Genomic DNA, 72,089 nt, shown 5'->3' with positions numbered 1-72,089 from the left:
GTCCGTTTGCTCAGAGCTGCTTCTGAATTACAGTGAACTCTGCAAGTTGAAGCTCACTCTCGCTCAAACCAGGCAGAGCAATCTGTGCGCTCCAGGACGTGGACCAATCCTTCCCTGAGCAAGTTGAAAAGGGGGTCCCTTATCACCTCCCTGTCCCATTCCACACTTTCCCCTGAGTGGGCAGATGCTGTTTCAGTAAATGTATCCAACTAAGCTTGGCTGGAGACTTCTCTCTGGGATCCCATGGCTCTTTACACATCACATTCCTGATTGCAGAGCTGACCCCAATCTCTGCCACCCAACCCCGCCTGCCTGTTTGTCTCTAAAAGCATAAAATTAATGCCAAGAGTATGAGAGACAATGAGGCCCTTTGTGGTCATCTAGCCAAAACCCTGCATTTTTTTTTTTTTTTTTTTTTTTTTGCGGTACGCGGGCCTCTCACTGTTGTGGCCTCTCCTGTTGCGGAGCACAGGCTCCGGACGCGCAGGCTCAGCGGCCATGGCTCACGGGCCCAGCCACTCCGCGGCATGTGGGATCTTCCCGAACCGGGGCATGAACCCGTGTCCCCTGCATCGGCAGGCGGACTCTCAACCACTGCGCCACCAGGGAAGCCCAACCCTGCATTTTATAGGGGGCAAACTGAGGCCTAGGAGAGGAGGGGCATTCCAAGGCAGGCAGAGCGATCCGGGTAGAAGGGCTCCTGACTCCCAGTCTGATGCTTTCCCACCACCCCACTGACCTTGCTGGTTGCATGAGCCCTGAGCTGCCATCCTCATGGCCCCTGGCTGGGAAAATCAACCGCCCTGAAGTCAATACTTACACACTGACAACCTCTCCCTCTTGAACAGTGTCATCTTTGCAGTCTGTAACCACTCTTTTATTTAAACATGGAACTGAGGGTCAGAGAGTAGTTGGGGATTGTCCAAGGTTAGTTAATCACCAGTCAGAGATCAGGAGCAGCTCCTAGGCTCCCTGTGTCTCAGGACAGAAGCCTTCAAAGAGTTTGAGTCATGTTACCCTCCTTTGATCCCTGCAAGGCTGGCGTCCCCAGGACTCTTGCCCTTGTTATAGATGAGGGAACGAGGTTCGGAGAGGTCCAGCCCTCTGGGCTCCCTCATCCTGCTGGTCAGTAGTTAAGAGGGGATGGGCCAGGTCACGTGGAGTCCAGTCTGGTATAACCTGTCACCCCACACGCTGCCACTCCTACAGTTGGGAATGGACTTCCTGAGAGTAACAGGAACCTGGCCAATGGGGTTATTTTTCTCACCCAACAAGGCATCTGGGGGGATAGTGAGGTGAAGGCCCATTAGCTCCAAGATGCCATCGGCCCAGCCTCCTCCTCTATCTCCCCTCGGAGTCCTTGGCTCATGCCATCTGCCCACCCAGGCCTCAGTGGGAGGGGGTGGGAGCTCCTGTCCTTCCCGGATTTCTAAGAGTGCCCCAAGCAATCTCTGTTCCTGTCTGGTGGGAACTGTGTCACATGACTGCCTGCAGCGGGCAGGGACTGGATGTTTTCCCACCTCATTGGTGGGAAGTGTGTCACACGGCAACCTGCACAAGGGCTGAAAATATAAGGCTTTGAAGTAGGGGAATTTATTGTCCCCGACCAAACAGGGGTTGTGTTAGTAAGAAAGAAGACAAAGGTGACTATCAGTGCGCGGCCTTCAGTCTCTGCCCCCGTGTTTACAATCTCATTTTCATACTTGTTACCTGTTTGGATCCGCATACACACGTTTGTTGTAAGAGAGGCCGAGCCACTTCCCCAGGACCCCACTCCCGGGGTCGGAGTGGTTTGCCGACCCCGACTAGAGCCCGGCTCCCTGTCCTGGACACCGAACAGCTCCCCAGATCTGCACTCCTGCCCCACTTTGCCTGCTTTCTCTCTTTCTGTCCCAATTCTCTTCCTCTCCAGCTCCCCAGACCAGCTGGGGTCAGCGCATTTCCTGCAGCGTGGAGAGGGGAGGGCAGTGGTTTATCACTTATGGTTCGACAAGCATATAATATTTTCAGGCTGAATTACTTTAAGCAAGTGTGTTATGGGAAGTCCAAACTCAAACCAAACCCCCTGGTGTTACACTCCCTCTCACATCCTGCTGGTGGGATGTGCATTGGGGTAAGCTTACCTGAGTACATCTGAGCAGCGTCTATCAAAATTCAAAATGTGCATACCCTTTGTCTTAGCAATTTAACTTGTAGAAGTCAATCATTCTGAAATAGTCAAGACTGTGTATTTATGTATGCAAGGATGTCCACGTCATTTGTAAAAACATAATAGCAAAAATTTGAGATAATCGAATATTCATTAATGGATTGGTTACATAAATGATGGCATATTTCCACCATTGAATATTAAACAGCCATTAAAAAATGAGTGTGGTCCCTATGCACCGGCTCACGAGGCTATCCATCATATATTTTTGAATTAAAAACCCTTTGATGAAAAATATGAACAGCATGTTGCCACTTTGCATAAAAATTTCATGTGCACAAGTAAATATCTTGAAGGATGAATATTTATACTAGGAGACATGTGGAAATCCTTTATGGGTCTGATGACATGAGCTATCTAAGGCCATTGGGCACAAGATTGCTTTCTCTCTCGTCTGTTCAAGGACATCACTCAGCATCCCTCTCCTCTCTCCCCTGCATCATGAATTTTGCTTCTCCGCAGCATCATTCCCATCAATGTCCAACACTGAGTGATTTCTCCAATCTCAAAACAACATGAAAAACAAAATGAACCCTCTTCTGCTACCTTTGCTTCCCTTTATAGTGAAACACCTCAAGAGTCCCCATACTTGCTATCATCAATTTCTCGCCTCTTTTTTTCTTCTCTTTCTACTCATCCCAGATCTCAATCCCTCACCCTCCACCACAACTGGTCTTGTCAAGGTTACCAATGACCTCAGTACTGGGTTAATGGTCAGATTGCAATGACACGTGATCTAGGGGCATTTAGCAGCGTCACTCACTCCTCTCTGAACCCTCTCCTGGTTCCCACCTACCGCCCTGTCTGCTCCTCCTCAGTCTCCTTTGGTTCCCCCACCTGTAAACCTTGCACCACCCCTGGGCTCTGTTCTTCATTCTCTCTGCTTTATCCTCATTCATTCCCTTGGGAACCTTCTCAGACTCCCCTCACCTTTACATGCAGCTCAGATGCTGATGGCTCATAAATTTACTCTCAGCCTAATTTCTCCCCGAGCATCCACCACTATTTAGCATCTCCACCTGGGTGACAAACAGGCCTCTCAAAATTCACACGTCCCAAACCAAAATCCCATTCTTCGGTTTGCTCTCATGTTCTAACCTGCTGTTCTTAGAGTCTCCCTCATTTCACTTAAGGCATCTCCATCCTCCCAGTTTTCAAGCCAGAGACACTGGACCCCTTTTACCCTCTCAAGCCCCAAGTCACATCTACCAGCAAACCTGCTGTCTCCCCTTCGAAGCATTTCCGGCCCTTGACCACTTCTCATCGCCTCCACAGCTCCCTCCTTGGTTCCCCACCCCAGTCAGTGTCCACGTTCTCCTGGATTGTTGCAGCAGCCTCCTAACCGCTCTCCCTGCTTGCTCCCTTTTCCTCTAAGAGTGTGTTCCATAGACAGCAGCAGAGTGATCTTATTTGATCCTATTAGATTTACCAGATCATGTTTCTCCTCTGTTCAGAAACGTGCAGTGAGCTCACTGGTCACAGAAAAACCCAGAGCCTTTGCAGTGAACCGTGCAGCCCTACATTTACTGAGCCCTCCAGCACAGCTACCGCGCTGACCTCACTCCCACTACTCTTCCTCTGCCCCCTCCACTCCAGCCACACTGGCCTTGCTTTGCCTTGAACACGCCAGGTCTGTTCACGTTCAAGCGTCCTTGTGTTTGCTGCTCTTCTGCCTGGGGTCCTCCTTCCAACATGCTCAGGCCTCGCTCCTCTGTCTGCAATGACCAAGCCACGGACAACACGAATGGTTCTTGTACAAAGTTCTGCAGCTCCTGAGACCCTCCGCAGAGGAAAGTCTACATACCTGTCTAGGGCGAAGAGAAGATGGATGGTGGCCAGGTCCTTTCCAGACTTTACACTTTCTAGAAATAAAGTTTTCCCACATTTTTTGTTTGTTTGTTTGTTTGTTTTGGCGGTACGCGGGCCTCTCACTGTTGTGATCTCTCCCGTTGCAGAGCACAGGTTCCGGACGCACAGGCTCAGCAGCCATGGCTCACGGGCCCAGGTGCTCCGTGGCATGTGGGATCTTCCCAGACCGGGGCACGAACCCGTGTCCCCTGCATCGGCAGGCAGACTCTCAACCACTGCACCACCAGGGAAGCCCAGTTTTTCCACTTTTAATGTTTTTATTAAAAAATGAAAAGTTTGTAATGGTGTCTTGAATGAAGTGGGAGAATTGTGACTAAATCACCAAGGGCCACAAGTTCTGCCCTGAAGCTGTCAGGAGAAGGATTAGAACCCAGCGCCCTCAGAAGGGTCTTCATCTTGCAGACAGAGCCTCCACTGAAAGGGAGCTCATTTTCCCCACAGGTAACCCCAAGATACCTGACTGCCCTCAGTCCATGTGGGGTCCCAAACCAGTCGGACATTGACAGCACCTGCCTTTCTGGAGGAAGACAGCAGCAGTGGGGCTTTGCATTTCCCACAGAACAGGGAGACAAAGAAACCCTTCGGGCAGACTCTGTTTCTGTGTGTCCTGAATTTCCCACTCATTGTAATTAAAAAAGCTGATCAAAGTCATAGCTTGAGGCTCAGCAGGGCGGCATCCCCATCTAAGCAGTTCCTAAGATACCTCCACATTTTAGTGAGTGTCTTAGACGAGAGGAAGTGGAGAGATGATCAGGAAAGGCTTAACCTTTTACATTTTCTCTTCTGTGCTGTTTGAGTTGTTTTTTCCTGCAAGGATATATTACCTTCATAACGTGTGTGTGTTATTTATATATGTGTATATGTATTAATGTGTGCGTGTGTGTTTGTCCCAGCTTCAGGAGTGAGGGATATTTACAAGAGAAAGGGATTCCGTGGCTTACAAAAGGATTTGCTGAAGGCATCTTTGAAGCACTCTGCTCTCCAGGGACCTACAGAAAAGGATTTTGATTTATAAACACTTTCCTTTCTTGCTTTGATGCAACCCTTAAATACAGGTCCAATTTCTGTTTCAAGTTTTCTCCAATTTAACCAACTATCCTCCAGTTTGCAGCTATGTGCTGGGCACTATGCTTGGCACAGTGGGGGAAGAAAGATGAAGAAGACCTTTGTTCAAAGGGAAACTGACACTATCAACTCTCACAGAAGAGGCTTTGAAAGAACTTCTCAGAAGCTATTGGTAGGGGTGATTTAGCAAAACCCTCTGCATTGTCCATGAATCCAGCAAGGAGCTCAGACATGAACAGGTGTCTCTTGTCTCCCAGGGTGATGGGGCAGCCAGAAGACTCTACTGTAGTCAGTGGTGGGGGGGGAGGTTATGATGAAGGGGGAACAGCCACTCTGCTTCCCCATTACCACCATCACTGTGCAGAACCCACAAAAGGAGCCCTGCGATATGATAGGTGATGGTTTTTGAAACTAGAATAAAAAGAAGTTAGAGGCAGCTTGTGAAAACACATCCCAGTTAGATCTAGAGTAGGCAGGGAAGGGGCGACTGTGCATTTTTGAGTTCTCCAACCCCCAGCCAGCCCTGTAGTTGACCCCACTTGCAGGTTCCCTTCACAGACCCATGATGTATAACTTACCTGTGCCCCTGATGTTGAGCAAAAGGCAATCTAAAACCCTTGGGCAGGATTGCAGTTATATTGAATTTTTATTTTATTGTTCCTAGCTGAAATGAGGCTCTCTATTGATAAAACCTTTTAAGAGAAGGATATATTTCTTTTGAAATCAGAAACCAAGGCATGACAAACACATAAGAAAAATGAAGGTAACAGCATCCACCTCTTTGGGTTGTTGTGGGGATTAAATGAGACAATACCATGCCCTTGGCACAGTGCTGGCACATGACAATAGTCAAGCAGTGGAGCTGCTGTGGCCTGATTACTTTTGAGGCTGTGTGGTTGTGGCTGTTACTGTTGGATTTTTGTTGTGTGACCTCCATACCTTGGCTGAATCATCCATAAAATCAGAGCAACAATCTTTTCCCAGCCTGAAAACAGGAGGACCTGTTAACGCCATTTCCACTTTCTGTAATCTCTGTTGTTGCAGCTCTGCTGGGCTGGCAAACTTTGATGTTAATGATACAGGAAGGTAGGAAGATGAATTGGAGGACCCCACCCCTTTTTCTGTGATTCAGTACCTTCATTCGTTCATGCATTCGGGGGACACTTATGCAGCCTTCTCCTCTTTCCCATTCTACTGATGAGGAGACTGAGGATTGCAACCCTTGTTAAATTTGCAGCTTTAATCCCTCTCTGTGCAGGCAGTGGGCCCTATGTTTGCCTTGACTGTGATATCAAGAGCTCAAAGATTTGCCTGGGAAACAAGGATTCTATGGTGTTGGGCAGTTGGAAACAATTGGCTCACTTGAATGGGTCAATTTTTTTCTCGATCATTTCCAAAAAATCAATATTCGATTGTGCCACTCAGTGAGGTGCTCACCTTCCGCTCTCAAGAAGTGGAAGAGAAGATCACTAATCTTGACAAAATCTAAATAAAAGTGTCTCAAGCAAACCGGAGGGGAGGGGATGTGCAGGTGGCTCCTGAGGAGGCCATAAATCTGAGGCTGATGAATTGCCTGGGCCGGTGCCTCTGCCACTGGCATCCTGGCTCAGGACAGGAGTGCTGTAATTACTTCTCTGGCGGTGGTTATCTGAAGTGAGCTGGTCTGTTTCTCTCATTTATTACTGCTGAATTTCAGGTAAGTGTCTGCTAAATCCCCCCTCCACTTCCTTATCTGAATATTAGATTTATTTGGTGAGGGCCAGAGTGTGCCCTGCAGTAGGAAGGGCTCAGTCCCTGAGCCTGCCTGCCCAGAGGATTCCCCTGTGAGTGTGATGCATGGGTGGCAGGCAGCCATCTCTTCCATCACCATCTCCGTCGGTGGTACAATAAGTTTCCCTTCCTTCCCCTTCCCCTGCTCTGTGGACGGATGTGCTCAACTCAAGGCAGTGGGACTAAGGCTAAGAATGATAGAGGACTTTGGGAAGGATTTTCCTGCCGAGACAAGGGAGGGAGAAGGAAAGGGGCTGCTGGCCAGCAGGGCTAGTTTCTTATATCCAGTTTTAACTTCCTCTTCACTGCATGTTCTATTGAAGTCAGAGCCCCAACAAGAACTGACTTCAATCAGCAAAGCTACAGATCCTAGAGTGTCCACAGGTTCCCTGACACTTTAGGGTCTGAGCTGCATATCAAAATTAGATGGCTTTTTGGGACTTCCCTGGTGGCACAGTGGTTAAGGCTCCGAGCTCCCAATGCAAGGGGCCTGGGTTCGATCCCTGGTCAGGGAACTAGATCCCACATGCATGCCACAAGTAAGAGTTCGCATGCTGCAACTAAGGAGCCTGCCGGCCACAACTAAGACCCGGTACAACTAACTAACTAAGTAAATAAATAAATATAATACATATTAAAAACAATTAGATAGCTTTTCTTCCAGGCATAGTCTTCCCTGAGCCATTTCAGCTTCCCTGAAAAACAGACAAGTGCCTGATTCTGGGTACTATTGAGAATCACATAATAAGACCCAACATAATAGTGGCTTATGCAAGACAGAATTATACTACTCCCTTACATAACAGTTCTAGCATTGGCTATTGAGGCCTCATGAGGTGGCTCCACAGTCTTGGGGACCCAGACTGCTTCCATCTTCTGCTTGTCATTCTTAATTTGTTGGCCCTATTAATTTTGTGAAATATAGCACAATTCCATTTCCACATTCCCTCTAGTATGTGGAAGGGAGGACAAGAAGACAGGGAAAGTATGGCCTCTCCCTTTAAGGATGCAATCTGGAGGAAAAGAAATGCCACATTTGGGACAAAGCTGCTCTACTTTAAAGATGTTTGGAAGAAACAGATGTGTTGAGTTCTTTATCTGTAAGAAGTTTTGATATAAAAGATAGTGGTGATTCATGAGAGAATATTTACTTCTGGGTAAATGTCCTACAAGGTCATCATACACATACATTTCCAACTATCAGTGTATATGGGTAAGGTTAATAATCTTGAGTTTAGGTTATAATCTAATTTTTTCCTGAAAAGTAAAAGCAAATTCTGAGAAAACTCTCAACCATATGCTGTAAATGGGAATAAAGTAAGTTTTTTAAACAAAAAAAAATTTTTTTTAACAGGATGCAACCTGGAAATTGCACGTGTGAGTACTCACATGCCATTGGTAGAAATTAGTCACATGGCTGCACCTTGCTGCAGGGGAAGCTGAGAAGTGTATTTTTTAAAATTTTATGTAGCTGAAGTTTGAGGTTCTATAACTAAAGGAAGAAGTAGAGAATATAGGGGATGGAGTGAGTGGGGAAGGCTGGATGGCCATGTCAGAGATGTGTGTAAGAGGAATGTTTTTGGAAACTGAGGTGGGGATGGCAGTAGGGAAGGGAAAACGATGGGCCCATTCTATCTTTTCTAACTTTCCTGCCTTCCTAGGCTCTTGTTTTTCCTCTTCTGACCTTTCTCAGCCTTGACTCTGATACATGCTTTTTTTCTTATACTAATTTGGATCTTCTAAAGTATCTCCTAGGTCATGTAATAGCTCTGTGATTCACTAAACTAAGTGAGACCACATAAAAGTGTAGGGAATTAAGTTATTGAAACCAGCTCTGTGCGAGACATGATGCCAGGTGTTGGGGATACAGCAGAGAGTAAAAACAGATGTGATTCCTTCCCTCTTGGAATGTAGATTAGAGTAAGAGAAAATCACACAAATATATGTCAAATTGCAGCTATGATTTCTACCTGTGGCCAAGATGGAGTAATAGGGCCTGGATTTATCCTTCTACCTGAAACAATTAGACATCTGGATAAAATATATGAAATAATAATTTTTAAGATATTAGACATCAAGCAAAGAAGACACAATAATCCCTGAAAGATGGGAAATGAACAAATAACTCCCATTAATATTTCAACGTGAAAAAGTCTTTATTTCTATTTTGTTTTTGAAAGATATTCTTCAGGGTTTAGAATTTTAGAAGAAGGTTTTTTTTTTTTTTTTTTTTTTTTTTTCTCAACATCTTAAGATGTTTCTCCACTGTTTTCTCACTTGAATTGTTTCTGAGGAGAAATCTGCTGTCATCCTTATTTTTATTCCTCTGTACATAAAGTGTCTTTATTTTTTCCTCTGGCTGCTTTTTTTTTTTTTTGTGGTACGCGGGCCTCTCACTGTTGTGGCCTCTCCTGTTGCAGAGCACAGGCTCCGGGCGCACAGGCTCAGTGGCCATGGCTCATGGGCCCAGCCGCTCCGCGGCATGTGAGATCCTCCCAGACCGGGGCACAAACCCATGTCCCCTGCATCAGCAGGCAGACTCTCAACCACTGCGCCACCAGGGAAGCCCCCTCTGTCTGCTTTTAAGGTTTTCTCTTTATCACTAGCTTTGAGAACTTGATTATGATGTGACTTGGTGTAGGCATTTTTTAATGTTTTTATGTGCGTGTGTGCTTGGGAGTTGTAGAGCTTCTTAAACTTGTGGATTTATACTTTTCATCACATTTAGAGGATTTTTGGCCATTGCTTTGTTTTCTGTCCTGAAAAAGATAATTATGTTCTGTTCTGAAAAAATTAACCACCAGTGGACTCATACCACAAGAAATATTAAATGAAACCTTTAAGTCAGAAGAGAAATAATGCTGGATAGAAATATGGATCTCACAAAGGAATAAAGAATACTGGAAATAGTAATTATGCAGGGTAATATAAAATAACTTCTGTTATTATTTAAATCTCTCAAAAAACCACTGACCATTTGAAGGTTAGTAACAACATTATGGAGTTGAGTTTATAACATATGTAGAAGTAAAATGTATGACCACAATAACATAAAGGCACACGGGGGAGAGAAGGAAGTATACTAGTACAGAGTTTTATATTATATGTGAAGTGTTACACTATTACTTGAAGGTACATGGTGATAAGTTAAGGATATATAGTATAAATCCCAAAGCAACAACTAAAATACCAATACAAGATATAGATAATAAGCCAACAAAAATGATAAAATGGAATCAGAAAAAACAGTTATTCAAAAAGAAGGAAGAAAAAGAAGAAAAAAGTGAACAAAGAACAGACATGACAAGTAGAAAACAAAGAGCAAGGTTATGTGTGATACAACTAACCATATTAATAACGACATTAAGTGTAAATGGTCTAAACACCCACATTAAATGTGGAGATTGTCCCATTAGATAAAAAAGCAAGACTGAACTATATGCTGCTCGAAAAAAAATCCACTTTAAATATTAAGACATAGATAGGTTAAAAGTAAAAGAATGGAAAATGATGTCATGTTAAGAATAATCAATAAAAACCTGGAGTGGCTGTGTTAATATCAGAGTAAATGTCAGAGCAGAAAATACTACCAGGAATAAAAAGAATCATTTCATAATGATTAAGAGGTCAATTCATCAAGAGAAAGTAAAAGTCCCGAACATTAGTGTGACTGAAAGCAGAGTTTCAAAATAATGAAGCAAAAATGGATAGAACTGCAAAGAGAAATAGATAAATCCATAACTATAGTGGAAGATTTCAATATCACTCTCACAATAATTGATGGAATAAGTAGACAGAAAGTAAATAAGAATATAAAAGATTTTTACAACACTGTCAAACAATTTGATTTAATTGACCTTTATAAAACTCTCTACTCAGCAATGACAGGATACATATTATTTTCAACTACACATAGAACATTTACCAAGATAGGTTACACAAAGTTTCAATAATTTAAAAGGATTCTAATTATACAAAGTGTATTTTCTGTTCATAATAAAAAATTAGAACTCAACAGAAGAAAGATACCTGGAAAATCTCCCAAATATTTGGAAACTAAGTAATACACCTCCAAACAACTCACATTAAATAATGAACCAAAAGGTAAATAGAAAATATTTTGAATTGAATGAAAATGACAATTACATCAAAATTTATGATGTGCCACTAAAGCAGTACTTAGGGAGGAATTTATAGCACTAAACACCTATATTATAAAATGAGAAATGTCCAAAATCAATAACCTTATCTTCCACCTCTAGAAGCTGGAAGAGTAAATTAAGTCCAAAATAAACTGAAGAAGAGAACTGTTAGAAATCAGATCAGAAATTAATGAAATAGAAAACATAAATACAATAGAGAAATGAAAATAAAATCTGATAATTTGAGAAGATCAATAAGATAATAAGTATATACTTGGAGTGATTCCAAAAAAAGGGGGAAGATATAAATCACCAACATCAGGAATGAGAGATGGGGCATCACTATCAATTTTATAGATATTTAAAGAATAATATATAAGGGAGTAGTATGAACAACTTTATGTAAGTAAACTTGAAAACTTAAAAAGACAAATTTATTTAAAGGAACAAACTATCAAAGATCACACAAGAAGAAATTGATGGCTAAGATATTTTTATGTACATTAAAGAAACTGAATGATTGAACTTGAGTTATAAACTTCCCATCAAGAAGATTCAAGATCTGGATGGCTTATCTATAGAATCCCACCAAATATTTAAGGATGAAATAGTACCAACTCTACACAAAGTCTTCCATACACTGAAGAGAAGGTACTATACTTCCTAACTCATTCTATGAGCCTACGATTACTCTGATATCAAAACTATGCAAAGAAATTATTAGAAAACTACAGACCAATATTCCTCATGAACATAGGTGTAAGGATTTTAAACAAAATTTCAGCAAATAGAATCCAAATAAATAGAAGATGAAAAATACCATATGGTCAAGTGTAGATTATTTTTTTAAGAATGCAAGGGTGGTTTAACATTCAAAAATCAATCAATGTTATTCATGATATTGAAGAACAACATGATCATTGCAATAGATATAGAAAAACATTTCACAAAATCGAAGAGTCATTTCTGATAAAATGTCTCAGCAAACCTGGAATAGAACTGGACACTCTATTTTGAAAAAGAGCATTTAAAAATATCTACCACTAGCACCATACTTAATGGTGAAAGACTAAAGACTTTTCCCTTTGATATCAGGAACAAGGTAAGGACCCATTTTCACTACTCCTATTCAACAGTGTGGTGGAGTTTCTAGCCAATGCAACTAAGCAAGAAAAAGAAATTAAAGGCCTCCACATTGTAAAGAAAGAAGTAAACCTGTCATTATCCACAGATGACACAATCATCTACATAGAACATTCCATGGAATCTACAAAAAATCTAACTGAAAAGTGAATTTAGCAAGGTTACAGGATATAAAATTAACATACAAAAATTACATTCTATATATTGGCAATAAAAAATTGTAAATTAAAATAAAAAATCAATACCATTTACAATAGCATAAAATATAAAATCATTAGGGATAAATCAGACAAAAATGTACAAGACCTGTACACTGAAATTTATAAAACATTTCTGAGAGAAATTTAATACAACCTAGGTAGATGGAGAGATATACTGTGTTCATGAGTTGGAAGACCTATTATTATTAAGATGTTGCTTTTTTCAGGCACAGCTTTGACTATGGCATGTCCCTGCTTAGCAACATTCAAGAGCTCCTCATTTCCTACTGAAGGAAGCCGTGAAGCCTAGCATGTGATGTTGTCCATGATCCACCTGTGGAAGTTGTGCAGGAGGGTGGGGTGGTGCAGGAACTCTGGAGCCAGGCTGCAGCCATCCCAATCTGGCTCTGCCACCTACTGGGTGAGTTACTTAACCTCTTGGAACCTCAGTTTCCTCTTCTATAAAATGAGGATTATAATAGTGTCCACCTGGAGATGAATAAGTTTGTGCATGTAAAATACTGGGAACAGTGCCTGGTATGTGATAAGTTCTCAGTAATACACACATTCTTGTGATTGCTTAGGTTAATTTTTGGGGGAGAGGGAATTTGTCTAAACAGCACATTTTCCTTCTGGGCTTAGGCTCTCCCCCCACCTGTGACTGCCCCACCCTTGACTGACCACTCAGATGTTTTGTTTTTGTTATTGCCTCTCTCTGACTAGATGTCATGTCCCCTAAACTCTTGGTTCACCCAAATGCTGCACATCCTTCAGTGCATCAGCACCCATGGGCCTTGGAGACAGAGCACAGAGGATGGAAATGGACTCCGGGGCCAGATAGATGTGGTTTCGTTGCCACCCCCACTCTCACTTGCCGTGTGACCTTAGACTTGTTATTTAACTGCTCTAATCTTTGGTTCATTCATCCTGTACGTGCAGATGGTACCGCCAACCCCACAGGCTTCTTAAATGGATTGCGTGTGATAGTTCACGAGAAGGGCTTGGTGCACAGTGGGTGCCTAATAATTGCTGGTTGACACCATCAGTGCTGGGCTGACATAAGCCAGCTCTGCCTCCAGAAGGGCAGGAGAGATTCCTGAGGAAATTTCATCCACCAGCCTCACTCTGGGAAAGAGAAATGGAAACTTTTCTAATTCCAAAGAGTAAATGTCAGAGGCTTGGGAAGGATTCTGAAGTTCTGAAAATAAACACCCGGCGTGGAAAAAAATATGGGCAGGAAAGGAGGGGGTGGAGGTGGTAGGCCAGGGTGAGGCAGAGATGAGGTGCCAAGACTGGGGGGTAGACAGAGAGAGAGAGCCGGGGGTGGGGGGAGAGAAGGAGAGGGAGACGTAGGCTCCGTGGAGACTGCAGGATCCCTCTTCTTGGGATGAGAGACTCAGGCACCCTCTGAGCATTCTCCAGCCGTAGAGGACGTGCCCTACCCGAGGTCGTGGGCCTGCTGAGCAAAGCGTGGACAGGGAGACGACTTCAAAGCTCCAGAGAATCTCGATGCAGTGATCTACTCTGAGTCCTCCCTGCATCCCGGCAGGTCCCGGGGGTCCACCCGGGGCAGCTCCTAGAAGTCCTTCCTCAGCACCCCTGCTTCCCACCGTTCCTCCAACGTGCCCCTCGTGACTGGCTCCCAGGTCCCTCACCACCCTGTTCCCTTCTCCGGATCCCCGGTGACAGTGGGAATGCCCAGTTCCCTGTGCAGACTGGGAGAGGAAGCCCTTCTTGCTCCTGGCCTGACCCTCGTCCCCTGCAGCTGAGGCCGACCCTTGCCCCTCCCTTGGATCTGCGTCCTGGATGGGGCAGGGTCCCAGCCCCAACTTCTGCCCCCAGAGGCCTCGGGAGACACCTGGGCGTTGGGAGCCAGCGGAGGAGCACCCAGCTGTACTTCAGCCAGAGGCTCGGATCACGGCCTGGGCAGACAGTGGGCTCAGAGGGATGGGGCCACACAGAACTGGGAGGGCTGACTGCCCGTATCATCCATCTGTGTTTCAGTGACGTCCTGATGGTGCCCAAAGGATGCTCACTAGCTGGAACCAGTGACAGCGACCTTGGAGGGGCCAGGGAAGCAGAGGGAAAACCCATGTATGGACCCTTGGGTATGTGCCAGGCACCACACCCAGGCTTTGTCTATCCTGTTCCATTTCATTCAGTTTTGTTTGTGGGGATTTTACTCCTTATTTAATAGTTGGGAACGTAAGGCCCAGAGAAATAAAAGCAACCTGCCCAAGGCCACACAGCAAGCGTGGCTGAGGTAGGACTCCCCACCAAGGTGGGTCTCACTTGGCTGCGCTTGCCTCTGCACCATACCGCCAGCATGTGGCTGCTCATAACGCACCAGGACTAGGGTTTCTTCAAGGGGCATTTTTTTCCGCTCTGCCGGGCGCTGTTCCGCTTCCCCAGGACATAGCACAGGACTGAACAAGCCCTGGCCCCTGCCCTTGAGGGCTGGGGCGATGGGGGGAAGGGAGGAACGGCAAGGAAGGCGAGCAAAGGCTTCCCCAGGGGTGAAAGAAAGCATTCCCTGTGTGGGCCAGGGCACCTTCTGTGAGAGGTCACCAGAATCCAACGTGAAAGCCACTGAAGAACAGGTGCCCAGGATCAGCTACTGCAGCCCCGTTTATAATTGTGAAAAACAGAAACAACTTAAAGACTCACAGACAAGGACTTAACCTGGCGGTTCAGTGGTTAAGACTCCATGTTTCCACTGCAGGGGGTATGGATTCTCGATCCCTGATCAGGGAACTAAGATGCCACATGCCGTGCAGTGTGGCCAAAAAAAAAAAAAAAAAACCAAAAGCAAAAAACCCCCCAAAATACTCACAGACAAGAGATGGTAAAGAAGTCACAGCACTTTCGTACAATGCAGGGTGGGCAGCCTCTGAGAAGGATGGGGAAAAGTTTTGTGTGTTGACCTAGAAGAGGACCCTGATGCAGGGTCAGGTGGAAAAAGCAAGTTTGGATAAACTAAGGGCAGCCTCAGCTCTCACCTGGACTGTGGGGACAACCTCCCGGCTGCTCCCTACTTCCCCGACCACTGCACTGTTCTCCACTCAACAGCTTAAGAAATGTCCTTAAGACCAAAGTCAGGAAGTGTCCTTCCTTTTCACAAAGCCCTCCAAGGGCTCCTCATGGCACTCAGAGTAGCAGTCACAGTCCTTACAAGGCCCCTTAGGCTCTACCCACCCACCTCCCCTCACTCACGCCCCACCCCCTCCTGTTGCACCAGCCTCGGGGTCCTGGATGGTTCTGAAATAGCTGGGCACTTTCCTACCTTGGGCCTTTGCACCTGCTGCTTCCTCCACCTGGAATGTTCTCTCACCCGTCCACGTGGCTCACTCCTCATGCCGTCCAGGTTTCTGCTCAGACACTGCCTTGCCTGAGGTGGTGATGGGGGGCTTTCCTGAGCGCTCTGTGCCCCTTCCTCTGTTTAACTGTCCTTCGTGATGCTTTTCACCTGATGTAGCTAACAGTTAATTACCATATTCATTCATCATCTGTCACCCCAACATCCTGCAACCCAGCAGCAGAGGGACTTGGTTAATTAACCCTGTTGCGTCCCCAGCTATTTTGGGGCAAGACTCAACCTAGGGGCGGATAAATGGGATTTGGGGAACCAGTGACCATGTGTTGTTCGAGGTGCACATCTAACCACATTCGGACCAGTTAGAATTCCCCTTGGCTCCTGACTACTCCTGAGACAAGGGCCACAATCCTGGAGAAAGCCCGAAGCTCCTGCCCTGCCTCCTACTCCCAGCCACATCCAGCCTCTCACTTGCTGTCTGTGCTCCAGTTCCTCTGGATGTTTTCCAGCTTTCTGTCCTTGCCCTGCTTTGACTTCCCCAGGACCTTTGCACATGCTCCTTTGCTGCCTGAGGTGCTCTTAATTTCACATTTATTTATGAAACTTTGTTTAAAGCTGGTATCCCCCACTTAGCTGCAAGCAACATGAGGGCAGGGACTGTATGCTTCCTCACTGCCTGTCATCTATCTAGCACGATGCCTGTCACATCATAGGGGCTCAATCAATGAACGAATGAGAGAGTGAACAAATGAATGAGTGAATGCCATTGCCTTCAGTGGGGTAGGGAGAAGGCTGAGAGGTGTGTCCCTCTAACATCCAAGTGGCAAAGCCCAGGACCCAGGGGAAGGAGGGGATAGTGGGGTGGGATGAGGGGGACACAGCAGAGGACGGGGACAAGGACAGCATTTGCTCCCCTCCTGCAGCCCAGTTGGGCAAACCTGACCCTTTCACTCAGGAAAAAGTACCACTGAGTTTATCACTCCCTCCCACCATATCTTTTTTAATAGTTGCCTGGATTGCATTGCACAGATGTTCCATAATTTCTTTAACCATCTCCTGTCTGTGAATTTTTTTTTTTTTTTTTTTTTTTTTTTTGTGGTACGCGGGCCTCTCACTGTTGCGGCGCACAGGCTCCGGACGCGCAGGCTCAGAGGCCATGGCTCACAGGCCCAGCCACTCCGCGGCATGTGGGATCTTCCCGGACCCGGGGCACGAACCCGTGTCCCCTGCATTGGCAGGTGGACTCTCAACCACTGCGCCACCAGGGAAGCCCCTGTCTGTGGATTTTTAACTTGTTTCTGATTTTCACAATTATAAACAAGGCTACATGGCCAATCCTGGACCCCTGTGCTCAGGTGGCTTTTGAACTGGATTTTGGTAACTTGTCACAGAAAATGTTCTCATACCCGCTCGCCCTGCCCCGCTTAAGAGGTGGTTGGAGAGAAGCAGAAAGAGCCCTGGGTGGCAGGAAGGGGATCCCACTGCCACCTCCTCCCAGAAGCCTTCCCTGATCACTCCAACCTACACAGAGTTCACCCCTTCCTCCTCTGCATTGTGTCTGCACCTTCCACACACTTCCCTTCTTGCTCACTTCATGTAAGTATCAGAATACAATTTATGTTAGAACCCCTCCCCCATAACCAGGAGCTTCAGGCCAGGGGCCGTGCCTAATTCATTTCTGTGTCTCTAGCCTCTGAAGGTAGCTTGGATCTCATTAAGTGTAATGGAGAGTTCAACATGGGCAAGCTACTGCCCTTCTCCAGACCTCAGTTTTCCCCTCTGTGAAATGGATGTGGGCCTGGAGGATAGTTCCCTAAGGTCCCTCCCATTCTAGGGTTGATTCTCCCTCAAGCCTCAGTCTCTCCTTCTGTGAGATGGGGTGCTAAAACTCCCCACCTCGCTGAGGCTGTGAGGACGCAATGTGGAGGTGTGGATGAGGGGCCGGGGGCAGTGCCTGCACCTGGGAGGGGCTGCTCCCCTGACAGGTGGAGTGGGCAGGGCGTCCGTCCGCCCACCTCCACCCCAGGACATTGGCCGCCATTTCCTGGAATGCAGCTGAAACATCACTGGTCTAAGCTTTTCAGCCATTTTACCATTTTGTCCTCACAACCCACATGGGGGCTGAGATAAAGATCCTGGGTGATCCATATGAAATGCAAACCTCCTGTCCCCTAGCTGCTTAAAGCACCGCAGAGGCCCCCCTGTCCCTAAAGCAAAGACCCCAACCTTGAGCTCAGCTTTCAAGGTCCTTCAAGGTCAGCTCCTGTCCTGGCCCCTCCGGCCCCACCCACACCCACCCGGGTGTGGAAACTGAGGCTCAGAGAGACGACAAGACTCCCTAGGGCCACCCGCCTGGAGACGGCGGAGCCAGATTCAAACCCAGGCCCGTCGGGGTCAGTCCCTGGGCTCCACCGGCCCCCCAGGCCGCCCAGAAATGCCGTCTCCAGGTGTATGTGCACACACTCTCCCCAACCCCCGGTGGGCCTTGTCACAGCTGGCAAAGGCTGTTTCTAACTGTGTACATGGGTTTGACGATCAGAGGGCAGGTAAAATACTGCTCACCCTGGGGTGTTCATTGACCAGAAGGGGTGGACAGCCTCATCCATGCAAACGCTCCTGTTGGTTGTGTTTCCATGTGCTGGGCACCCCTGCAGCCTCAGCTCACCCTGATTTGTTTTCCTCCCAAAGTATATGAACCCCTTGATTTAGAAAGAATCTGGGAGAGGCTCTGATCTCTTGTGGTGATGTCTGGGAGAGCTCGAGCACCTTTGAAGGGAATCAGTGATTCATAATCACTGTGATTTGGGTCCCAGGCCCACACAGGACACTCCCCAGGCTCCTCATTAAAGAGCTAATTGTGATATTTGATGGCACAGCTGATGCGTCAACCGTGCCCTTTGCTGGGTCTTTAGAGGCATTTTGATGCAGGCCTGTGGGCGCCACTGTGCACCACGTGGGAGAACGGAGACCTCTGGGCAGTCTGGTGGGTATAATCAGCCGCGCACAGCCCAGCTCACCGGGAGATGGCCTCGGTGAATCCTCTAGAGCCGTGGGTGCTGGGCTCATGGGAGCTCTTTGCCTGCCTCAATTTCTCCTACAGCTCTTCTCGCAGCAACATCTCTGGGAACTGCTGAAGCAATGGACAAGCATCGATGAGCCAGGAGTCGGAGCCGTCCCCCTTCTCCTTTATTCATCGCTAGTCCCTGAGCTGGGGGTACATGGAAACACAAATACAGAGTCCGCCCTCAGGGGCTCACAGGCTGAGGGGGGAGGCAGAGGACAAGCATGATGCAGATGGATCTGTGTCATGTTGGGGGTGAGAGTGGGTCTGTAGTTTAGAGGCACTGAAGTGAGGTGGTTACAGGTCAGAGGCTTGAGACTTGGCTCTGTCACCAACTTGCAATGGGACTCTGGGTCAGTTATGTGCCTCCCTGAGCCTTGGTTTTCTCCTCTCTACAATGGGCATTATGTTGGGAATTTCTGTTGCTGAGTGACTGACCAAGATCAAATATTTATATTTGTGTGCGTATATATGTATATGTTTACATGTATGTATATACAACAGTGCATATGTATATATGTGTGTGTATATGTATATATGTGTATCTATATGTATCTCTGTGTATGTATATGTGTATATAGGTATGTATATATGTGTGTATATAACAGTATGTATGTATATGTGTATAGTATCTTTGTGCATGTATGTTTCTGTGTATGCATATGTATATGTGTATGTATATACATATGCATATATATGGCAGTACATATGTATATGTGTGTATATGTGTATGTATATGTGTAAGTATATTTATCTGTGTGTATGTATCTGTGTGTATGTATCTGTTTCTGAGTATGTATGTGCATATGTGTACATATTTATATATGCATATATATGGCAGTACATATGTATAACACTGGGACTGACATTGGCTCACCCTGTGCTGTTTCCTCTGTGGATTCTGATGTATGGGGTTGAGTGACTATAGCTGAGGATGCTGCCCATGGTGCTGCTAACTGGCATTTTCTGTTCTGTGTCAGGGACAGAGGTGGCAGCCATTTTTGTCCGCCCCACCACCCCTAATCAGGCTGCCTGACACTCTAGGTGCTGGCAGCCTGCGGCTGCTTTCCTCCTCCCCATGCAGCTTTCTGAGGTATGAAAATAGATGCCCCTGCCTCCCTATCTCTCCCCAGGTCAAGGGAAAGCAAGGGCAGAACAACTGTCTAGAAAATTCCCTTCAGAAAATACCAGTGTGGATGAATCAGCCCAAAGCATCCACATAAAGTTATTTCTGGGGTCTCATAGGACCTAAGCTCCCCACTCACTCATGCCTTCATTTAGATGGTATTTATTGAGTGTCTATTATGCTCCAGACCCTCAGGATATTCTAGCTCCTCATCTCACCTCGTCTCTGCATCTGGTCCTAATATTTGTCACCTGCAAAGGTGTTTCCACAAAACACCTGCAACCACAACCACAAACATAATTGTTTTGAGACCCCGCATTGCCATGAAATGCTGTGTGGCTCTGGCTCCCCAGGGGCTCCAGCATACGGCAGGATGCGATGGGATGAAGAAGAGGCAGCTGTGGTGCCCAGCAGGAGCTTGACAAACTTGCAGTGCCCAGTAGAAGCAGTTATCCCTGCAGATGGGTGTGTGTGTGTGTGTGTGTGTAGTGATGGGTAAGAAAATTGGAAGTAAATGGCCACTTCTACCGGATAGATCTGGAAAGCTGACTTGTCTTGTCAGGAAGCATCTGAGATGTTCTCCAGGGAAGCTGCAGATGCCTTGTGGGGGAATTGGATTGTGTTAGGAATAAGCACATGGGAAATAAAATGGATGGATAGATGAATGGGTGCATAGCTGGTAAGAGGGATGGATAAGAGAAAAATTTTGAATATGGGTGAGATGGACAATAGAAAGGGAATGGATGGGTGATGAGCTGAGTGCATAGAGACCTAGATGAATCCAATCTTAGATGGGAGGAGGGGATAATGAGGTTGCCACCTCTGTCCCTGACACTGTCCAAAGTGACAGTTCTCTCCAAATATTGCAAATTATAAGAATAAGGGGCTTGTAGCAAATTCTAATCAAGGGCAGCATCACAACAATAACCTTTGCTCTTTTTCATTGTCTGTTCCTGCAGCCTTTCCATGGAAATTATTTTGACATCTGCTCTGTCCCAGCTTGTTTTGCAAGCTGGGGCTTTAAAGAGGATCTCACTCTCTGGTGGGAAGGCAGACAACAAAGAATGCGAGTCTCATGCTACGTGCTGAGGGCCCTGAGAGCAGCATGCTCAGAGTTCCCTGGGGAGTATGGTGGCTGTGGCGTAGTATGTGCATACCACTTCTTTGAGCACTCTCTGCACTCTTACTTTGCTGAAGGTGTGGCATTGCTTACTGCTTACATGATGGCTCCCCTTTGATCATAACTGACTGGCCCAGGGGTAGACCCCTTGTCATCTTCACAGCCATATTTCATCTTAGTCACACCCAAAGGTCATGTGTAGTTAGGTTGAATTTTCACCTGCATGCAAAATAGAAAGTCATCATAGAAAATCTGTTCGGAGAAGTAGAGAAAAGGCATATATGAATGCTTGGAGAGAAGAGAGAAGGAGGGAGATGCTCTCTTGATTCCTTTGGCTTCCCATGCCTGGTACCCATGAGGTCCAATGATGCAGCAGCAAACATTATTAAATACTCCTTCATTGGAGCAGTCTCTGGACACCAAAGAGTCTTGACAAGGGTGGTAACAGTGAGAAAGGAAAGACTAATTCCACCAGAGAAGGTGGGATGGTTAGAGAAGGCTTCACGGGAGCTGTGACCCTTGAGGGTCGGTTTTGAAGGATAACTGAGAGTTCTCCAGGTATAGGAGGAAGAGCATGACGTACAATCCAGAAAATGCATGATGGTGAGCACGTTCTGTCAAAAGTTAGGTTTGAATACAGTTTGCCTTGAGAGTTTAGGTGATGCGGAAGCGGAGTAAAAAAAGCAACATTTATTGAACATATGCCAAGTGGCAAGGACTACCCACAGTGATTTTCCTATAGCAACTAATTTTGCCCTCACACTGCCCCACAAGTCAGTTAGTATTCTCCCCATTTTACAGACAAGGAAAGTGAGGGTTAGAGAGACTAGTGAAGGATGCACAGCAAGTAGGATGGAGGAAGAATTTGAACCTAGATCTGCAGACTCACAGCCTGTGCCCTCCCCCTGAACCTCAGTATGATCTCCTATGATGCGGGGAAGATGGGCTGGGCCAGTGGTGAGAGGCTCAGCGTGCCCTCTTGTCAAATACCCTGTGGGTCTAGGACACACCTGTCCCCTGCAGGAGAAGCCTTGGCGGGTGTTCCAGTGCCTGGCTCCCTCCTTCCTCAGGATACAGCAGATGCTGGGATGCAGGGCCAAAGATGCACGTATCTGCTGGGACAGACACTGTTTGATTGATGGATGTCATTAGGTAGTGTTGTTCTGCTGAGAAACAAAGTGATTTGCACAGGCTCAGTCAAAACAGCTGAAGGCAGTAGCTGAATAGAAGGGAGAGAGGGAGTGTTATTTTTACGGGCAGCAAGCCAGTGGTTGTGGAACTTTAGCAGTGAGACTTCAGTGCAATGCAAGAGGCCTGGCAGACTAGAGAGGAGGTCGGCCCTTCCCATGGTGGCCAGAGGGAATCCCTGGGGAGACTAGAAAGGGGAAAGGGAGGATGAAGGGGCGAAAGAAGAGAGGGGGCAGTGAGAAGAGGAGAGTTAACTGAAAAGAAGGAGGTGGCAGAGGAAAAGGAGAAGTGACTGGGAGAGAAGGGGTGAGCAGGAAAGGGAGGAGAGAAGAGGGACAAGAGGAGCTGGAAACAGAGGGAAGGGGCTGGAGGAGGGGGGAGGGGAATATGGAAGAGGGGGAGGGTGTCCTGGATAGAAGGGGAAGAGGGTGGAGGGGATGGGAGGAGAGAGGGCGGAGGAGACAGTAGAGGGGCAAGGGGAGCAGAGGAGATAAAAAAGAGGAAGAGGGAGGAAAAATAACCCAGAATAATAGTGAGAGGAGCAAGAGAAAGAGGGAAGGAGAGGAGGGGGAAAGAGGGAAAGACTGTAGGAGCGAGTGGGGAGGGAGGGGCAGCCACTGAAGCCAGTTTCCCAGGGCTCAGCTTGGCTGAACTCTCCAAATACGTGATGCCCTCAGAAGTTCTGAAATGAAGTGCACCCACCGTTCACGCCTGGCTCACCAGCAGGCAGGCAACCAGGAGACAAGTGGGCCCCGTGGCCCAGTTTGTGCTTGTTACAAGCTCCTAGTGGCATCTAGAACAACAGGTTCCCCACTCCCAGCTCTGGTCACACTCAGGGAACAGGTGAGTCCAACTCAAAACCTGTCAGGGTCAAGTCCATGTCAGCCCCATCCTTCTACCTGAGCCAGGACAGTCTGAGGGGCAGGGCTAGAATCCACACCTAAAGATGCCAGGGCTGGGAAGGGCATCTGAGTTGTAGAATACTTGAATTCTAGGACCAAGGTGTTCTCTCTCAACTGAAACCGTAACTAAGTCTTCACTAAGCCCTTTGATCTTTCTCTTACGAGCTAGTTGGTCCTTGGTGGTAGGTTAGGGGGGAACACCAGTTAATTCCATGGGCACAAGCCCACTGTTGCACCTTCCGACCAGTGGAATGAGTTCCTGGACCAGAAGCAATGTGGTGCAGAACCATCATGGTGGATAAGACATTTTGTGAGTCCAAGAATGGTAGTGCTTGTAGCTGTGTTATGGACAGGAAAGGCAAATTCATATCTAGAATGTGTGTCTGTTCCAGGGACGGTGAATCCTGCCCCCTCTATTATGAAGTGCTGTGATGTAATTAACATGCCACCAAGCATTTGGCTGTCTCCCCTGGGTAATGGGATCAGATCGGGGGCTCAGTGTTGGTCTCTGCTATTGGCAGACTAGGCCCTTAGTAGTAAAGCTGGCCAGGTCACCCTTGGTAAAAGGAAGCTGTTTGTATTAAACCTATGCATAGCCTTCTTCCCTGCCACTGTGGCCACTCTGTTTATCAGCCCATTGAACAAGTGCTAGGGTGACTGGGGAAAGGGGCTGAGTGACATCCACTAAGCATGTCATTTTGTTCAGATGACGATTTAGAGCCTTCTCTGCAGTGAGTGTCCGTTAAATGACACAGGACATAGTATCTTCATGGTCTGTGATGATTCTGAGAAATTCTTGAACCTTGTTCTCAGACTTCCTTGACACAAATCTTCCATCCTTTTCCTTTTGATTCACTGATCATCCAGCCAAACCCATGAATTAGTGTAGATTCATATTCCAGGCCTGGAAGACAGGGACAACCTCAGAGTTCTGACATGTCACACTCAGAGTTCTGCCAAACCGGAAGATTTTTCTTCACTTTCTTTCAAGATCCCTCCTGAGTGGGGCTATAATCTACAGCCATCCACTGTTTGATGGCAACATGCAGATTCATCCATAAACCAGGCTCGAGTCTGTTCTTCAACAAGAAGTTTGTTCTTCTTCAATAAACGGGTCATAAGAACCTCCGCATGAAGCCACAGGCAAGGAGGCAATGTCGAAGGAGTTTGAGCTACCTGCTCATGCAACTTACCTGGACCCGCCCAGTCTATTATATACCATCTCCCCTCCATATTAAATTGCCATTGCACACACTTGATGTTCTGGCTAGGTGGCCCAGGCAACATCCAGTCCATGATGAGAAGCTCAGGTCACTTGGTCACCTGATGTACCATGTTTAGACATTACAGATCTTCCTTGATTTACGATGCGGTTATGGCCCAAGAAATCCATCATAAGTTGAAAATATTATAAGTTGCAAATGCAGGTAATACACTCACCTACTGAGCATCATAGCTTAGCCTAACCTGCCTTAAACATGCTCAGAACACTGACATTAGCCTGCATTTACATTAACTGGGCAAAATCATCTAACACAAAGTCTATTTTAGAATGAAGTGTTGAATATCTCATGCAATTTATTAAATACTCTACTGAAAGTGAAAAACAGAGTGGTTCTATGGGTACAGAATAGTTGTATCGATTGTTTACCCTTGGGATTGTGTGGCTGATTGGGAGCTGCAGCTCGCTGCCACTGCCCAGCATCACGAGAGAGTATCTTACAGTATACTGCTAGCCTGGAAAAGGTCAAAATTCAAAATTTGATGTATGGTTTCTACTGAATGCATATCACTTTTGCACCATTGTAAAGTCAAAAAATCGTTAAGTCAGACCATCATTAAGTCAGGGGCCATCTGTAGTATTTACCAAGGCCCACTAACAAGAAAGAAGCTATTTCTCAACAAAGGAATAGCTATCTTCAAAAGAAGTCAAGGATTTTTGTGCCAAAAGACTAGAGTCTGTGTTGTGATTCTTCTATTGGTACTTGTCAAAGGCTCCACTCTCTACAGCACCCTTATTTGCCTCTGACACTTCCCCTGGATCTTAAAGCCCAAGTGGAGGAGCTTGGAAATGACTGTAAGGACCCTCCTGGGGCAGGACTGTGTGTCAAGGTTGGATACTCAACGCTAAGGCAGGTAGGAAGCAATTGGGGAGAGCAAACCCTCAGGCGCCCGTGACGCAGCCGTGGCTCAAGCATCTGGGGCTGGATGCACGTGTCTAATTTGTGCTAGAGAGACCCAGCTCAGCCTCAGACAGTCCTGGACCTAGAGATTGTCACACTGAGTGAAGATAGAGATTGTCAGAGTGAAAATTGTCGTACTGAGTGAAGTAAGTCAGACAGAGAAAGACAAATATCATATGATATCGCTTATATGTGGAATCTAAGAAAAGGCTACACATGAACTTATCTACGAAACAGAAAGAGTTACAGATGTAGAAAATAAACTTATGGTTACTGAGGGGTAAGGGGGGAGGGAGAAAGTAGAAGATTGGGATTGACACATATATACTACTATATATAAAATAGGTAACTAATAAGGACCTCCTGTATAGCACAGGGAACTCTACTCAATTCTCTGCAATGGACTGTATGGGAGAAGAATCTAAAAAAGAGTGGATATGTGTATATGTATAACTGATTCACTTTGCTGTACACCTGAAACTAACACAACATTGTAAATCAACTATACCCTAATAAAAATTTTTAAAAACGTATGGCTCTACCTGGAGACTAACAATCTCCCCATCACCCGTGGAGCCCTTCTTTGAGCCAGAACAGTGTTGGAAGTTCAACACATGTCACTGCATTTAACCCTAAAGCAACTCTGCAGGCAGATGTTATTGTCTCCGCGTACAGATGGGGAGATGGAGACACAGAACAATATGCTGACTTACTCAGGCCACTCTGCAGTGATGCGCAGAGCCAGGATGAGGCCTCGGCTGTCTGACCTGGGAGTCAGAGGTGCTTTGACAATAGGCCTCCGTTGAGCCACCTAACCACTCGGAACCTCAGTTTCCTCATCTGTGAAATGGGCGTTCATTCTGCAGCAGGTATTTGTGGAGCAGGCACAGATCTGGGCTTAGGAATAGTAATTCCTGCTCCGTATGGTTTGATGAAACAAAATGAATTCATAATTTGCCCATCCCTGTATCAGACCCACAGTAGAATCTCAACAAATTGTATTTCTTTTTCCTTTTCAAAATCCATATCATTTTCCCCTCATGGGCACATGCAGGATGGGTCAGTCGCTGCCTGGCAGGCTGAAACCTTCTTCCCCTCCACACTTCTGCACTTTATGTGCTGATAACATGGTTCTAACACATTTATGAACATCAGGGTATCTTCTGCAGTCATTATCTTTTAGAGGAATATAAATTGTCTTCACGATCTGACAAACTTGTGGTTGTTCTAAGGCTCAGATGTGATGCTGTAGGAGGGAGGTGAGGGGGAGTCTGAAGAGGCTTGGATTCGTTTCCCTGGGCTGGGTAAGAAATTATACAAACCACGTGGCTTAAAACAACAGACACTTATTATGTCACAGTTCCGGAGGCTAAAGTTCTGAAATCAAGGCATTGGCAAGGTTAGTTCCTTCTGGAGGATCCGAGGGAGAGTCCGTTCCGTGCTTCTCTCCCAGCTTCTGGGGCTGCTGGCCATCTTGGTCATTCTTTGGCTTGTGGCTGCATCACTCTCAACTCTGCTTCTGTCTTCACATGGACTTCATCTCTGTGTATTTCCTTTTCTGTCTCTTATAAGGATACTTGTCATTGGATTTCAGGCCCACCTTAATCCAGGCTGATCTCATCTTGAGATCCTTACCTTAATTACATCTACAGAGACTCTTATATTGAGGTTCCAAGTAGACACGTCTTTTGGGGGCCACTATTCAGTCCACTACCAGGCTACCTGCTGAATGCCAGTTCTGCCTGGCTTTGGGCAAGTCACTTTCTCTCCCTGGGTCTCAATTTCTCTTAGGTCATTTCTAAAGTTGTTTATGTTTAGAATGTTCCAATAGGGTGAAAGTCCCAGGAAGTGGTCAGACCAAACTTTCTTCGTTCAACCGTGATGTTCCTTTTCTGTGCTGGGCTCAGTGCTATATCCCAGGGAGGCCAATGACCTCCAGCCTCGTACTCCCAGCCGCTAAGAAAAGAGGCTAGAGAGAAAGCGGACTTGACGGGAGGCGATTACAGCAGACTAGAGCAGGTGTTCCATAGGGTCAGGGTCTGCTTCATTCAGACCATCATCAGGCCTGGTCCCGAGCAGGGGCTGGATAATTCTTTTTTTTTTTTTTTTTTTTTTTTGCGGTACGCAGGCCTCTCACTGTTGTGGCCTCTCCCGTTGCGGAGCACAGGCTCCGGACGCGCAGGCTCAGTGGCCATGGCTCAAGAGCCCGGCCGCTCCGCGGCATGTGGCATCTTCCCAGACCGGGGCACAAACCCGTGTCCCATGCATTGGCAGGCGGACTCTCAACCACTGCGCCACCAGGGAAGCCCTGGATAATTCTTTACTGATATATTTTGCAGCTGATAAGAGCTATGACAGGGTGCCCCAGATATTTGTTCCCAGATTTTTGTTTCCAGAGCCCAGAGGGGCAATTGGCCATGTCTTGGAGGGTCCAGATGGCTTCCCAGTGGAGGTGGTGTTCAAGCCAAGGCCTGGAGATTGAGTGACAGTGAACGAGGGGGTTGGTGGAGGCTAGGGTGCTGCTCCAGATACACGGGGCAGAGGTGAGAGACAGCTTCATCCCCTCTAGAACGGACAAGTGGTTCATAAAGGCAGTGTAGAAGGTGACACAACTTGCCTAGGTCTTGTGTCTCATAAAAGGTAGAGCCCAGATGACCCCTGGAAGTCAGACTCCAGAGCTGTTCTCAGGATAACTCCTCACTCTGCCATTTTGACACCATTACACACAGTTAGATCACAGTTATCAGAGTATATGTCATAACCCCCATTTTACAGATGAAAATGAAGAGCATTGGTTTCCTATTGCTGCTGTAACAAATTATCACAAACCTGGTGGTTTAAAACAGTACAGATTTTTTCTCTTACACTTCTGGAAGATAGAAGTCCAGACTCAGTCTCACTGAGCTAAAGTCAAGGTGTCAGCAGGGCTGATTCTTTCTGGAGGCTCTAGGGGAGCATCCATTTCCTTGCCTTTTCTGCTTCTAGAGGCTGCCCACATTCCTTGGCTCATTGACCTTTCCTTGATCTTCAAAGCAAGCATCATAGCCTCTTCAAATTACTGACCTCATCCTCTGCTTATATCATCATATGTCCTTCTCTACCCCTGTTTGCATCGTGTTCCCTTACTCTGACCTTCCTGCTTTCCTGTTACAAGGCCCATCATGCTTATACTGGATCCACTTGGATAATCCAAGATAATCTCCCCATCTTAAGATCCTTAACTTAATTATTCCTGCAAAGTCCCTTTTCCCATGTGAGGTAACATATTCACAGGTTCTGGAGATTAGGACAGGGACATCTTTGGGGGGCTGTCACTGAGTCTACCACACGAGGCTTAGACATGGTTGAGATGTGAGTCCCAAGATCTAGACCTATGATTAGTATACAGAACACTCAGTGCTAACCACTGTACCACAGTTCCTCCTTCCCCTTCTACAGAGAAGTCCCGAGCTGCCCAGTGAACCACAGCCCAATGTCAGACTCAAGAGGGTAGATCTGTGAATTGAGGTCTCACTGGGCAGTTGCCCTATGGGGCAGGTATGACAGATATTGCAACCACTGTTGTATTTGAAGCAAATGATCCCTGCAGAGCCAGGAGGTTTGTGGTTCAGAGAATTGGATGATGAGGTGAGGAGGTCATTCTCTCTGTGACATCCCCCTGTGGGCCACCCCTCCTCCCTTTCCCTGCTCCACAGGGACCAACTAAGCAGCAGAAGCACCAAATAGATTTTCTGTGGATCTGGCCTCCATTGGGAGCAGCTTTAAGAATAGTGAAGGATGAGAAAAAAATTCCAGGACTTGGGCTTCCCTGGTGGCACAGTGGTTGAGAGTCCGCCTGCCGATGCAGGGGACACGGGTTCGTGCCCTGGTCCGGGAAGATCCCACATGCCGCGGAGCAGCTGGGCCTGTGAGCCATGGCCGCTGAGCCTGCGCGTCCGGAGCCTGTGCTCCACAACGGGAGAGGCCACAGCAGTGAGAGGCCTGCGTACCGCAAAGAAAAAAAAAAGAAGAAGAAGAAAAAAAAATGCCAAGACTTTGCTCAGCAGGGGCCGGAGGGGTGATGCCCACGCTGCACAGTTTACAAAGTGCTCACATGTGCTTGTGTCTCCTTAGATTTTCAAAACCTCCCTGGAGAGTGGGTGAGATGTGGGTGTTGCTCTCCCCTGGAAGCTGTGGCTGTAGCATGGATGGGCACCGTTCCCCAGGCATACCCCAGCCTCTGCAGGAGTGGTTGAGAGCCTCCCGTGTACATGGCAGTGGGTGTTGTGGAACTGGTGAAGGAGGAAAGATTTGGGAGACAGGGGCATGGGCCCTGGGGAGACCTCTCTGAGTTGCCTCAGGAACATAGACCAAGGGGAGAGAGAGGAGGAGAAACATCCAACAGGTACCACATGGTAAGTGTAGCTCACCTGGCCAGGTGCCATAGACACGTGGCAGGGCCTGGGCCTCCTTCTTCTCTGTGCACCTGGAGTGACAAGGCCTGGCACCAAGCAGGGGTCTGTAATGGCCAAGGAATGAATAGATGAATGGATAAATGAATGGATGGATGGATGGATGGATGGATGGATGGATGGATGGATGGTTGGATGGATGGATGAGTGGATGGATGGAAGATGAATGAATGGATGAATGGATGGGTGAGTGGATGAATGGATGGATGAATGGATGGATGGATGAATGAATAAGGAGAGTAAGAAAGGGAGTGCAATATGGTGGTTAAGAGAGCCAGGCCTAGAGAGCCTCTGGAACCAGGCCTGGGTTTAAATCTTAGCTCTGTCAGTTGTTAGCTGTGATCTTGACCCAGTCCTATCCTCTGAGCTGCAGTTTCCTCATCTGTAAAATGGGAATGATAATAAAATCATCTATCTCATAGGGCTATTGCGAGAATCCCAGGAGCCAATCGGTGAAGGTACTTAGATCCAGGCCCGTCCCATCATGAGCTCTCAGTAAATCCTAGTTATTATTAGGACAAGGACGGTTTCTAGATTCCTGGAGTACTTAAATATAGCAATTGATAAATTGCAGCAGAAAGGATGTCCCTGCTGGTGTCTGGCTTAAAGTCTTCATGCTGCAGCTTGATCCTCATGCCTCTCACTCGCCAGCCACACTTCTCATCTCAGACCTTCCAGGAGGGCAGATTCAGAGCTGATGGTATGTGCAGCTCTGATCACACTGAGAGGCCCAATCAGTCAGTGTATCTGCAGCCCTGAAGTGACTCCTGCCTCAAATCAATGATGTTTACAAAGTTGGGAGGGAGGATTATGATTTCTTTTTCCTTCGTCCATCTCCTTTCTGGAACAAGCAACCATCTCTCTTGCAAGCAAATGCCTGTTCTCAGGCCCTGGGAGGCTGGTGGGATCTGTCTGGGTGGGTCCTGATGTCTTGTTTCAGTTCCACACCTGGACTGAGCCCTGGGCGAGGTGCTTCACACATGGGACTTCACCCCTCCCCCAGCAGCCCTGTGAAGTACAGTTTCAGGAGGGTTGAGTTACTTACCCAACAATGCAGAGCCATGAAATGACAGAGCCTCAGTATGAGCCTGGGACTCTGATTGCACCCAGCAGCTAACACCTGTTGAGTTCTGTTACTGCTCTAAATGCCTGTACTCACTGTGGCTGATGGTCATCTCCATTTACAGATGATGAAACTGAAGCTCAGAGAGGTAAAGTAACTGACCCCCAGTCACCCAGAGGTAAGTGGACTTGCTGGCATTCAAAGTCAGGAAGTCTGTTTTCCAAACCCCCCACTTAAATGCCTAAGCTTCCATTGTCTGGCAAGTCCGTGCTCTGCGTGCTTCTACATGCCACCCCGTGTTGTCCATCCCACCTATTTCCATCTGATGCTAGAATTGCCTCTCAGGAGCCTATGCCTGAACACGGGGCATGTGAACCTGGAGTTCACTGCCCTCAGGTACCGCTTTCCTTCCATAGGCTTGTCACTCAGCGCAGCTCAGTGACTCACTGAGGTCATCCAGCTTAGAAAATTCCAGGGCAGAACTTGAACCCAGGTCTATCTGGATCTAAAGCAGATTGATCCTCCTCTTCCTGAGCTATGGTGTCCCTCAAAACAACCAGGAAAGCTGCCAAAAAAAGGCAGAGAGGTTAGGTGAGTTGATGGAAAGGGGGAAGAAAGTGCCACAGGCAACTGTGAGCCTAAGAACTGGGGAGGGTTTGAGAAGGGGCCACATCCTGATGGGTGGATGGGCTCCAGGAGGCCAGAGGGAAGGGACGGCCGGCAGGTGCCCAGGCAAAGGTGAGAAGGTGAGATGGAGGAACCATGGAAAAACAGCACAGCCAGGTAGGTGAGGGGGAAGAGGAGAGCAGAGAGGAGGAGGGGCTGACCAGAGAAGGATGGACCCAGACGCAAGGGGACTTTGGCATCAGGCTGACCTTGGGCTTGAAGCTCAGCTCCACCACTTCTCATGGGTGCTGCCTTTGCTTAACCTCTCTGGGCTGCAGTCTCCTGTCTGTGAGGTGATAATCATACCTCCTCAGGCTGTTATAAACCACTATTATGACATTTTTTATACCATTTTAGACATATTTTATGCTTTTACCATAAATAATATATAGTGTTATTCAGTGTTTTGATATGATATCATGTTGTAAGCATAATTTTACATCTATCTTAACCCCAAATTAACTGTTAAAGGTATATCCAGAATAAATGAATGAATGAATGGGATACTTACAGAACAAGCCCTATGGTGGGAATGCTTTCTCCAAGGATGGTGAACACTCCAATCACTGGAGAGGGGTTCAAGCACAGGCCAGGTCATCTTCTCATGGCTTCTCCATCCTCTGGGGCCTTCTCACCTCTGCCTGGGTACCTGTTGGTCCCTCCCTCTCTTTGGCCTCTTGCAGTCTGTCCATCCATCAGATGGGACATTTCTTGAAACGCTCTCCAGTTCTCAGGCTCACAGATGCTGGTTGGGAAGGGGATACTTCACAAAGTGTGACTAAGAATAACGATAACAATGCAGCCAGGCAATTATGCTACAAGTTAAGGATGGACATACAATCACGACCCCCTGACTACTCCCCCACACTCTGCCAAGGATTAATCTTGCCTTTAAAGAGCTCCACTTCCCCAGAGTAGGAGCCACCATATTAGAGAAGGCCCTTCCCCACAAAGATAGAACAAGCAGACCAATAAAACTCCCCTGGTTTTGGCATTGCTTTGGAAATCGATGAGCTATGACTGCAAATCCAGCCTCTGTTGGCAGCTGCCTAATTTTAGCTGGATCTTTGCAGGCTTCTCACTGGGCTCATCCGCCCCCGCGACTAGCAGAACAGTTCCCAGAGCATCACTGATCTTTTGCCTAAAGTGTCCTAATGAAATACAAATCTGTTTTCACTTAAAAAGCCATCTGTCATGGCAGCACAGAAGAAATGCTACCAGGAGAACAATAACCATAATTTCATTTTAAGACTCAACCTTCCTCCTTTTCCTGCCAGAAAAAAAATCAATACCTTTTGCTGTTTCATTTTGTCGCAGAGCAATAGGGGGGAAAGCCATCAATAGGGTGTTAAAGATATTTTCAATTATATGCAAACTCCCTGTTTTAAGGGCCCTTGGCCTCTTGGAGTGAGTTAGCACCTATTTGCATGAGGGAGTTAGCCAAAACTTATTCTGTGTTTCTGTCCTGGGGCACTCTCTGGGTAAGTGGCTAAGGGGGTGACAGGTGTGCAGGATTCCCAGAGGGCCTGGGGTCCCAGAATATGCAAGCACCAGCCCTACAGAGCATCAGGCATTCCTGGGTGGAATGGGAAGAATAGGCAAAACTGATCATTGTCTTGCAGCCCAGAGCCCAGGTGGTGGGAATTTCCAGGAAAGGGAGGAGGGAAGGTCTGCTGCTTGCAGGGGCAGAGTGGGCAGCACGTGTTTTCCTGGCAGGACTGGGTCATCCAGCCTGACCCTCTGAGTGTCCAGTCACCTCATCCTTTTAAGTGGGACCTTTGAGACACAAGGAGGAAAAACTGACTTGTCCCAATGTCAGCCAGCAAGTTGAGAGCAGACAGAGGAAAGCGGATATTCCCTCTAGTTAGCTCCTTAGGCAGAGATGGCACTTTAGGCATTGAATATTGGGGATATATATGTCTTTCCAGCCTGCATTTTACATGCTTCAAAGTCTGGACTTATGTTGGAAGATACTTTAGGTATATTTTAAAAAATCAATTTTATTGAGATGATGTAGACGTAATAAAACTCAGCAATTTTAACTATATGGTTTGATGAGTTTTGACATATGTATATAGTTTTTTAACTATCTCCACAGTCACAGTGTTCACATTTCCATTAAACCCCAAATTCCTTCCTGTCCTTTTGCAGTCAATCCCTTCCAATAACCCATAGACTTTGTCAACTAATCTGCTCTGTCACTATGGTTTTTTCTTTTCTAAAATTTCATGAGAATGAAACTGTACAGTATTTAGTCTTTTGTGTCTCTTTAAAATTCGGCACAACAACATTAAGATTCATCTATAACGTTTATCAGTTGTTTATATCTTTTTTTTGGAGTAGTAGTCCATTGTATGGATATTCCACATTTTGTTTATCTATTCATGAGCTGATGAACTTTTTTTTTTCCAGTTTTTGGCTAGTATGAATAAAGGGACTATAAACATTCTCACACAAGTCTTTGTGTAGATGTTTGTATTCTTTTCTCTTGGTAAATTAGTGGAATGAGTCAATCATATAGTAGGTGCAAATTTAACTTTTAAAAACTTGTCAAACTAACTTCTAAAGTTATACCATTTCGCATTCCCATCAGCAATGTATGAGAATTTCAGAGGTTCAACATTCTTGTCAACAATTACTATTGTCAGGCTTCTTAACTTTAGCCATTTTATTGGATGTATGGTGCTACCTCATTGTGGTTTTAAGTTGCATTTCCCTAATAACAAAGATGTTGATTATCTTTTTCAAATGCTATATGCCATTATATACTTTCTTTGGTGAATTATCTATTCAAATCTTCTACCTATTTTATTGTTGACTTGTTAGTGCTCTTTATATATTCTTGATGCATATGAATTTTACAATCAGATTGTCCATTTCAACAAAATGTCAGTTGAGATTTTTATTGGGATCACATTGTATCTGTATGTCAATTTTGGGATAATTTACATCTTCATAATATTGTTTTCAGTTCCATGAACATGGGATATTCTTCATTTATTTGGACTTCCTTTAATTTCTGTCAACAATATGTTTTTCTAAAATTTCACATATTTTGCTAGATTTATCTCTTCATGTTATATTCTATAATGGTATATGTTATATAGTATGTTTTAAATGCATTTATAAATGGTATCTCAACAATCTTAGCCTTTTAATTAGAATTTTTAGATCATTCCATTTAAGGTAATAATAGATATGGTTGGATTTAAATTCACCATATTACTATTTGTTTCTTTATGTTCCATCTGTCCATTTTACCCTTATTCTACTTATACTGACTTCTATTGAATTAATTAAATTTTAATAAATTCATTTTAATCTCTATTATTGGTTTATTAGCTATATTACTTGTATTTATTTATATTTTTACTGGCTGCTCCAGCATTTGTAATGTACAACTTTAATTTATCAGTTTATCTGCAAATAATACTATACTAGTATAAGAACTTTATGACAGTAAACTTACATTTCCCCCCTCATGCTTTGTGCTATTGCTTTCTTACCTTTTACTTCTACATATATTACAAAGTCCACAATACATTGTTATTGTTCGTACTTTAAACAATCACCCTAAAGAGTAAAATATGAGAAAAAATCACGTTTACCATTGTCCTTGTCCTTCACTTGTGTAGATCCTAATTACTATGTGTTATCATTTTCCTGTACCCCTAGGACTTTCTTCAACATTCTTTGAAGGGCAGGTGTTGAATTCTCTCATCTACTCTGAAACAGTCTTCATTGCTTCCATTTTCAAATATTTCCACTGGGTACACAATTCTATTCTCATATTTTAAAGTTTAATCTTTCTTTCCATTAAGGATTCTGGAGATTTTTGATTGCTGATTCAATCTTCTTCCTAGTTTTGGATCTATTCAGATTTTCCATTTTCTCATATTTTTTAAGATGCCAAAGCAATCTATAGATTCAATGAAATCCTTAAAAATCCCAATTCCAGTTTTTTGTAGAAATAGAAAAATCTATCCTAAAATTCATATGGAATCTCAAGGAAACCTGAATAGCCAAAACAATTTTGATAAAGAAGAACAAAACTGGAGGACTCCCACCTCCTGATTTCAAAACTTACTACAAAAAGTTACAGTAATTAAAACAGATTGGTACTGGCATAAAGACAGACACGTAGATCGAAATAACAGAATAGATAGCCCAGAAATAAATCTTTGCATATAAATAAATCTTTGCATATAATTTTTGACAAGGGTGCCAAGATCATTCAATGGAGAAAGGAGAGTCTTTTCAAAAAATGATGCTGGAGAAACTGAACATCCACACACAAAAGAATGAAGTTGTACCTAATGCCATATACAAAAGTTAACCCCAAATGGATCAAAACCTAAATGTAAACCCTAAAATTATATAACTCTTAGAAGAAAACATGCTGCAAAAGTGTCATGACATCGGATTTGACAGTAATTTCTTGGATATGACATCAAAGGCACAGGCAACAAAAGAAAAAATAGACAAGTTGGACTTCATGAAAATTTTAAAATTTGTGCACCAAAAGAGAATGTCAACAGAGTAAAAAGGCAACCCATAAAATGGAAGAAAATTATTTGCAAATTATATATCAGCTGTATTGAAATTTTAATTAGGGTATAATGTCCTTCTTTGTCTCTTATGATTCTTAAAATTTTAAATCCATTTTTTTCTGATATTAATACAGCCACTCCTACTCTCTTGTAGTTATCATTCCCTCACTTTCAACTTATTTGTGTCTTTTGATCTAAACTGAATCTCTTGTAAATAGTTGGTTTATATATTTTTATCCATTCTGCTGATGCCTGTCTTTTGATTGGAGAGTTTAATTCATTTAAATTACTTCTGTAATTTTGCTATTTGTTTTCTATATGTCTTACAGCTTTTTTTGTTCCTCATTTCCTATATTAGTGTTCTCTTTTGAGTTTAGTTTATTTTCTGGTAATGAAATGTTTAAATTCTTTTCCATTTTCTTTGTATATATTCTATAGCTATTTTCTTTATGGTTACAATGGGGTTACAGTTAACATCCTAAAGTTATAACACTCTAATTTGAATTTTTAAAAATAAATTTATTTATTTACTTTTGGCTGCATTGGGTCTTTGTTGCCACATGCGGGCTTTCTGTAGTTGTGGAGAGCAGGGCTACTCTTTGTTGCAGTGGACGTGCTTCTCATTGTGGTGGCTTCTCTTGTTGCCGAGCACGGGCTTTGGAGTGCGGGCTTCAGTAGTTGTGGCATGAGGGCTCAGTTGTTGTGGCTCACAGGCTCTAGAGCACAGGCTCAGTAGTTGTGGCACACAGGCTTAGTTGCTCCACATCATGTGCGATCCTACAGACCAGGGGTCGAACCCATGTCCCCTGCACCATCAGGGAAGTCCTCTAATTTGAATTTATATCAGTTTAACTTCAATAACTTACAAAACTCTGCTCCTTTATAGCTCTGTCCCCACCTCTTTTGATTCTGAAGTCAAAAATTACTTTTTTATACATTGTGTGCCTCAAAACATAAATTCATAATCTTTTAAATACATGAGAGGCTTTAATTATGTAGAAAACAGAATGTGGAGTTACAAACCAAAGTTACAATAATACAAACTTTTAGCTTAATAATTTTTAAAATGTGTTATTTCCTTAAATCATGTGGAAAACAAAAGGTGGAGTTGCAAACCATTGTTACAACATTATTAACTGTTTTTTGTTTCTTGCTTTTATTTTTATTTTTATTTTTTTTTGCAGGGACGGTTTCTGTTTATTTTTTTCCTTTGAATAGAGCATACTTTCCTGTTTCTTTGTATGCCTCATAATTTTTGTTGAAAACTGGGCATTTAAATCTAATGATGTGATAACTGAAATTAGATTCTCCCACTCCCCCAGGGATTATGTTTTTGTTAGTTTTGTTTTGTTTGGCTGTTTACTGTTTTAGTGGTTAATTGCTGTAAGCTGTCTCTGTGCTAAGGATCAGCCTGAGGTATAAACTTAAGGTCTTCTCAGGTCTTTTTTGGATCTCTCCCTGGGCATGCATGGTCACTTTCTAATTTTCCCCATATATGTAATTTTTTTGAATGTTCTAGTCTTTAATGTCTGGCTCCCAAAAGGGGAAAATGAGAATAATGAAAATGGGAGGAAAAAATTGCCAGCCCTTTAGGTCCCCAGCTGGAGGACGAGGGGCCTGCAACAATCAGTGGAGCTTCCACAAGATTGCCTACCCACCTCTCTGCACCTCTGTGATCAGAAGCATCAATCAGTGATCAGAGCACTGATCTCTGACATTTAGAGGACAGGGTCCTTTTGCCTACCTTGACTCCTGCATGTTGTGTTCAAATTGTTTGAAGAACATGTGCATAACTTCCTCCCACCATGTTGGGAATGGGGGATGGGTGCTGCCACTGTACTAACAGCTTAATTCAATCAAAATTTACTATCCAAGACTTCCCCTGGAAATTGAAAACCTTAAACAGACCCCAGAATTCTAAAACAGCTACCAGACAGATTCTGCCAGTGCAATTGCTGTCTAGGTAGGGAGACAGATTCCTTGTGCTTCTTTCTCTGCCATCTTCCTGTGATTCATTGACTACTGTTTCTCAAAATATTTTTTCCTGTCCCCATCCTTCCCCCATATCCTCTTCTTCTGGAACTTCAGTTATAGGTATGTTGGGCCATTTGATGTTGTTCCATAGGTTACTGATATTTTATTCATTCTTCAGGTTTTCTTCTCACTGACTCATTTTGGATAATTTCCTTTGTTATGTCTTCAGTTTTGCTGATCTTTTCTGTTTCAGGATCTAATATGCTGTTTATCCCATCACTTGTAAAAAAAATTTTTTTTCATTTCAGAAATTATTGGTTTTCAGTTATAGATGTTTTATGTGGGTTTTTTAAACAGCCTGATTTTATTGTCTTTTGCTTTCTTAAACATAGAGAGTATATTTACAGTAGCTGTTTTAACATCCTTATTTACTATTTCCAATATATCTGTCATTTTAGGATTCTTTTCTATTTTTGTTTGCTTGTTTGTTTGTTTGTCTGTTTTTGGTGGTTATAAGTCATATTTCCCCGCTTCTTTGAATGTCTTGTAATTTTTTGTTAGATGCTGGACATTGTGATTATATGTTTTGGGCTGCTAGAATTTTTCATATTTCTATCAGTGGTACTGAATTTTCTTCAGGGAAACAGTTAAATTATTTTAAATCAGTTGGATACATTTGAGACTTGCTTTTAAGTTGTTACAGCAGATAGAGAACAGAGTTTATTTTAGAGCTAATTAACACCACTTCTAATCCAATAGCCTTCTAAGGATTCTACATCATGTTTTATTTATACTGAGGTCTTTCCACTCTGGCAGACAAGAACAAAAGTGCTCCCCAGCCCTGTGGAATCTTCAAGAATTTCTCTGTATTCGCTATGCTGCTGGTTCTTTCCCTGGCTCTGGGCACTTCCCTGTCATGCATGCACAGATCATTACTCACACAAATTCTTGAGGGGATCCTTCTGTATGTCTTTGGAAGTCCCTCTCTGTGCAGCTCCCTCTTCTCCAGTGGTCTGTTTTCCCAGTTTTAGCCACATTGACCTTCTCAAAACTCTGGTATCTTTCCCCTCAAATCATCAAAACTGCCGGGCTCTGTTGGAATTCTCATTTCATTCTTTGCAGTCTGGAAGCCATCTCCAGGAAGTAAGCCAGGACAGTCATAAGGCTCAATTAACTTGTTTCCTTTCTCCCTGTGATCACACTCCTGTGCAGCCAGTTAACTAATGTCTATTGTTTGACATGTTCACTTCTTAGTTGCTTAACGTGGGAGGGTAAGTTCCATTCCTGTTCGTTCATCATGGCCAGAAGCAAAAATCTCACATAATTTCCCTGTGGTTTTTATGTATATTTTAATGTCATTATCATTGAGTCAAATTTTTTCAAAATTGAATCCGACATAGAACCCCCAAATCTACAACTGATGGCCATAGAGCTTCTCAGAGTGAGTGACAAGGGGTCTGAGGCTGCCTACATCTGCTCTCCATTCACCCCTACTCTGACCCCCCAAGGTATCTCAAGGGAGGCATGCCAGTGAACACATTTGGCTTACGAGGTAAACTTTATCCCCTTTAGCCTGGTATTCAAGGGCCTTTGCTGCATGTCCCTTCTGACCCCCTCACCTCATCTCCTGACCCTCTGCTTTACTCTGCTCACCCCCATGAGGTTACTCCCTACTTGATACTCCAGCTCCATGGAGCTTTTTACCACCCCCTTGTGCACCTCTGTGCTTTGCTTATGCTGTTCCTTCTATTCTAGACTGCCTCCACACACCCTGGCCACACCCTCAGCCTTCCCACCTGGCCAGTAGACAGCATTACATCTCACATGGGACCAGGTAGTGAAGTTAGCACATACCATTGAGATGCAGAGGGCTGGGCAAAACTGCCTTCATTCTTTAAGTCACTATTTCCTTTTTAAAAATCTTACTGAACACGTATAGCTGAAGTCATAGAAGTGTCCTTTGTCTACACTGATTGCTAAGCTTTTCAGCATCTTATTCAATTTTTAAACTATAAAACTATTTGCAGCTTTCACACAAACCTGACACATAGTAGTTTGTCAATAAATATCTGTAGAATAAATGAGGGAAGAGGCACAGGAGTTCAGGAGGGAGGAATCATCTGAGCAGAGGAAGCAGGCAAGAATAAGCATGGCTCAGTTGGGGAACAGGGAAAAGAACAGAGTAGATTTAAGACGGGAGGAGAGACGATAGGCACAGGAGAAAGGGCCTTGATTAACCTCTGCATTCAAATTCTGACTACTATTTTTCTGTGTGACTTTGGGTAAATGACTTAGCTTCTTTGGGCCTCTGTTTTCCATAAAATAGGGATCAAAATGTCTACCTCACAGTGTTCTTGTGGAGTTGAAACAAAGTATGCATTAGGTCCTACAATATGAAATGATTGATATTTGACTATTTTTGACCTATAAATGCTACAGAAGCCTAAGCCCAGGTGACAAAAATCCCAAGAGGCCCTGTCCCTCCCCAGCCCTGACTGCCCCCTCCAGGGATGAGGTCCACATTTGAGTGTGTAAGGGTTGTGGCTCTTTTGCATCAGAAGCTAACATGTCTGCTGTCCCTGCTTTAACTGTGCCCAGCTGGCCTGTTCAGAGCCAGGCGTCCTCTCAGGTGGCACCAAAGAGCCTGCGACCTGGGAAGCACAGAGGATTTCTCAGATGTTGCCACAAGGCAGCTTCAGCTAGCATTGCAGATCAAGGCTTCGGGGCTCTCATTTTCTTTATTTCTCCAGACAATCAAAACTTTTTAACTGACAATTTGTCTCATACCAGATGAATGTGGGAAATGGATTTCTGGAAGGCAGGTCGTGGCAAGGTCCCCAATGGATGTGTGAACCTTTCCCATGTCCAGAGCTCCCAGGGTGCCTTTGAGAAGGTGGGGATGGGGGGCAGGAGGGCAGGAGCCTTGAGGGAGAAGGCAGATGAGGTGTGGCTGCCAAGCAGTCTATTTACTCCCATTCGCTGAAGGTTACTTTTAAATGGGATAAAATCATCCTCTAATCACCTTTATCTCTGTTCAGCACTTCTAGAAAAGAGCGACTTGACATTTTAGGTGAATGTAAATATGTAAAAATGAAAGGCGCATGATACTCAGTGGAAACTGTAGGATGGAGAAATCTGAGAGCATGTACAGTATGTGCCTCCTTCATGTCTTGAAAATGGAACCAGGTGAGGTGAAGGGGGAACTGATGCCTTGATTCCTGTGGGAAGTGTCTCAGGAGTCCTTCACATGTCCCTGTTCCTGGGGTGGGGATAGGGGGGGCTTGGCCCTTGTGTCCTCCTCACACCTGTCTCCCCTGATAGGCAGCGAGGCTTGCACCTCCCTCACCTCCCCTCCCCTCCCCTCCCCTCACTTCCCTCACTTCCCTCACCTCACTTCCCTCACCTCACTCACCTCACCTCATCTCCCTCAGCTCACTTCCCACACATCACCTCCCTCCCCTCCCCTCCCTCCCTCCCTCACCTCCCTCACCTCACCTCACTCACCTCACCTCACTCACCTCACCACCCTCACCTCCCTCACCTCCTCACTTCACCTCCCTCACCTCCTCACCTCATCTCCCTCACCTCCCTCACATCACCTCCCTCAGCTCACCTCCCTCACCTCACCTCACCTCTTCACCTCACCTCCCTCACCTCCCTCACCTCCTCTCCTCACCTCCCTCACCTCACCTCACCTCCTCACCTCCCTCACCTCCTCACCTCACCTCCCTCACCTCTTCACCTCACCTCCCTCACCCCACCTCCCTCACCTCCCTCACCTCCCTCACCTCACCTCCCTACCTCCCTCACCTACTCACCTCACCTCCCTCACCTCCCTCACCTCCTTCTCTCCCTCACCTCTCTCACTGCACATCCCTCCCTCCTCACCTCACCTCCCTCACCACCTTCAACTCACCTCGCTCAACTCCCTCAACTCACCTCCCTCCCTCCCTCACCTCCCTCATCTCACGTCTGTCACCTCCCTCATCTCACCTCCCTCACCTCACTTCCTTCACCTCACCTCCTTCACCTCCCTCAACTCACCTCCCTCACCTCACATCCCTCACATCACCTCCCTGACTTCCCTCACCTCACCTTCCTCATCTTCTGCACCTCACCTCCCTACCTCCCTCACCTCCCTCACCTCACCTGCCTCTCCTCCCAAAACTCACCTCCCTCCCTCCCTCACCTCCCTTACCTCCCTCACCTCACTTTCCTCACCTCCCTCACCTCCTTCACCTCCCTCACCTCACCTCCCTCACCTCCCTCCATCCCTCACCTCCCTCACCTCACCTCCCTCACCTCCCTCCCTCCCTCAACTCCCTTTACTCACTTCCCTCCCTCCCTCACCTCACTTTGCTCACCGCCCTCAGCTCACCTCGCTCATCTCCCACACCTCACCTCCCTCCCTCCATCACCTCCCTACGTCACCTCCCTCACCTCCCTCACTTTCCTCCCTCCCTGACCTCCCTCACCTCAGCTCCCTCTCCTCCCTCACCTCACCTCCCTGTCTTCCTCACCTCACCTCCCTCACCTCATCTCATCTCACTTCCACATCTTACCTCCCTCACTCACATCATTTCACCTCACCTCACCTCAATTCACTTCATCTCATCTCGCCTTACAAGGCAGCCTTGACTGCCTTTTCACCTTCTGCTGCCTTCTGGTTCCCCTGTCATCCTAGGCCTGTCTGTAAAACAGCTATGTTCAGCCTGAATAATGCACAATTCTCCTTCCCCTTTACTCCCTGTGGGGTCTCAATCTTCAACAAGCAGAGAGAAGCAGGTACAGGCCGTGATGCTGAGCCATGGCTGCAGGAGCTGAGCAAGGTGCTTGGTACCTGCCATGGGCTGCTTGGCCGTAGCATGGCTGAGGCTGCCTGACCAGCTTCCTGTCTGATGAGGGGTCCCCATCACCCTGAGGCACAGAGCTATGTATCTGATAACTGGGGTCCTGGAGAAGGATCTTCAACCCTATGCAGAGAGAAGGGGAATGCTGGGGTGCTTGAACCCCCTAATTCAGCATGCTGTGCCCATGATCTCAGTGTCATGTATGAGTACTGTCCACAGGACCCATGCCATTCACTTTATTTTGTTTTTATATTTTTAAATTTATTTTATTTTTGGCTGCATTGGGTCTTCGTGCTGCACGCTGCCTCCCTCTAATTGCGGCGAGCAGGGGACGCTCCTCCTTGCGGTGCGTGAGTTTCTCACTGCAGCGACTCCTCCTGTTGCGGAACACGGGCACCAGGCATGTGGACTTCAGCAGTTGTAGCATGCAGGCTCAGTAGTTGTGGCTTGCGGGCTCCAGAGCACAGGCTCAGCAGTTGTGGTGCATGGGCTTAGTTGCTCTGCGGCATCCTCCCAGACCAGGGCTCAAACCCGTGTCCCCTGCATTGGCAGGCAGATTCCTAACCACTGTGCCACCAGGGAAGCCCCGCCATTCACTTTAAACACATGGTATCCTGAGGCCCATGATCATTCCTGCAGGAGCATTTCCTGAAAGTGAACTTATGAAACCAATATTCTAGATGCACGTGCCAGACTGTTCACCATGAATCTGAGTGATTGTAGACCAAAGATTCCATCTCTCTGATCATAGGAATAAATACCAAGCATAATGGGAGCCAGGGTTTCACCATTAGAGAAAAGAGTGACCAACATGTAGAAGGGGCAAACTAGAATCCGCCCTGTTTACAAAACCCAGTTTTCTTTTTTTTTTTCACACTTAGCATATGCAACTTTAATCAACCAAAAGAAAAAGTTCCAAATGTACAAGTGCAAAAAAAATCCAAACTGTTGACATAGGCTTAACTAATATCACCTACTTTTACGTACAGCTGTATAAGTTCAAAAAACTATCCTATGTGTATGTACAAATGTTGTTTATACACAGCTCTGTACATAAGGGTCTATACATTTATTTCCTCAGAACTCTTAAGGTGTCACCTCTTGGCGAAGACATCAACACTTCATTCACATATCTTACAAAAAACAAGACTGTTTCCGGGACTGACACCACTGCATCCTGTATTCAGACCATGGAGGCTCCACTGGATTGGTTAAGTTCCTTCCACCATAATGTAGGCTGCACCAGATGCCTGGGTGCCCTTAAACAGCTTTGCACAGAATGCTACAAGGTAAAAGCCCATAAACCAACATGAGATGAGGAAGCAGAGTCCTAACCAGGGTGCCATAAGAAGCTGCTTAGGCAAGCCTGCTGCCCTGTTCTCTGTCGGTCCTCCAATTCATCTACACTGACGACTTTGGCGGGCATGGAGGGCAGGGGCTGCTGTAGCACATCTGAGTCATACAAGTTGGCAAGGCCCACGGGGGGAGCTGCTCCTCTGGCTGGGCCGGTGCTCTAGCTGGGAGTGCACATGGGGCAGGCCTAACCAGCTGGGCACATTCTGAGGAGTCGTCTGAATGCTAACAGCAGCTGCCTGGGAACCAGAGCCTGGAGGATGAAGAACAGAGCGCTGTCACTGCTGTTGCACCATTGCCAGATTTAGAGGTGTCCCAGGATGAGGGTTTAGGAGAGGGTGACTAGTGGCAGGTAAAGGGTAAAAGGGTTGACCCAGGATTGGGTCAGATATTCCCTGTAAATGATTCAGGTCCACCCCAGGAGGAAGCACCCCAGCTTGGAGAAAACTTGGAAGATGCTGTGGATGTACTCCCTGTGCCAGCATCCTTTGGACCAACCCTGGGTGAAGCTGGAGAGCAGGCTGAACAATGGGGATACAGGGGACAAGGGGGACTTGGTGGACAGTGTGGAGAAAAGATGTTCCTGGAACTGGGGACGCCAAGGTGGGTGTTTTTCTCCCAGTTGCTTTATGTCGATAATTTTGTCCTTTGGTGTAAGATTTGGTCTGGGATAGCAGGGTGGAAGATGAAAACCACTGTAGAGTTGACAGTTTGGGATTTGTAGTGGGAGAAGAGTCTCGATCAGCGGTGAGCACAGACCTGGATGACAGGAAGTTCTCTTCACTGGGCTTCTGAGTGTCCTCTTTACTGTCACCAAGAGCTGATTTCCAGATGCTGGCTCCTCCTTGCTTTTCTCTTTGCTCTCATATATCTTATGAATCACTGAGGTAGGGCTGAAGGAAGGAGAAAGCATGCTTGTGATGGAGGCGGCTGGGGCAGGGGAAGAGGAATTCCCTTGACGCACAGGTGCTGGTGACTTGGTCCCTCATGGTTGCCTGTTTCTGAATCCATCTCTGGTTCTGTCCACCTGCGGTTTACCAAAACCAGGCTGGTAGAAGTTTGTTGCCCACACTGCAAGGTCATGTGGCAGGCCAGCCCCTCCAAAGCTGCCTGTTGCAATTCTAGCTGGCTCATCTGGACTGTGACAGGGCTCATGGGCTTGCACATGCCTTGGAATGGATCTCTGAGAAGCTGCTGTGGTCCTGGTGTGAAACAAATTGGTGATGGTATTCTGGGACTAAGGTAGTCTGCTGAGTCTGCTCTTGACTGAAACACCTGTGACCAGGGAGGAGAGGGTACTCTTTGGCCCAGTAAAGATGTCTTAGGCTCCAAGCTCCCCATAAGGCCACTCAGAAGATTGGAAGAAGCAGGTCTCTGAACAGGTGGACCCAGAAGTTCCTGCAAGACGTTCTTAGGGACAGGCTGGCCTGGAATCTCAGCAGAGTACATCAAATGGCTTTCAAGGGTTCGGCTGACTTTGGGCTGAGAAGGTAGAGTCCCACTTGCCTTCATGGTGCTCACTAATGTGTTGAATGCAGTCATATCTCCATCTTTTCTGAGCTGTGGATTGCTGCTCACAGTACTCAGGGTCTCCTCTAAATGCTCTGCCATAAAGGGAATCGAATTCTTCACCTGCTGGTCCACCTTCAAGCCCTTGAGCCCTGTTTCTACCTCTTCCACTGAAAGCACAACCCCTGAATGTGAACTCTCTATAAGCTTTTCTTTATTTGCAGAAAGGCTGGAAAGGAGGGGTTTTAAATCAACGTTTGGCTTTCTGTAGCATTTCTAGAATATCCACTTTATTTTCAGCATAGTCTTCTAATGGTATAGGAGCAAAATATTTCCTCGTGTTCTGTCCGGGAGAGAGGATGGCTTGGTCCAGACCTGCAAGTCTCTCCAGCTCTTCATGCATTGTTGACCCAAGAATGCTGGATCAGCTTCCTAACCGGATCGGGTTAGGGAACCAACTGGCAGAGACTGACCCTTTTACCAAAACATCTTTTATCATCAAAGCCAAGCATGGCACCTTATCAAGGTTAAAGGACTCATTAAAGTCAATTTCTCCCGGGGACTGCTCAGGCAAGACGACATCCCTTGGCGCTTCCTGATCTGCAGCAGTCTCCTGTTAGAGGATGACCCCCACCTCATCCTCTTCAGCCACCCCTCCATTGCACTCGACTATGCCTTCCTTCACAGAGGCTGTCCGTCGCCTTGTTCTTTTTCTCCCCTTAGGATCTTCTTCCAGTATCTTATCATCAAAGCCAGTCAGCTCAATGGTTTCAGACTGACTTGTGGGTCCAGCTGAGAACCATTCTGGTTCTTCTGTGTAGGAATCGTGTCTTCTACGCTCAAACACAGGCTTACTATTCACAAACTCCCTGCTGAACAGCTTGTCCTTGTAGTCCCTCTCTCTGTCTCTGTCTCTCAAGTCTCACAGGTCCTTAGGGCTAAGACGGTGATCCTTCTCAAAGGTCTGGGGAGAGATTATCTTCCCACTGCCAATCCTTCGTCTGCCAAGCAGACGGAGCACATCACTGTCTTTATCCAGTAGGCTTCCTGAGTGCCGGGAGCTAACAGCAGCTGTCACGTGGCAGCGCCCTCTAAAGCTTCGTCTCTGCGGACTGAGAACAACATCTAAGTCATTTTCTTTCATATGCTCTCGGGGATCTACTATCCCGCACACCAGGGAAGGCCCATCTGTATCTAATTCTTTCTTCAGACTTTCCACTGGTGAGCTCTGCCCTGAAACTGGGTAGAGGGAGGCATGCCACTTCTCAGGGTCCTAGACACCATCACTGTCGTATTTCTCAGAGAGGCACGGAGGCTTCTGTTTGGAATGAGGGAGTTCTTTAATATCCAAGAGCTCCTCCCTAGGCAAGCACACTAAAGAGTATTCCTGTGGGGAGTTCGCCTCTCAAGGAGACATCAATACAGAGGACACTGATTTCTGTGAGGCATCCCAGAGCTGAAATCCTTATGTTTTGTATAGTGATGGGGGGATTTGGAGGCCAGTTGCTTCTTCGGGTCAAGGAAAGTATCTCCATTTTCTGTTTCACCCACACTTCGGTCCATGGCTCCTTGGTCTACAGTTTCAGTGTCTCGGCCGCCGTTCCTCTCTGCCCCTTGTGCCGGTCCGAGGGCTGCTCCGTGCGGCCTTCACTCTCGTCCCCCAGACCCCCAAAACCCAGTTTTCTCCTCTGAGGAATAGAGATGACCGTAGCACTCAGCTCCTAGGGTGGCTGTGTCCACACACACACACACACACACACAAATCTCCATCATTTATCATTACCATCTTATTGTTATTACTATGTACACCTGCAGTGTGAGAGCACCTCCTGAGCGGCAGAGCCAAGAGGCCCACTTCTGACCTTGACCTTCCCCTCATACTGCTAGGACCCCACACCAGTCTTTGCCTCCTGGTCTTATATCATCACTGAAGTCAATTCTGGGCTATGAATTTATGAATATTAATAGGACAGACATGACATTCCTAATCTTGCTGACACTTTCAAATGGTTCAGCAGAACATTGTTTGCAGATGCATGAAGAATAAACTTCATGCCTGATTTGCGCTAAATTATGAGTTCCTGGATTCTACTGTTCTTCTCATATCTATTTGTTCATTTATTAATAATATAAGTATTATAAACTGCCATGGGCACTATGCTAGGGGTTGGGGATAACTAACATTCATTCATTCATTCATTCATTCACCCAATGAACAATTATTAAGTGCTTACCACAAGCATGGAATAAATTATCCCAGCGAGTAGGGAGTGTCCACACTGGGAAGCAGGGAGGTGAGGTGGAGGCTCGCACCAGGGGGGAGTGTGAAGTCAGGCAGCTAAGGCTGCATTGGAAGATTGATTTCAAATGGGGGGATAATGAGGACCAGGTTTCTCACTTTCCAAGAAAGAAGTTAGGGATATAGAAAGGGAGAAAACCAGATTCATCCCTGTTGACAAAATTCTGCAGTGCAGAACCAGGGGGTTGGCAGTGAAAATGCTTCAGGTATTTGATTTTTTCGCAGAGGCACCTGGGCTAAAAGTAAGAGACGAGCCATGGGCAGTGCTGCCGTGGCCTCGGCCCAATGGCCACCCCTCCTGCTCTCTCCCCGGCTGTTGCTGGGCCCTGGGCAGCCTTCATGGGGCAGCGTCTGAGTTTCTCACCACGGGCTCTGCCAGGCCACAGGACTCTGATCCTGCCTGGAGGGAACTCTGGCCTCATCTGGCCTCCTCGCGTACCCCCGGGAACCCCTTGGGCCTCCACCCTGCTCTCCCTCCTCTGGCAGGTGTCTTGGGAATGGTCTGGGAGGAAGTTCAGCATGAAGGGCCTGTATTAGGAAGCGGGGTGGCAAGTTCTTTCAGGGATGGGGGATCTGGGTGGTGCATGGCAGTGTCCCCTCAGCCCCTACGCCCGCCCTCCAGGAACTCCCTCTCCTGGAGAAGCGCTACAACCCTGTCCTTCCCAGATACACACCCAGGACTAGAGGGGGCGGGGCAGAGGACCAGCACTCAGGCCCCAGGCTGACTGCTCCCCTGGGCCATTTCATTCTGGTGCTCCCTGCGGTCAGCTGATGCCACCCTCCGGACTGCATCAGACCCCAACTTCCCCACCAGCCCTGCTTCCTTCCCTCCCTCCCACAGTTGTGGATCTCAGGGGTGCTTCCTAATAGGCACTCTTCACACTGAACTTCCTGGGTACCCTCTACTAGCTTCCCTCAATGGTAACAGCTTACATCGCTATAGTATAACATCAAAACCAAAAAATGAAAACAAAACCAAAAAACATTGGCACGATTCTATTAACTAGATACAGACCTTATTCTGATTTCACCAGTTTTTATATGTATTCATTTGTGTGTATGTGTGCTGTTTGTGAAGTTCTCTGCCGTTTTATGGGATGTACAGATCCATACATTGCAGATGTGGTCATTACCAAACTCTTACATCATCATAAAGGAAATTTCTCATGCTATCTGTTTATCCTTATTTTTTAAAGATATAAAATATTTCAAGTGCAGTTGAACTCTGAATGCAATCCTATTCCCTACCCTCCATCCACAGAGGGGACCACCATTTCTAAGGTATCATATATGTATGTCTCCACAATAGCTAATATTTGGCAAGTGCTTACTGTGCACCAAGCTCCATTCTAAGTTGTTTCCATGCAGTAATACGTTCCTTACTCACCACAACCCAGGCATTGTTATCCCCAACAAGGATGCTGAGGAACAAAGAGATTAAGACAACTTACACAAGGATCCACAGCCGGAAGTGTTGATGCTGGGGCTTGAACCAGCCTCCACAGCCACTATTCTATAGTGACACACACATGTCTTCTTGCCACAGACATCTTCTACTCACCAAGATGTCTAGGAGATTCACTCAGGTTGATATCTGCAGACAGAGCTCATTAATGTTAACTGCTCTGTAGTATTCCCTTTTGTGATTACATTACAATTTATTTAGCCATATTCCTAGTGATGGATATTTAGAATGTTATGTTGTCTCTACTGCACACAATGGTGCAGGAACCCCCTTGCCTGTCTCCTTGTGCACACGTGCCTGAGTTTCTCTGTGGTTTATTCGTAGATGTGGAATTGCTGAGTCTTAGAGTAGTAATGTCTTTGACTTTGGAGGACATTACCAAGTCTCAGTGTATGCAACAATTTACACTTTCACCTGCCATGCATGAGAGTGTGAGATGACATATCCCTATTATTTTAATTTGCATTGCTCTGACTTCTAGTGAGGTTGGGTATATCTTTTGATTATTGGTCATGCATTTCAATTTCCTCTGTATACATTTTTCTATTGGGTAGTTTGTCATGTTCTTATTATTTGTAAGAAATTTTTGTGTATTCTGGATGATAATTCTTAATTAGTGATATGCCTGGCAAATATCTTCTTCCAGGCTGTGATTTGTTTTTTCTTTTTCAACTTTGACTAATTCTTCTATCATAGACAAGTTTTTAATTTTATTGTTTATTGTATTCAATTCTATCAATCTCTTCCATTACAGTTTGGGTGTTTGCATGTTTTATTTAAGAAATTCTTTCCCTTTTAAGGTCATTAAAGAGAATTCTTTTTTCTTATTGTTTTTAAGTTTTATTTTTCATGGTTCTCATAGTAAAGTTTTACTTTGTACAGTTACCTTTCTTATAAGACATAAGGAGTTCCCCCTACATACAGTCACTTTCCTAGCATGACTTGTTGTGCCATTTATCTTTCCTCTCTTATTTGCAATGCTCCCTCTATTGTATATGGAGTCCTTGCACACATCCCATCTGTTTCTCGTCCCTCCGCTGGTCTCTTCACCTTGCATTAAACCAACACCACACTGTCTGAAAAACGAGAGCTTTATCATAAACCTTGGTGTTGGGGAGGGTGAGTTGTCCTTGTTATTCAAAATTATTTCCCACATAAGCTTTTGAATCAGCCACTCAGTTTTACCTGAAGCTCTTTTAGAATTTTAATAATTGTAATTACACTGCATTCATAGATTCGCTTGGAGGGTAATTGACATCTTTAGACTATTGGTCCTTCCCATCTATAAGCACGTTATATCTCTCCCTTTATTCAGATTTTCCTTTATGTCCTTCAATAAAGTTCCATAATTTTCTCCTTAAAGGTCTTGCACATAGTTTCCTAAATTTATTTCTTGGTACCTTCCATCGTTTACTGGAATTTTGGGGTGAGGTGTGACTCCTGCTGGAACTTAGTCACTTACGAACCTCAGGATCCTAGTTAAGTCCCTTAAATGGTGCAATTCTCAGTTTCCTCAAAAATAAATATACCTCCATCAAAGAGTAGGCATGAAGAGTGAATGAAACCAAGGATGTCACGCCCTTAGAACATCTTAAATATCTGATAAAAATGTTAGCTCATCCTGGAGTCAGCATACATTTGGAATTGTGTTTCTGAATATGTGTTCTTGCATTTCCGTGACTGTGCTTTAGAATATGGTCCCCAGGCAGAAACAGTCAGAAACAGCTGTCATGTGACAGCTTCTGACTTATAAGTAATTGGTAGACAGCGCCTTCCTCCCTCCAAAGTAAAGAGCACTAAAGAAAGCACTTTCAAAGCACATGGTAAAATTAATACTTCTATTGAATCCCAAAGTGGGGCTAATTAAGTTACATTAAAATTTTTTCTAGTTAACTTACCAGAAAACCAACTAAAAAAGAAAATTATTGTAAAGATTTTTTTTCTGTTCAAAATTTAGTGTGATTTATTACCATAACTGCTCTTCTAGTCTTTTTCAGAGCAAAAATGCTTAAACTGAATTCATTTCTTTTAAAGTTTTGTTTTTTATAAAACAGTGTGTGCCTTATCATAAACATTTCAAATATTAGGGAAAAATACAAAGAAGTAGACATTTCCCCAAATTGTACCACTGAAGTAGAACCATTGCTGACATTTTGGTCACTATCCTGTTTATATTTCTTGATACCAATATATGGGCTTATGGGTCTGTGCCCACTTTTTGTTTTTCCTCTACAAGGTATTGTGGATGTCTTTCCACTTTAATAGTTGCAGAATTACATCATTTTATATCATTGCATTATATTCCATTTTATAGATTTGCACTAATTTAACAAAGCAATTCCTTCCTTATGGCTATTTGATCTTATGAAATAAACCACGCCCCGATGAAACACTGCAGCACACCTCTTTTTTGTGAATTTATGTGATTGCTTCCATCAATAGACTCCTTGGAAGTGAGATTATCAGGATAAAAGGCTTGCTCATTTTACATTTTGACACATATTGCCAAACTGCCTTTCCAAAAAGCTTGAATCAATTAGCACTGCCCTCATAGGGGCATGAGGGTGTCCATTTTCCAATGAGCTAAGTGGGTTTTTCAATTTTCTTAATCTTTACCTATCTGGTGAATGGAAAACAAACCTCTCTTTGCACATGTATTTCTTTGATCAGTTGAAAAATTAAACATCTTTTCCTCTGTTTATTGGCCATTTGAATCTTCTTTTGTGGATTGCCTCTCTGGGTAGTGAGCACGTTCATATGGTTGCTTATAAGTTCCTTGTGTCTTAACATTGTATATAACATTGGGGAACAGCCGCTTGGCTTTGGTCTTGGCCGTGTGCCTTGATTTGGTCAGTGGGATGTTAGCAGATGTGGTGCAGGCAAAGGTTTTCAATGTGTGTGGCTGAGCTTGCCCTCTTGTGCTTCTTCTGACCTCGTGAAAAGAGGATGCCCTGTCTGGCCTGCTGGTAGCAGAGTAATGAGAGACTCATGGCGTGAACTTGAGTCAAACCCATGGTCTGGAGCCAAGCCTAGCCCAGCCCAACCAAGATTGGCAGAGCCATAGCTGCTGAGCCACAGACATGAGTGAAAATGATTTTTGTTTGAAGCCACTAAGTTTGGGTTGGTTTATCATGCAGCAGTATTATGGGATAGATGACTGACATACCCTGCCATTCTCTTGCTGTGTGACCTTCTACATGTCATGTTCTTCTCTTGGTCTCAGTTTCTTTAAATTTTGCATGAAAGAGTTGACCACTGAGTGATTTCTAAGGTCTCTTCCAATACTAAGAATCTGGATTCCAAAACAGGGTTTCGTGGTGAGAGGGGAGGGAAGTGTTCCAGAATGAAAGGTCAACACACAGGTGCAAAGAAGGTTATGCAAGTAAGGCAATGGGAAGGGTTTATCCCACTGGAGCAGGTAGTCTGAGACACACAGGTGGGGGTGGGTTGGTGGTGTAGAGTTGATGCAGGAATGAATGCTGGGGCTTGGGCTGCCCGGAAAGCTGTTCTTATTCTTCCTCCACTGCTTCTGAAGCTCTTGCAAATTGGCTTCTGAGCCCACCATGCCGCCAAAACTGCCTTCTCAGTTCCAATTCTCACCACCAAACCCTCACTTTGGCCCTTAGCCTCCTAGAACTTGATGCCTCCTTCCAACCCTCTTCTCTGGCTCCTGTGCCCCCCACTCATCTAGCCCACGCCTCTCCATCTGTCCACTCGGTATCTGTCTCTCTCCCTGAGTCTACTCTGAAGGCGATCCTCAAGGATTTTTCCTCAGCTCCCTCTTTTCATGAGGGGAATTCTGGGATACTGACCCCAAGTGAGGAACCTGGGTACCAGGCAAAGGAGGCATAAGGAATCAGAAGCATCTTAGTACTAACAAAAAGCAAATGAGAGCTTGGGACGAACGCTAAGGGACCCAGCCCTGGACTTAAAGAACTATTATGTGCTACAGTTCCACGTCCACTCACAGCTCCAGCGCAATCATTCCTACATCGTATATTCTGTGCTTGTGGCTACAATAGATGGTCTGAACAGGGTAACCAACCCCCTCAGGCCACCTTAAAAGCAGAGGTGGGCAGCCTGAATTTCTCCTCTGCTCAGCACAGAATGGTCTTCAAATGTTCTTTCTTCAGTAGACCTGTTCCCCTGTTTCCTCTGGCACGTGTCCCCTCTAACGGCTGGTCTCTCCCACTATCCTGTGATCCTGAATTCTTAGCTCATCCTGGGCCCCAGCTGTGGTTTGATGGATACTCCACTGTTTATCTTGCAAAGAGACTTGACCTTGGATTGTAATTTTGCTTGATGAGTTTGCTTACTCTTCTTCCAAGCCCCACCCACCTGGGTATGGAAATTATTTACATACCTGTGCTCTTCACACTGGTATCAGTCATGTCCTCCTCCCCAGCCCCAGGAGGACAAGACCCCTGGTAATAAACCCTAATAACAAGACCCCCAGGATTTACCGTCACTGGTGCTTTGCTTACAGATGTGATGGAAGACTTCCAGCTGATGTGAGACTGGAGGCAGCACACTCCAGGAGAAGGAGGATGAAATGGGAAGCAGACACACCTGGCTCTTGAATTCTGGCTCCATCATATGCTGCTCATACACAACTCATTCCCAACCTGTTGATGATACACACACACACATACAGTAATGCACAGTGTCTGACATGTGACTCGATAAATCATAGCCCACATTCCAGAGGAACTTTTTTTTTTTTTTTTTTAGCATTTATCCTGTTTCTCTAATTTTCATCAAATCATCTGCTTTCTTTACCTGTAGCTGGCACAAAAGCAATTGGGACTCTGAACTCCTAGCCCAGGTCCTGCCACAAAGCAAGTGCCCTGGAAATGTAGCCTGATTTTGCATAACATAACGGGGTTCTTTGGAAACTATGTGTGCGTGTGTGTGTACTCTATTCTTCAGCAACATTATGAATATACCAGATGTCCTTGTTCTGTCTCTCATGTCCTTTGTCCTCATTGCATTCATTATTACAACTTTGTTCTCTTCCACTTTGACTTGAGTGATTTCCTGAAGCCGATTTCTATTTCCCTGATAGAATCTCCAGTTACGATATATTGTCTTTGTTGTTGGTTTTTATGCAACAGTCATCTCTGCAATGTTTTCATTTGTTTCATTTCTCTCCTAAGAGGTAGACCAGCTCATTTTTCTTCTCTCATTTTGTAACTTCCACGGATAATTCTTCTTTAAATCTCACTCTCTTCTTTGAGCATTTGTTTTGTTTTGTACTGAGTCATCCTGATCCTGGATCTTGGGTAATTCCTCTTAGGAGGCAAGTTCTTCCATCTTTTGCTCAAGTGTGCATTTCCTTTTGTTAGCAGGAGGCACTTCCTGTGTGTGGGTCTTGTGTTTCTCCTTGCTGGTCATGCCTCATCTCAGTGGGGTGGCCATTTGGTGTGGGGCTGGGTGGGGCAGTGCGCTGGGTAGTCCTTATATTCGTTTGGATTCACCATCTCAAACACCTTCAGAGCAAATACATCATTTCCTTTACCCTGGGGGAGCGATCTTCCTCAGTTTTCAGGGTCAGCAGATGGGCGTGTTCTTGGCAAATCTCATTAAGTCTCTGTGAGCTGTGGCCCAGGTGTCCCTCCCACTCCCTCCTTCATTCCTCTTTCCCTTGGGCTATCAGAGCCAAGGGGGCCAAGGGTGGAGAATGCCAATGGCTTGCCAGCTTGGCGTCTTCTCAGGTCATCACCCCTGCCATGCTGAGTTAGAGAACTCAGTCCCTTGTGGCCTGTCCGTCAACTCACCTGTCCTCTCTCCAATCACCAGGTCACTGTCTTTCAAGGACTGCACACCTTATATTTCATCTTTCCTGCCCAGTGAACAACAATTCCATCCTGAAATTGGTTGGACCTGAAGGCTTGCAGTCCTCCCTGTCTCCTCATACCTCACACCCGGCTCAGCAGGAAACCCTGTTGTCTCCTCTCCCATCAACAATGGGTCCAGAGTCTGATCCGCATCACCACCTGCGCTACGCCACCATCATTTCTCACCTGCATCATTGCAGTAGCTTCTCACCTGGTCCCCTTGCTTCCCCCTCCTTCCTGTGCTCTTCTCTACCCAGTGGGCAGAGTGGGCCTGTGAAACTGTGAGGTCCGGACCCTGCTGTGTCTCCCCATTTCACTCAACGTAAAATCCAAAGGTGTCCAGTGGACTGTGAGGTCCCCCTTCTCTGCACCCCCCACTTACCCCTGAAGTCATCCTCCCTTGCTGTCCACCTGTTCTTTCTGCCATTGCCTTAGTTGTTCCTTTTGCCTGGAACATCTTCTCCAGAATCTGCCTAGCCAACTTCCTCATCTCTTTTAAGTATGTCATCCAATATCACTGTATCATTTTGCTAGGGCTGTATAACAGTACCACAAACTGAATGACGTAAACAACAGAACTTTGCTGTCTCACACTTCCGGAGGTGATTAGACCTAGATCAAAGTGTTGGCAGGGTTGGTTCCTTCTGAGGGCCGTGAGGGAGGATCTGTTCCATGCCTCTGTCTTCTGGTGGCTTTCTGGCAATATTTGATGTTCTTTGGCTTAGAGATGCATCACCCCCTTCTCTGCCTTCATTTTCATGTGTCATTCTCCCTGTGTGTGTCTATCTCACAGTTTTCCCTTTGTAGAAGGACACCAGTCATACTGGATTAAGGCCCATTCTAATGACCTTATTTTAACTTAATTACCTCTGTAAGGACCGTATCTTTTAAAAAGGCCACATTCTGAGGTACTGAGGATTGGGACTTCAACATGAATATGAATTTGGGAGGGGACACAAATTAACTCATAAGAGTCACCTTCTCAATGAGACCTAGCCTTTCCTCGCAGTTTAAAACTGCAGAATTGCACCATCCCCTGCATCCTCAACCACCCAGCCCTCGTTTCTACTTGTATTGTGGAAGATGGAGTTTTTCCCTCCAATATTTCATTCCTTTTTGTTGCTGTTTTCAGTGAGTTTCCACCCTAATTGAGACTAAAACAAACATTACCCATGTTGCTCAGGGCCACCTCCCCCACCAAAATCCCCTCGCATCTCTGGTCCTGCGTTGGCTTCATCCCCATGCCTGGTCCAACCTGCATGGTCTTTGCAGGTGGGTGAGCTTTAGGTACCAGGTGACCCTGGTTGAGGGACCCAAGGGGGTAAGAACAGTGGCTTCAAAGCTATCAGAGGCCACCCATGGCCAATGATGTCCCCTAACTTCAACCTCAATGCAGTGACACCTGCCTTCCACTCAGGCAATTTATTGAGCTCTTTCTCTTCCTTAACACAACAGATCGGCCTAATGAAAATGCCTTTATTTCCTGGCTCGGGAGTGAGAGGTGGAGGTTCTCCACTGCCAACAAATCCATTTCCAAATCCTCTGGCCTCTGTCGGTCAGCAGCTGGCAGGGCAGTGACTGACTGCTGGGTATTACCATCAAGAGCCTTGTTTTCTGTGCCCCAGCAGCCTCTTCCCTCCCTCGCAGACAGAGTGAGGTCTCTCCTCCACTTCCTCTGTGGCCTGGCTCCTCCCCACCCCGCCACAAGTCCCCAGTGAACTCATTAGGAGACCAAACTGCACTCATCTGCTCAGCACCTCATCACATGTCACGAGTCAGAATGATGTCCCTGTTGGCTCCTCCATCTGTAGTCACTTTGGTAGGGGCTGAGGCTCCAGGTCTCCATGAGGGGTGGTAGTCTGGGGTGAGGAGATCTGCTTAGGCTCAGCCCCCAGAGAACATGGACGAAAGAGAGAAATCAGGCAACAGGTCTGATCTGGACCATCCTGAGGTCTCCCTTCTTCTTCTCCAGGTCAGCACATCCCAGACAATCCCAGAATCTTCCACCCCCACCACTGCTTGCCTGGAGCCTGAACTAAGCTCCCTAACTGGCTCCCTGCTTCCTGCATCCACTCTGCAGCCCCCAGAGTCTACTGTCCTCTGCTCAGCAGCCCCTCTGCTTAGATAATCTCCCTCTCCCATGAGAGCCTCCAGACAAAGGCAACTTTACCAGAGGCTAGAGAAGCTTAAGCTTCAGGGACCCTTAGTCTCCAGGTCCCTCTTAAGGCCCCAGTTGGGCCCCATGTAATGTGATTAATGAACATTGTCAATTCCAAGATTAATTAGGATTAGAAACTGCAAGGAAAACTTGCTATGCCCTGAAATCTTACTGCTCAGATATAAGAGGAACTTGACAGGATGCTTCCCAAATTTGACAACAGTCCTGAACATTTACATGGCATGATCCATAATGAATTGTGAAGGTGAAAAAAACTTCAAGCTTAACCATGTAGAAAACCGTGAAAATCAGGCTCTGCGGGAGGAAAGTCTGATTTAACTTTCTATTCTCACCACGGAAGATGATATTACAAAATCATTGTCTTAGGAACATGTGAATATAGAGAAGGCAGCCCAAACAATTCAGGGGAGAATGAAAGCCAGGAAGGAGTGTCAAGATGCTAAGTAATAAATAGAGTGAGATTTTCCTCAATTCTGTTATGTTTTCTGGTAATTGCTTGCTTTTTGATATCTACAATTTATTATAATTTCTTTGCTCATTCTAAATAACTATTAACTGCATAGCTAATTTTGATTCCAAATTGTATGTCCTTTTCTTAAAGAGAACTCCCCAAATGGTATAATTTTCAGACCCATGGCACCTACATCTACTACCTTCCCGGCCTTCCTACTGCACTTGGAATAAAACTTAACCTCCTCTGCTGTATGGTCTGTAAGACCTCCCCTCTCCACCCTGCCCACTCTGACCCTTGAATCCCTTTCCCCCACACTCACCACCCTACAGACTTGAGAATGGAGCAGACCTGCATTCAAAACCTTCAGTTTGAACTGCCAAGCAACTTGCAAATGTGTGAGGAATACATGCTTATTATTGTATGTCACTCAGATTTTTGTGGTTGTTGGTTACACAACGATAGCAGACTGATGCAGTGTGACTGAAATGTCTCACACGTACTCAGATCAATCAAGAGGATGTCTTTGTTATTTAGGAAGGCATAACTGGATCACAAACCTAAGAAAGCTGAAATCTAAAACATTTTCAAATTGACCACCGATTCTTAAGGATCTCAAAGGCAAAAGAAGTCCTGACCTTCCCCCAGTGATCTCAGCTCATTTTCAGACCCATTAGTGTCTAAGATTTAGAGTCACAAAAGGTCAGAATCTCTTTGTCCTGAGACGTCATCCAGTCTTAGGGACAAAAATATGTCAATCTTTATTTTAAGAGTATTTTTTTCCTCATGTAAAAATTATACATGTTCATTACAGGTAATGCAGACAGGCAGAAAGAAAAAGAGAAAAACTACCCATAATAACCACCACCAAAAATAGACTCTGTCAAATATTGGTTATAAAACATATGTGTTTATATATGCTTATATTTTTCTCATAAATAAAGGAGAGAGGGGGAAGCTGGGGCAAAGTGAGAGTAGTATCGACATATATACACTACCAAATGTAAAATAGTCAGCTAGTGGGAGCATAGCACAGGGAGATCAGCTCCATGCTTTGCGATGACCTAGAGGGGTGGGATAGGGAGGATGGGAGGGAGGCTCAAGAGGGAGGGGATATGGGGACATATGTATACATACGGCTAACTCACTTTGTTGTACAACAGAAACTAACACAGTATTGTGAAGCAATTATATGCCAATAAAGATCTATTTAAAAATAAAAAAGGTGAGTATGCTGTGCATTCTGTTCTGTAATCTTTTGTTTATGTTTACTATGTCATAAAAGACTTCCCATGCCATTTTACGTCTTCTGCACAATTGTTTTGAATTATGGAATTGTTGCTGAGATGACCTGCATGATCGTCTTCCCTCTCCCAGGCTTCCTGTTGTACCTGAACACCCCTGGGAAGGAGGTACCCTTTGAACCAGCATTATCCAAAGTACTGTAGCTTGACTATATCAGATTTTCCCAGCAGAGAAGCAGGACCCAAAGAGTAAAGGGACAAGCAAGTATGAGTGCATCAAAGATCTCACTCACATGACCGCACGTGACCAATCCTCTCACTGCAGACTTACTGACAGATAAGGAAACTGATCCCAAGGGGGCCCTGAGGCCAACTCTGCATCTGGACCAAGTTCACAGCCAAGAACCCTGGAGCTGTGGCTCTCTGCCCCCAACACATGATTCCTGCAGGCAGCAGAGGCAACGTGTTGACCACCTGTAGCCTCCCTTCTCTGCTCAGGTGGACCTTGTCTCAGGTCCCCGTGGCCAGTCCTGTGACTCTACCACACTCCATGTGACATGTAGAGGGAAGAGCCTGGGCTCTAAGGAGGGCTCCACTGTTGACCTGCTGGGTCTCCTGGGACATGGTTTCAGCTTGCCAGGTGTGGTAGAGACTGTCTAGCTGTTCCACAAATATGTTTCTTCTTCTTCCTGGGCACATGGCAAGGCTACATCTCCCAGCCTCCTCTGCAGGTAAGTGGGACCACGTGACTGCCTTCCAGACAATAGAATGTGAGCAGCAGTGACATATGTGACTTCCACTCCAGGCCTCTGAGATCCTCCCATGAACTCCCTACCTTTTTTTTGCCAGTCTGATACAGGCAGAGGACCAACTGCCCCCTGTTTCTGCTCATAGGGTTCTCTCCAACACAGCAGCTTGTTTCATCAAAGTGTGCAAACCAAGAAGGCAATAGAGGGCACAGGCTGGCAAGACAGCCTCCACCAAGAAGGTGTCCCGGACCCAGTCTCCTGCCATCTTGTGGCACCCACCCCTCAAGGACACCTGTTTGGGGTTTACATAAAACTTCTGTTGCATTGGAGCCATTATATATTCTGGGGTTGGTTTCTTAGAGCAGCGTGTGTTATTGTGGGTGATAATCAGAATTCACTGAGCATCTATTTTGTGCAGGACCCTGTGCTCCACATGTCACACATCTGCCCTTTCAATAGGACCATGACCTTGGGATTATTATTTCCATTTATTCTAGAGCAGTGAATAAGCTGGGAATCGAACTCAGCTCTTCTGGACACTCATCTCTCAATGCACAGCTTAAGGATCCAGAGGACCAAACACTCCAGGATCCTATGGGTCTCTGAATGCCTCCAGGGGAGTAGAGAGGTGAAGAGCGTGTGGGCTGGAGTCTGACAGGCCAGGGACCAGGCCTCCCCAGTGGAGGCGTCAGGTAAGGGCTCGGCTTACCTGCAACTCAGTCTCCTCATCTGTCTAATGGGTCTGCAGGAAGAGGATTCACCACATGGGGTCATTTGGGGGTGAGATGGGATCCTGACCATAGGCACTTGGCACTGAGTGGGGCTCTCAGGATAGGGCACCAATTGCATCCTTCCTTGAAGCAGCCCCCCTCCCTGCCCCTACCCTCTCCTGGTGCCTCCAGCCTCTCTCCACCCCAGCCCTCTTGCCTTTCCCGACTCATCTGTAAGTAAGGGCTTTTCCTCACCTCCGCTGGAGTGCTCAGAAGTTCTGCTTTGCTGGGGGAACTCGGACAGACGCCTTTACCGCTCGGAATAGTTCCTGGGAAGCCGAGGTACCTCTCAATTATTTATTAGGCAGACTTTCTCCATCAAAGGACCTGAAATTCTGGGAAACTTTTCCCTCTGTTGCCTGCTGGGCCAGTCACAGGGTCTTACCAATTTAGTGAGCCCGGGAGAGAAATGAGAGTCTGCTGCTCCCCCAAGGGGAGCCTGACTGGGTTGATCTAAAATAGAAGGGGAGGGAGGTTGACCTGTTTCGGGGCCGGTTATTTGGGGCTGGCCTTGTGGGCTGCTCCCGAGGGTGCTGGCTGAGGATCAGTGGGTGGTCCAGGTGCTGCCGGCGCTTCTGGGCTGTGGAGCTGAGTGGAGAGGCTGTTTGGAGGAGGGTGGAAGTCCCTGCCCTCGGTTGTGTCCATCTGTGTGAGGTCCCCATGCAAGAGAGCCTTGGTTACTGAGGCTCGAGTCTCGCCCACCAGCCCTGGTCTCTGTCACTTTCCCCCAAAACCCCCCCTCCAGGACCCAGGACTCGGGGGCCCAGTCAGCACACAGCTCTGCATTTGTGCAGAGAATTCTGGGTACGAACACTTCCTGCCTCTGGATGGTTGGGGGTGAGGATGGGAAACCAAAACCAGACGCAGCCAAGTGGAGCAAGTCTGAACTTTCATTCAAATACAGCCCAAGCTAGTTTTGTTGCTTGTAGCATTTTAGAGCTGGAAGAGGCCTTAGAAGTCACAGGACCTAACACTTTCGAAGACGCTGACTTGATTTCTGCTTAAACAATGGGTTTCCTTGCCTTCGGAGAGAGTCCAATCCTCATAGCTCTGCTCGAGGCCGACGCCTCCCAAGGAAACCCTCCACCATTACGCTGGAGGCTGCTTGTTCTAATGTGTGCCTGCCCAGGTCCGGGTCTTTCTGTCTCTGTCTTTCATCTGGAAATCCCTTACTCTCCCCACCTGGTGAAATGCTCGGCATGGACCAGCGAATAGCTTGCTGTCACCTGGCTGAAGTGTCCTCTGGTCCTACCAGGTGGAGCTACCTGCTTTGTCACCAGAGCTTCCATAGAGGCTGTCACACCCCAGAGCCTTGGCCCAGGATGCCCCCACCTGGTGGGTCATCTGCTCTGATATGTGCATCAGAGGCTGTTTCTCTTCATCCTTCAGGTCTCCGCTTAAAGGTCCCCTTCTCAGAGAGGCTTTCCTTGTCCCCATAGTCCAAGGTTGTCACTGTCCATCCCCAGCCCCAGAGCCAGATGCTACAACGTCACCCTGTTTACTTTTTTCCAGCACCTCCTCCCACCAGGGATACTCATGGATGACGGTCTACCTGTTCCTTCCTGCCTCCCCACTCCAGACGTCAGAGCCTGGGGGCAGGGACCTCGTCTGTTCGCTGCTGCACCCTCACCCCCATCTGGGCCGGCACATAGTAGGACCTCAACAAGCCAGTTGGCATGAGCGGACCTGACACTGGGCCTTTATCCGGCATCCCAGGTTGTCTCCTTGAGGACCGACCCACATCCTGAAGTGTCCCAGCTCCTGAGCAGTGTGATCCCGTCCTCTCCCCTCCAGTTCTCCTGTGCAGCACAAGGAAGAGGGGCTCAGAACCCAGCGGGGTGACTTCACCAGCCTCGCCCTGTCATGCTTCATGGCTCCTCTCTGGGCTCTTAATAACGGCCACACTTTGAGGTTGGAGAAGGAACCTTAAGGCCAGTCAAGTGGATAAATCACATCTTTTCAAATGGGCCAAACACGGATTTACACAACAGCCTGTGACAAACGCACTTTCAGGGGACGATCTGGCAGGAAACATCCCTTTTTCCAAAGGATGCCTCGGCCCTGGGAGAACTAATGAGGGCTTTTTCAGGATTCTAATTATTCCCGGTGCTGACAGGCTGCAGGGCCAGAGCAGCCGCCGCTGCCCAGCACTCACGCAGGCACCCAGCGTGTCTATTCCCGGGTCTCCAGGTGAGCGCCCTGCTCCCAGGGGTGCCTGGGGGCCCAGGGTCCGTCCCTGTGGTTCCTGCTCCCTCCTGCCGACAGGCACGTGACATCAGAGGGAAGAGGGCCTCCCTGTGAGCCCAGGACCTGGACACAGCGGGTCGTTACTCAGCAGGGCTCTCTTCTTCTGCCTGCAGCTGCAGGGGCCCAGCAGGGGAGGTTTCAGGGTCTCCTGCATGCCCCTGACAGGCTCCTGAGGCTGGGGGTGCAGTGGTTTGAGGCTCGGGCTGCGAGGCTCTTGCTCGGTAAGGAAATAAAGGGCCCCATACTGTCCAAGCTGTAAAGGGGGCCTTGGTGACCATCCACCCAATGCCTTGACTGTCCAGATGGGGGACGAAGGCAGACATGGGGATGTTGAAGGGAGAATGGTGCAGGGGCTGCATTCTAGGAGCATCCTTAGTGCTGTACACAGTGGGACGGGGCTCACCCATGTGGAGCCCCTGCTGAGGGCCAGGCACATTGCCTGGGTTACCTCACTCAGGGCTCACACCAGCCCTGTGACGCTGGTCTTAGCCCATTTCCCAGATGAAGAGAGTAAGGTTCACGGAGGTTAAGAAACTTGCCCAGCGCCCCACAGCTGGTGCCTCCTAAATGCAAAACTGGCCAATTGGGAAAAGACCCCTGAACTTCCTGGCTTTTACACCAGGATGTGCTTCCCAACTCCACCCACCTCTTGACCCCAGGGCTAGAGGGAGGGACACACAGGTCATGACCAGGGACCTCAGCTGGGTCTGCTCATGAGGAAGTATGCATCACTGCACTGCCTCAGGACCTTCCCCACACTATTGGGGTGTATGGGTGCCGAAACAATTAGATGGAGAGAAAAGATGAGGATTATGGCTGCTGGTTTAGTGCCTTAATTTGGTGCCTTGTAGAGATGCAGGATAATCAGAATTGCAGGAATTTCTCGGTTTCCTGATGTTCCTGCTCAAGGCAGCTCTTGCCGAAGACTCAGAGCAGCTCCTGGCTCCCTCTCTTGCCCCCAGCTCACTCTTCCCATTGGAATTCTAGAAAAATCCAAACTCTTTTATTGGACAATTGGTCAGTTTCTCAGCAGGGAACAGACGCAAGAGGGGGTAATTGAAATGTTTAATGAAGGGACAAGTACCAAGGTGTGGGCGGGATACAGGAAACCAAGAGGGGATGTTTGTTGATGCACTTGGGGTGAGCGACAGTGGGGAGCTGTGTCCATCCCAGTCCAGAAGGGACCAAAGGAGGGGGCGCTTACCAGACCCCAGAGACAGCTGCAGCCGTGGGAGAGGGGCCATCTGATGGAGCTGGGGTCACAGGAGAGAGATGCAGCCACTGCCAAGCGGGGTCAATGGGAGGACCTGGGGAACCAACACCTGACCTCTCTCCTCCGGCCCCTGGCCGCCAGGACCCAACAGAAAACGGGTCCCCAGGAGGGAGCAGGGCCCTGTCCGTGCTGCCCCTGCAGGTCAGTCTCCCGGGCACAGAGCAGGGGAGGTAGGTGAGGGTGGGTCTAGGGGCACACGGAGGACAGCAGCACATTTAATCCTCCCCTCGTCCTGTGGACAAGGACTCTTAGCTCCATTTTACAGTTGAGGAGAGTGTGACTCTGGGAAACTAGGGTTCTCTGTGGTGCAATGGGGCTGAGCCGGCCTGGTCAGCTGCAGAGCCTTCACGCTTCCTCACCCCACCGACTCCTTCCCGGCAGAACCACTGATGTTTCTGACTACCGGCAGCGGTGAGTGGTCCAATAACATCACTGATTAAGACACCACCACCTCCCATAATAGTGTCAACAGATGCTTCTGTATTTTCAGTTGAAAAAGAACTTGCAGGAGCTGGAGGTTCTGAGTTCATGGATGACCCAGGGCCTGACCTGGAAGCCAAACCTCTTTCTGCTTCCCTGGCGGCTGCATGCACGGAGCGCACCAGGAGGACAGACCCCAGGTTCCTCAGGTCTGGCAGGCAGATGGCGGCCACTACAACTCCCAGGAGAGACGAGGCTTCTGAGAAACGCAGTGGCGGGCCCAGCTCGCAGAACCCCGTGGTGCTGGATGCTCGGCCCCTCATTCCAGGGAGCTGCCCAATGCCCCCCGCCCTTCTTGGAGAGTTTCTGCTGCAGCTTCCCCCGTGCCCCATGGAGATGAAAGGGCCCTGCTTAATGCTAATGTTATTTGAGACAATTGCACACTAGTTCTTATCCATGGGTCTCCCTGAGGGTCCCTGGAGGTTCTCTGATGGGGGACCGAGCTGGAGCTGGAGAGCACTGAGCTGACCAAGGCCTGGACACGGGGGTTTCTGTCCGTCCCACTGCTGGGTGCACTTGAGGAGCCATTGCTTCTCTCTGATGAGCCCTGAGAAGCCCTCACCAGGTCCCCACTGGGAGCCGGGCCCATGTTAGGCTCACGGGAAGAGAGAGAAGCAAGCAGCATGGTCCCCGCCTGGGGGGACTGAGCAGAGATGTCATGACACTGCTGGGGGTGGGAGTTTAATTTGACTCTAGACTGAGTGACTCCCCCCACTGCGAAAGCTGCCCTCATAGCCCAGCATCCCTGACACCTCAGCTGCCCTCCAGCCTGAGTGTCTTTATGCCCTGGGGGTGGCGTTCACCCTGCCGGTCACCTCAGCAGCCCAGACCTGGGCAAGAGGGCCAGGCAGGTTCCTAGCCCTGGGCTCAGGGCCACTTAGGCAGAGGATTCTGGGGTCCCAGAGTGAGGTGAAGGGGGGCGCACAGTCCCCTTCCCTGGACCCTGCAGAGTCCTCACCCTGTGGATGGAGCTTGGTAAAGGAAGGGGGGGGATCCTCTAAAGCACAGGGGCCTCTCCTGACCTGGTTTAAGGGCAGTTCTGCCCGAAAGGTTTGTCACCCACTTTCCCAGTCCCTGACCTAAAGAAGCCCATCCCGGTGGGTGCCCCCTTGCCAGAGCTGCCCAGCCTCCATCCTCAGCACCCATGAGTGCATCCACCTCCACCGCCTAGCCCGGACCTGCCCGTCCCAACCCAACACCCACTATGCTCCGCTCAGCCAGAGCACAGCTGATAGAAATCAATCGAATCCTCTAAAAATGAGTTTTCCCAGTGAGTCAGCCCTTCATCTCTCTCTGTGCTACTCCCTGAGCATTTGATAGCAGATAAAAGAATAATAATTTTAAAAAAAAGACAGAAAGAAAAACACTTACATTTCCTGAGATGAATAGTGAGTGTTTGAGAGGCTGACATGTTAAAAGCACTTCTTTGTCTGCTGTCTACAGCGCGAAGCTGCCTGATGGGTCAGGCTTCCCTCATCTTCCGTGAAGTGTCTCCACGCAGAGAGGGGGCTCCATTCCCCACCTGCTCTCCCTCCTGGTATACAGGCTGCAGAATAAGGCCAATCTTTCTACCCCCAGGATGCAGGGACTCCACCCAGATCAGTCCTGTAACACCTTCTAGGTTCTCCTTCATCCAGAGTTGACTGATTTTGCAAAGCTGTTCTTTCTGGTTGCGGAAAGGGTGGGGAGGGCAGCTGAAACAACGGCAAATAAGGGACAATCTCACCAGGCCAGCAGCACCCCGAGGCGGCCCCTTGGCCACCAGCTGGCCAGGCTTCTTGGAGACACCTCTTCCTCGCCCTGAGCATCTTTCTAACATCACAGGGCACGGTCATCCGGCTCACTCCAGCTCACCAGGCAAAGGGCCTCTGTGAGCCCAGGGGGCCCAAGGTGGTGGGAGGTCCTGAGATCTGGGGTGCTTGACCTAACCCTGATCCCCCACTGCATGATCTGGGTGGCATGCCTCCTGCCCTGAAATGCACAGGAGCAGAGCTTGGGTCCGTCCTGCGGGTCCTCATGGAAGGGATGCAACAGGGGTGCTTAAGGGCCAGGCTCTTTGTTCAAGTTCTGGCTCAACCATGTACTGGGCAAGGCATTTCCCACCTCTGGGCCTCAGTTTCCTTGTCACAGACAAAGATAACAATGTGAAGATGAGATGAGGCAGTGCCTAGAAAATGGATAACATGGTCCCTGAGGTGTAACAGGCACTTGACATGGGTCAGCCCCCATCTATTAGGATTTGTAAGAGTATCGATCCAGCTGGGAGACACAAAGGGCTCTCCAGGTCTTGATTATGAGATTCCATGGAGCGTGGATCACCCACCCCCAACTCCATGCTCTACAACGGATCATCAGCACAGCCTCAGTGGCAAGCTCAGGGCCGGGCACCTCACTGGGCAGCTCTTGCGGGCAGAGGAAGTGTGCAGGATGAATGCAGGTGAGCTGGGGCCCAGCTCACAGGAGGCCATGCTGACTGGGTGCATTTCAGTGACAGCCTGTGCAATTGTTGCTGCAGAGTCAGCACGAGCTAGGCAGGGTGTGAGGTGGGGACACGTCTCCTGCCAGGGCGACCTGGGGTGATTTCTGTTAGTCCTTCATTCTCCATGGTGCTTAGAGGGAGAGATGGGGATGGGATGGAACTGGGGGTCTGTTCTTACTGGCTTGGATTCCATGAGTGACAAATCCTCAAAGCTTACCCTGCAATTTGCAGGTGGGAACATTGGGGGTTAGAGGAGTCAGGGTGACTCCCGGATCAGAGCAAGCCAGCCACAGTACTGTGGGTCCCAACTCCCAGGCCAAGCCTCCTGCATTACCCTCCCTCTGCAGGGAGTGACCCAAAGCTGCCTTCCCTCCAGGGCCCACCCGGGAAAGGGATCTCCCAGGGGACCCTTGTGACTGCACCCTTGAAGCTTCGTTGTTTTCCTGGCCTTCCAGCCCCTCCCTTCTACCAAATACCTCTCCTTCGACCCACGCCAGGTCCTACCTGTGCAAAGTCCTTCTTTGGAGATGGCTTTGTAGGCATTCTGATGTCTCTTTCACTTTAAAAATGGGAGTGGGGAAAGGACAAACCTACCAGCATCTGCTTCCTAGACTACTCCCACCTGACACAGTCACAGTGTATTTATCTGCACTTGCCGGAGACACCCCCCATGTAAATGACAGGACTGTCACTGTCAGAGGTGATTTGCCTTTAGATTATCTGCCTGTCTCCTCCCCATTGTGAGCCGATGGAACTTAGAGTGAATTGTAGGCAATGGAGAGAAAGGTCTGATTTATATTTGAGTAAATCTTTCAAGTTTTAGATTTTCCTGTCCCTTGTGGGTTTTTAGATGAAGTTTATGTCTTAGCTAGATCCTCTGCTTCAGCAGCTCACACAAGGTTGCAATCAAGTTGTAGGCTGAGGCTGAGATGTTATCTGAAGGCTCAAGTGGGGAAGGAGCTGCTCCCAAGCTCATGTGTCTGTTGGCAGGACTGTTCGCTGAACGCTGATGGACTGAGGGCCTCAGGTCCAGGCTGCTGGTGGCTGTTGGCTGGAGGCTACTGTCCATTCCTTGCCATGAGGGTATCTCCCATACCAGCTTGCTTCACCAAAGCACACAAGCCAAGAAGGCAACAGAAAAAGTTGACTAGCAAGAAGGAAGCCACAGTCTTTTGTAGTTAGATCACAGAAGTAACATCCCATCACCTTGGCTGTATTCAGTTGTTAGAAATGACTCATGGGTCCTGCCCATCCTGTCATCCCAGGAAGCAGGGATCATAAGGCCATCCTAGAAGTGTCCCCACTGCAGGGTAATTCATTAAAGCTCTTTTTTTGTTTTTTCAATTTTATTTATTTATTTATTTATTTATTTATTTATTTATTTTTTGACTGCATTGATTCTTCTGTTGTTGTGCACGGGCTTTCTCTAGTTGCCGCGAGCAGGGGTTACTCTTCATTGCTGTGCAAGGGCTTCTCATTGCAGTGACTTCCCTCGCTGCGGAGCACAGGCTCTAGGCACACGGGCTTCAGTAGTTGTGGCTCGTGAGCTCTAGACTGCAGGCTCAGTAGTTGTGGCACACGGGCTTAGTTGCTCTGTGGCATGTGGGATCTTCCCGGACCAGGACTCGAGCCCATGTCAGATTGGCAGGCAGATTCTTAACCACTGCGCCACCAGGGAAGCCCCTCATTAAAGCTCTTAACACAGCAGTCACTTGACTTCCTATTGCATTCCATTCAACCTCTCCCCATCCATACCCTTCATCACTGTTCGTTCATTTACTCAGTCATTCATTCAGCAGGTGTTCGCTGACAACTGCTCTATGCTAGGCCCTGGGCTGGGCATTGGGAATGGGATGGCTCAGCCCCAAGCAGCTCCCAGTCTGGTGGAGGGAGGTAGGAATTCATAGGAATGCCATCCCCCAGGCCACTCGGCCCTCTCTGCCCACCGTGCACTCCACACAACATCCTCAGCAGGATAAGGATGTACATGACATCCTAGTCCCTTCAATGTCCCTCATCCCTCGCTGGGCAGCACCTCCTCTTCAGAGACAAGACATTCAGAGGCCTCCCTCCACTCTCTCTCTCTCCCCACCCCCTGCCAAAACTTTCTTTAGGAACTACAGAAGAAAACTTGTTTATCCCAGGGCTTTGGTGCTGGAATCACAGGCAGATGGCACCGGAATTAGCAGCTCAGCAGACACAGAACGTTCCAAACACAATCAGCTCAAAACAGCCAGAACTTCTCCCCACCCAACCAAGTGTGGGGAGCAGTGCTGTGAGCCCTTTCCTGGTGGTTTCCCCTTCCTCTGTGCCCTCCTGACCCAGGCATCGAATCAGCCAGAGGCCTAGAAAGAGGACATGGAGCCCAGGGGTCTCAGAAAGAAGATAAAAGTGACAAGTGTCATCAATTGCCACCACAGAGGGGCAGAGATGGCCGTTAACCACTGCTTCACTATCTCCTTCCACAGTGCAGGGCTGGTCCTGGGGGTGGCTTCCCAGCCTGAGATGACATTTCCCAGAACCCATGCATCCAAGTGAGGCAGGATGCACATTCATTCTAGCCAATGATATGTGGGTGGAAATGATGTGAACCCCTCTGGGCTGAGCTGGTTAATTACCTGGTGAACTTCGCCTCACTCACTCCCCTTCCCTGGTGATCCCGGAGGCCATGTGTAGAGATGACATGATCACAGATGGAAGGAGCCTGGATCTCTGCATCACTGTTCAGAGGAGGTGCCTCCCTGGAGGAGATCCTCAGACCAGCAACATTCATGTGGACTTCATGTGGGAGATAAATCGGTTCTTCCTGGGTGAAGCCACTGTGATCTGAGGGCTATTTGTTACAGCACCTCACCTGTACTGACTGATACAACCCAGTCCCTCGCCTCATCCAGCCCTTCATCCAGCAGATACTTATGAGCCTCCTCTGGGTGCCAGGCTCTGTGCTGAGCACCAGACACAGCCATGAACAAGACCCACAGGCCCCTGCCCTCAGGGAACTCAAGTGGAGTTTGGGAAATAGCCAAACAAAAGGCGTAGATGATAACAACAACAACAACAGATTGGGTGATAAGACATCAAATAACAGATTTGGGGAGGTGGTGGGGATGGGGTGACCTTAACAGGGCTGTTGGAAAGTACCTGAGGGAGAACGGAGGGGCTGGGTTGGAAGAGCTTCTTGCAGAGAGAACAGGTTGCTGGCCACGTGACACCAGCTTTATGCAAATTACTTCACTCCATCCTCACAACAACTTCAGGGGGCTGGGGATTTCTATTGCCCATTGTACAGGGGAGGGACTGTGACCCCAGAGGTGGATTGAAGGAGCTAAGTCACATAGCCAGGACACATGTCTGTTTTGGTTTTTGTTCTTCCTTACGAGGAGATGTGTCTGTGAGAGTCAAAGGCACCTGGGGAAAGGCAGACCTCCTGCCGGGCTCTGACACCTGTCTCTCCCCCTGCGCAGGGCCAGGGCATCTCACAACTACATGAGCCTACACACCACCTTGGGCGCTTGTTCAAGTGCAGAGTCAGGCTCACTACAAGTCTGGGGTGGGGCCCAAAGTTTCACCAACACCCCACTGATGCCACCACTGCTGGTGACCACTGTGAATAGTAAGAATCTAGAACGGGAGCAGCCTGAATTTGGACCCCGCTGGTCTGACCTCACAGCCAGCACTCAACTCCCAGACCAAGCACTTGAGCTACTCAGGTCTAGAGAGGACTTCCTGGAAGAGGTGGGGTCTGATCTCAGAGCTGAGGCCAAGGTCAGTGAGGGTGTTGGAGAAGCAGCAAATAGGGAGGGTGAGACTCTGGTCATCCATGCCCTTTCGGGGTGGCAGGCTGAAGTTCAGAGTGACCTGTCTGAGGTCACACAGCTGGGTAGACCAGATACCCAAACCAGCCTCGAGTCAGGTCCTCTGCTCTCTTCCAAGAGGCCAAGGGGATGAGATTCTCTCTGGCCCATGGAATCTGGGTGCATGTGGCTCAGCATGAAACAAGTCTCTGGAGAAACGTTTTACTCCAGAAAGTTCTTCTGAGGGCAAAGTCTGAAGAGCTCTCAGATCTACCAGGTGCAGAGTAATTTGTTCCTGATTAAGTGAAATGTCATAGGTCAGAGAGGGACCATTTTTAACGTTCGAGGCTCTCTGCCTCCCTGCCTTCTCACAGCCTGTGAGTTTCCAAGTTTCTCCTCTGCCTCCCATCCTCACCTGTACCTTTGCACTTCTCTCCCTCCCTCTTGCCCTTCTTTACTTTTCTTCTCCTCCTTCCCTTCTTTCTTCCACACAGTCATTCTGACCATGCTCTGTGCCCTGCAGTGTTCTAAGTTCCAAGGAAACAACAGGAAGTGAGAGGGATACAGCCCTGCCTCATCTTGGAGCCTCCAGCAGGTCAGGGGAGACAACAGAGGAAATGATTAAGGGGATCCCTGTCTGCCCTCTGGAGACTTGCCCATTCACAGGACTCTGGGGCTGGAGACCGGCACATATGTCAGAAATGGCAATCGGGAGACATTCCCAGGGTGCAGCAAAAGCACAAAGTGGGAGGGGCTGACTAACCCTGGGTATCAGGGAGGGCTTCTTGGAGGAGGAGACACTTGAGCTGAGTGTTAGGATAAATGTGTGTGACTAAGAGAAGGCAGTGCCAAGGCAGAGCATGGCATGAGGACCTTTTTCCAAGGTTGTGGTTATTGACTAGATGAATGAATGAATAAATGTGATCAAGACCCTCCTTCTGGCAGTAGAGTTGGGTGTGGTATCTACAGGCCCTGCCAGAGCTGGGTGAGCTCTGACAGCTGCACAGGAAGGAGAGGGACATGGGCTTGGTGACTGTCAGTCCTCTAAAGGCCTGGCTCCACCCTCTGTCCTTTCACCAAATCCCTTTAATTGATTTGGAGTGATTGCGTTTCTC

General features: G+C 47.1%; 1 pseudogene across 1 annotated transcript; it reads right to left on the bottom strand.

The window, feature by feature from the left end:
* Positions 1-44,175: 44,175 nt before the first annotated feature.
* LOC307063959 (eukaryotic translation initiation factor 4E transporter-like) lies at positions 44,176-47,270 on the bottom strand (annotated as a pseudogene). Its single transcript has 2 exons — positions 47,140-47,270; positions 44,176-47,068 (listed from the first exon to the last, which is right to left on the bottom strand). The product of its transcript is annotated as a eukaryotic translation initiation factor 4E transporter-like (transcript).
* Between the last annotated feature and the right edge of the window lie 24,819 nt (positions 47,271-72,089).

This window comes from Hyperoodon ampullatus, assembly GCF_949752795.1.
Source record: "Hyperoodon ampullatus genome assembly, chromosome: 2".
Lineage (NCBI taxonomy): Eukaryota > Metazoa > Chordata > Mammalia > Artiodactyla > Ziphiidae > Hyperoodon > Hyperoodon ampullatus.
This window is presented reverse-complemented; position numbering and strand designations above follow the sequence as displayed.